At 49.7% G+C, this 72,089-nt stretch overlaps 1 protein-coding gene across 1 annotated transcript; it reads right to left on the bottom strand.

The window, feature by feature from the left end:
- Nucleotides 1–41,406: 41,406 nt before the first annotated feature.
- LOC119331166 lies at nt 41,407–42,424 on the bottom strand. Its single transcript, XM_037604341.1, has one exon. It carries the CDS (start codon nt 42,402–42,404, stop codon nt 41,649–41,651), a length of 756 nt encoding a protein of 251 aa, XP_037460238.1. The 5' UTR covers nt 42,405–42,424; the 3' UTR covers nt 41,407–41,648.
- Between the last annotated feature and the right edge of the window lie 29,665 nt (nt 42,425–72,089).

The following is a 72,089-nucleotide window of genomic DNA, read 5'->3' as shown; positions in this document are numbered from 1 at the left end:
AGTACTTCAATTCATTCCATTGCACCATGTTCATTTGAGCTCATCTTGATGCCCTAAATGTTGTTGCAAGAGTGCTAATTTATATTAGTTTCAGATTCTTATCAGTAATTGAACATTTGTCATTTTTGCCATGATTGATGTGTGCCTCCTACGAACTTGAGCCCTACATGTGTTTTGAAGTATGCCATGTCATCTTTACAGGGGTGTATGCCATGTATTTTTGTGGTCTCTGTGGTGACTAGCACAAGCATGCAAAGTAGCTCTAGTAATGTTGCTGATTTCAGGGACTTAGAATTCTTCTAAGTCATTTTCCTGATTATATTTTATGCCTTGTATTCATGTTGCTACAGAGTGATCCATGCCTCTTTTGAGCATGTTCAGTAAGGATGTTTTGTAGATATGGTTGTGCTCTATCCATCCATGTCTTTGTTTGAAATTATGGAGCACCCTAGCTTGACTCAATCGAGCTCTACTTTTGCTATAAAATGTTCCTGGCAGAATGTTTACGTGTTAAGCATTTTTGCCGAGCTTGTTGTAGTTGATCTATGCATGCTATGAGGTTGTTCTTGCCATGTTTAGCTTCTATGCCATGTATACTTGATGGATGTATACTTAGTTTGTCATGCAATGCCTTGTGGTGAGTGCATCGAGCTCATAAACATGTCAACTTAATATCTGTTTTGCCATGTTCCCGTTTTCTACTAAGTCTTAATCTATTAACGATAATTGCTATGTTCACATGGTTGCCATTGTATTTTCTGTTCCCTTTTGGCTTATGGTCAGTAAGGGACTTTTGTTGTATGCTTTGTGTAGCTTCATGCCATGCCTTGCTTTGCCATGATATGTTCATGTAGCATGTTATTATCGTGCTCTAAACATTGCTTCCTAATGTTAAATCCCGACATGTTATTTTCACTAAGTCTGTAACCTGTTATCTTTTGCATTTTTGCCATGCTTGTTTGAACCTGCTATGGTGTGATTTAGCCATAGCTCAGTGTTCATCTTTTGTCAAGCATCTTGAGTGGATCCCTGCCATGTGTTTTGTTGTTATGCTAGATTGCATTAGCTTGTTGTTCTTGATGCATCTAGATGGCCTCGTGCTGTTAATCGCAGCTTTGTGCCATTATTGTTTTGCTTGCCATTTCCAAACCATGCATCCGATTCCGGTGATCTTTATATCGATTTCAACCAAAATCAACTCATATTTCCAGCGGTACTCTTGGTTTTCCAAGTTGAGGCCTGGTTTAATCTTTTCCTTCCAAAGCATGCATATGCATCGCATATCACATCCCGCATATCATGCCATGTTTTGCATCATGTTGCTTGCGCATTGCACCATGGTTGATTGTGGTTCTTTTTGTTTGTGTTCTTGCTTTGGGTAGAGCCGGGAGACGAGTTCATGTTCGAGGTACCTGTTGAGTACGCTTTCGGGGATCAAGCCTTCGCCTTCTCGGAGAACTTTGCAGGCAAGATGACCATACCCTCGAAATCACTTCTATCTTTGCTTGCTAGTTGATCGCTCTTTTGATATGCCTATGCTATGATACCTACCACTTCCTTATCATGCCTCCCATTTTTCTAAGCCAAGCCTCTAACCCACCTTGTCCTAGCAAACCGTTGTTTGGCTATGTTACCACTTTGCTCAGCCCCTCTTATAGCGTTGCTAGTTGCGGGTGAAGATTGGAGTTTGTTCCTTGTTGGAACATGATTATTGTTGGGATATCACAATATATCTTATTCACTTAATCCATCTATATACTTGGTAAAGGGTGGAAGGCTCGGCCTTATGCCTGGTGTTTTGTTCCACTCTTGCCGCCCTAGTTTCCGGCATACCGGTGTTATGTTCCTTGATTTTGCTTTCCTTACACGGTTGGGTTATAATGGGAACCCCTTGACAGTTCGCCTTGAATAAAACTCCTCCAGCAAGGCCCAACCTTGGTTTTACCATTTGCACTAACAACCTAGCCTTTTTCCCTTGGGTTTCCGGAGCCCGCGGGTCATCTTTATTTAACCCCCCCGGGCTAGTGCTCCTCTGAGTGTTGGTCCAAACTGAGCTGCCTGCGGGGCCACCTCGGGGAAACTTGAGGGTTGGTTTTACTCGTAGCTAGTCTCATCCGGTGTTGCCCTGAGAATGAGGTACGTGCGACTCCTATCGGGATTTGTCGGCACATCGGGTGGCTTTGCTGGACTTGTTTTACCATTGTCGAGATGTCTTGTAACCGGGATTCCGAGTCTGATCGGGCTGTCCTGGGAGAAGGAATATCCTTCGCTGACCGTGAGAGCTTGTGATGGGCTAAGTTCGGACACCCCTACAGGGATCTGAACTTTCGAAAGTTGTTCCCGTGGTTATGGGCAGATGGTAATTTGTTAATGTCCGGTTGTAGAGAACCTGAAACTTATCTTAATTAAAATGCAGCAACCACGTATGTAGCCGTGATGGTCTCTTTCCGGCGCAGTCCGGGAAGTGAACACGGTTTTGGAGTTATGCTTGAATGTAAGTAGTCTAGGATCACTTCTTGATTATAGATTCTCGACCGTGCTTTTCCTTCTCTTCTCGCTCTCATTTGCGTAAGGTAGCCACCATATAGGCTCGTGCTTTCTGCAGCTCCACCTCATACCTTTCCCTACCTATAAGCTTAAATAGTCTTGATCGCGAGGGTGTGAGATTGCTGAGTCCCCGTGACTCACATATTACTTCCAAAACCAGTTTGCAGGTGCCGTTGGTACCGTGCAGGTGACGCAATGTAACACTCCAAAAATTATGATTTGGTTTTATCAAATATTTTGTTCTCTAAATTGGAAGGGGGTTATTTAAATTTTTCTTAAAACCTCTCCTTCTCAAAAAATTTATGGCAAATATTTTTTGGTGTTCTTCTCAACCTTGATTTTTGGTCTTGAAGGATTTTTCATCTTGTGTTAGCTCAACACAAATAACATTGGAAGGTTTTAGCAATACTTTTCATTAAAAAGAATTACATTAAAACTTTTGGATTTATTCTTCCCCTTTCAAAAAGTGTCCTCTTGCCATGGCCTTTGAAGAAAATCTTCTTCCAAAACTATCTCCTCACTTTGAGTCAAGCCAAGCATCCTATTCCAGCAAGTCTCAACCTCTTTTAAATTTTATTTCTATTTATTTTGCCCTCAAAATCATTTTCTGTCATTTATTTGGACTTTGGTGGTTTACCAAGGAACTGCCATTTTCCCTTTGAGTTTTGACTCTAATTAAACTCCTCTGACTAGTCCTTAGCACCCTCAACCAAGATCCATCAAGATCCACTGCTCCACAGTTCAATTTTTTCAAAATTTGCCCACTGCAAGTTTGGACCAGATTTGCCATTTTTGGTGAAATTCATTTGTTTTCTCTTCCTAAAAATCTGAGATAATTCAGGCAGTCCCTAGATGCATCAAGAGACCACCTCACCAAAGATCAGCTCCAGAAAATTTTTCCACATGCCAAGATCATTTCATCGAACAGTTGGCATGCACTGTTGCTGTTCAAATTCAGAAAATTCAGAGTTTCAGTGTGGGGTTCAGTCGACAGCGTCGTTTTCTTCAGAGCACGGCGTCGATCTCGCCAGTAACTGCAGTGGCACCTTGCTCCCTGTTCCCCTCCTTATCCAGAGCCCCGCACGGTCGTTTGGACGGGCACAAGCGTTGGTGGCGACGTGTCCCGCCAATGCCGGCGTCTTCCGCGCTGGCAGAGCCACCCGTGGCGGCCAACAGGGGCCAGCCCTGCAGGACGGCACCGTCCGGCACCGCCCACACCACCAGAGGCCTCCGCGTGGCCGTCTCCTTCCTTGTGCATGTTGCAGCACCGTCGCCGTGGCCAAAGAAGCACAGAGCGAGCTCTCTGCCGCCGACGTGCCCCTGAGCCGTTCCGTTGAGGGCTTGGAGTGTCGCCCAAGTCTTGCCCAATTTAGCCTCTGGATGGAACCAGTAGACCAACACATTGATGCCCAATCGCCTAAAACCCCCGTTCGGCCACGATCTCGCCGTAATCGCCACCGGAGTTATCCCGTTCACGGGAACCGCCTCGGATCAGCTATAAAAGGAGCCCTCGAGCTCGCCTTCGACGCTGCACCACAGCTCCACCTCACCAGAGACCCGCCTAGCTACTAGGAGGACCTCGAGGAGGTCTTCTTCCCCGACTCCGGCCGCCCCGGTCCGCTTCGGGCTCCGGCACGATTCCCTCTGGTGAGACCACCACCGCCTCTCAGACCGTGCCAGTCGCCTCCTAGTACACCCACTCCTCTAACCCGAGCCCCAATTCGACACTTGCAGCCCTCCCTGGCGAGATCCATCAGAGCCCGAACCACCGTCCGCCGGAGTGAAGGCCGCCGTCAACGTGGTGCTCGCCGACCACCAAGTCCACCACCCACCGACACGGAATTGCCCCATGAGTACACCCGTGCCCATGCCCTCCTCTGGATCGCTATCGATCGTCGCCGGCGACCACCGCAATCTTCGGGCGCCGGTGTGCTCTGTTTCAAAATTTAAACCTGACGAGTGAGACCCCCTCGTCAGCCTCTCTTATTCTAATCGAAACGTTTTCTAAAAATGCCTTCGGGCAAAGTACGCTTTCTCTGTTGGGTAGCGTATTTCTTAGCAAAATGTTTTCTGTTTTTATAAACAAACCCCTGGAAACTTTCTATTTCATTACAGATAAGTCCCTGGGCTAAAACCTTTATAACTTTTTAACAGGAGATGATTTTGAATTGATTCTTTTTCTGTCATCTTTATTTTTCTGTCTAGTTTTTTTATCATATTTATTTGAAAAAAAATTGGAACAATTTTTATGCACACACGGTATTTACGTTAGTATGCGATTTCTTTATACCGTAGATACCGGAGGAGGTGACGGAACCGCGAACTTCGCCGAGCTAGACTCCGACTACTCCGAACCAGGCAAGCATGTTTGAACCTTTGATATGATGAGTATTTTGCATGTTTTCTCGAGTAGTTTTTCTCATGGCATGTTTATATAAGCATTAGTGAATGTTATGTTGCATGCAAGGCAAGCTACAGGTGAGCTTCGAAGTTTGATATGTTCATATGATTATAAGATAGCCTGATCATGTAGTGGCATGATAGGTTGTAAGCTGGTATTGTTGAAGTAAGCCAGTCTTACATCAACCGTGTAACTCCAGTGTTAACATGGATCAAGTCTCGAACCCGTTCGTTTCCCCTTCGTGCTGCCACATGTTTTCTACAAAGAGTGTGGTTTAGTAAGTTGCAAACCTCTTTCCCTGTACACACAAACAGAGGGACCGCGATGAGGGTTCCCTGGCCCTGGATTAAAGCCCGTCATCCGGTCAGGGGGGCATGGGTGTTTCTGGTTGGGACCGAGAGGGGGGCACCCCTTAGAGCGCGCGATATAAATTGGATCCCATGCTATTCGAGGTTGTGACCTCCCCATCTTAAAGTTTTTGTTGAACGCTGTCTAGGGTGATTCCTGGCAGCGGAATGTGGAATGGGTGTGTACTGGTGAGATGTGTTTCTTCTAAAACACCGTAAACGGAACTAGTCCTTTGTGACTACTGAAATCCGTTGGCTGTGGTTATAGAGTACAAACTCTGCAGAGTCAAACCATTCAAGTATCCATGTCCACGACCAGGGACCTGGATGTTATCTCAGTGTCAGTCTCAGTGTCAATCTTAGTGTCAACCCCAGTGACAGTCTCCGGAGAAATAAGCATGAAACAGAGAGTGGTAAACTCGGCTGAATGTTATTCCTGTGAACGGACTAACCAGTTTATTATTATATGCTGAGTATTTCCTTGTGATGGTTTAAATTCATGAACTACTTGAATTCGAATGATAAACTATAAGCCCTTTATGTGATGTCGCTCAGACATCCGACTGTGGCATTCTTATTACTTACTTTCGATATAGGCCCTTTACGTGATGTCGCTCAGATGTCCGACTGTGGCATTCTTATTACTTACTTTGGATATAAGCCCTTTAGGTGATGTCGCTCAAACCTCCGACTGAGGCATTTTTATTATTTACTTTCGATATAAGCCCTTTATGTGATGTCGCTCAGATGTCCGACTATGGCATTCTTATTATTTACTTTCGATATAAGCCCTTTATGTGATGTCGCTCAGACGTCCGACTGTGGCATTCTTGTTATTTACTTTCAATATAAGCCCATTATGTGATGTCGCTCAGATGTCCGACTTTGGCATTCTTGTTATAAACTTTTGATATAAGCCCTTTATGTTAATTTATTTTTACCTTTCGAGGCGTCGCTTCAGACACCTGATCGGTCTTCAGTTATTTTTATTGGGATTTCGGGAGGACTACCGCCTAACTTCCTTTTATTTATCGTGCAGTGCAAATTTATTATCTGAATGTGCATTACTAATCAGCTCACGTCCTTCATGTTTACGTTTGTTATATCTTATGTCCAAACTGTCTTGTGAGTACATTCAAAGTACTCACCTGGCTTGTTGATTTGGCCAGATGTTGGCGAAGGCGATCTTATGGATGAAGAGTTCGATAGTGAGTCCAACGCCTAGAGGATTCCCAGTCAGTCACGTCTGATCCTGGAGTTGATCCCTTGTATTATACACGCTTCCGCTACCCAAACAAAATCATCGAGCCTCACTCCGATGCTTGATGAGCTGTAAGATTTAGGAGTCATGTCACCCACTTCACTGTGACATATCCACCACCACTTTTTTTACGAGTTAGTAGTTATGCCACCATACCCTTGTGTCACATCCGCCTTTATGTATAATATCGGCGTGCTTGTAATAAATTGTTGAGCATCCTCAGCCCAACCTTGTATAATATTTAGTACTGCTGGATTTCTGTATCAAGGATTTGTCTACCAGTAAGAAGGATTCTTCTGTACTGGTCGACACAAGGGTCGGCTTTTCAATAAATGTTTTATTGGAAATCCGGTCCTGACAAACATGGTATTAGACCTAGGATGACTGTAGGAAGCCACTAGGTGAGTTCGCTAATCGGTTATTAGCGTATTAAGTGCTATTTTTGCATTTTGCAAACGTAGCAATTTTCTGTTAGTCATCATAAATTTATGACTTGACTATTCGGAATTTTTGTCTACTTTTGTAGATGGCTGGCAGCGACTGTGAGTCACAAGTGTTGACCAACATACCTGAGGGGTTCATCAGATTGCTCGTCTCCATCACCAAAGTCGCGATTGGGCCATCGGCTCGTCCGGAGTTCACACTCTACCAGCACAAGCTCAGCGATAGCGTATCTATGCACCAGGCCTCGGTGCAATTCAAGGGAGGACGTTCTGAGTCTCGCCACTTCCATATTGTGGGAAGGGCCATGCCTATGGAGAGGCATGCCATGCAGATGGCGAGGCGATAGCACGTCTCCGGGATGCGCTCCCTTCAATGAAGACCCGTCGCTACCACTACCTTCCCTGCCACGTGCCATACACTTGTCACTATGCATTCGCTTGCACTCGAGGGGAGAGAGATGAGGCTATTGAGATGCTTGTTGAGTATCTCAAAGCTCTGAGGAAGCTTTAGATAACCTCGTGGACAACTTTGTGGCTGCTCGTATGGACTTTGTTCAGGGCTGTTCCGCCAATAGGAGGGAGCTCCTCCGTACAGCACCACCACTGTCATACATATCATCCTCAGCATCCTATGCACCTGCCACCTTAGCCACCGCTCGCCGCCTGCCTACCACTGAGGAGTTTGACCAAGTCATTGCTCCTACTCCAGTCAGAGCTGCACCACCTACCGCGCCTGCACCAGTTCCTCAAACTAGTATTTTACGTCTAGAGCCTATTAGTGAGGAGGAGGTTGAGTCTCCAGCACCACTGGGTCTTGCCCTCGGCAGGCCGAAGGAAGTTTTCACCATCTCCGAGTGAGTACGCATAGCAGCCATGTGATGTGCCAGCTTGTATGATATGTTTATATGTTTATAGATTTGGTGAGAGTAGTTTGTGTGCGCATCATGTAGGAACTCGGAGAAGTGCACTAGCCTAAATAACATGTCAGGAATGTGTACGCACATCCTGAGTGATGTAATGTATAATTACGGCTTGCGTGTAAGATATGTATTGAGCGGTCCTTCTCCATGTGCAATCAAACATTTTCTTGAAAAATGCTGGAGTCCTTGAAATTTCCTCCTTTTCAAAATTATTTATTTTTGCCACTCAGTTTTTCTCATGAGTTTTGCAAAAAATACCCCAGAGTGGAATATGCCTCATCCCTGGACTCGTTCCATGCCAAGTCCGCCGGAAGAAAATTATAGTACCCAGACAAGTAACAATTTCACACAGGGGCAGTCAAGTTAGCAAGGCAGTGAAACAACATTTTCTCAAGTATGCCGCCTTTATGAGCAAAGCCAACAGCAGCATCAAGAAATGATGAACCATGTTATCAATATGGGAAATCACCGTGAACCATATCAGCAGCACCCCAAATTGTCTGGACTACAGAAGACGCGTCCCCTAACGTTCTCTCACACTGATAGACCTCTTGAGGCTGATGATTGGCTTCGAGACATTGAAAGGAAGTTAATTATTGCACAATGTTCAGACCGTGAGAAGGTACTTTATGCACCTCACTACCTCACTAGAGCAGCTGCATCATGGTGGGAAAATTTCCTACACATGCACCCCAATGAAAATAATATCACCTGGGAAGAATTTAAAGAAGGTTTTTGTGGGGCGCACATTCCAAGAAGCATTATGAAGATCAAGAAAAGTGAGTTTGATGACCTCAAGCAGAGAAGCATGACTGTGACTAAGTACAATAGTCATTTTACTCAATTATCTCGCTATGCCAACGAAGAGCATATGACTGAAAACAAAAAGATGGAAAAAAATTGGACGATCTGGCACCAGCACTTAAATGCCAACTGGTCGTACACACCTTTTAGGATTTCAAGACACTTGTGGACAAAGCTATTACCTTGGAAAATGAGCACCACAACTTGGAGGATTTTCGCAAGCGCGAAAGGGACAAGACTACTCATGATCGCAAGAACCGGAACAAGACTGATTTTCAGAAGATTGGAGCGAACAAACCCACAACCAATGTTCCACGCCCTAACAAAAAATTTCATGCAAGGGACAAGGATTTTACATATCGCCAAGGTGTTAATTGCACGCTTGTGGAGAGGAAGGACACTATGCCAAACAGTGCCCAAAACCAAGAAACTCGGCCCCCAAGCCGAACAACAATGGAAACAATTCGGCACCCAAGCGTAACAACTTCAACCCCAATAACAATCACAAGAAGGGTCACTTGAACCATGTGACCAAGGAGGAAGCACAGAATTCCCCGGATATCGTACTCGGTACGTTCCCTGTCAACACAATACCTGCCACGATTTTGTTTAATTCTGGAGCTTCTCACTCGTTCATTTCAAAGAAATTTGCTTTGCAACATGATTTTTCGATGTTTCCCTTGGAAAAATCCATGATCATCAAGTCCCCCGGGATTAAGCAAATCACTCAGAGTTACTGCCAAGGTGTGGTTATTGAGATTGAGGGACTAAAGTTTCAGGCAAACCTCATTGTATTGGAAAATAAGGGACTGGATGTTATACTAGGAATGGACTGGCTAACTACCAACAAGGGATTTATCAACTGCTTCAATCGGACTGTAATTCTTACTCATCATCGCGGGAAGACGATAAAAGTTTCAGCTCAGGAAAGACCAATGTCACAACAACCAAAGTTGAACAAGGTGGACATTTCATAGTTAAGAAAAGTTCCAGTGGTGTGTGAATTCCCTGACGTATTTCCCGAAGAACTACCGGGCATGCCACCAGACCGGGAAATAGAGTTCATCATTGAACTAGCACCCGGAACCACCCCCATTTACAAGAAACCCTATAGGATGGCACCCTCCGAGCTGGTGGAATTAAAGAAGCAGATAAAAGAATTACTGGACAAAGGATTTATACGGGCCAGCTCCTCGCCTTGTGGATCACCAGTATTATTTGCCAAGAAAAAGGATGGGACACTGAGATTATGTATAGACTATCGAGCACTCAACATGGTCACCATCAAAAACAAATATCCGATGCCACGGATAAATGATTTATTTGATCAGCTCGCTCAAGCCAAGGTTTTCTCAAAAATTGATTTAAGGTCGGGGTATAATCAATTAAAAGTACGGACGGAAGATATCCCTAAAACAGCATTCACCTCCAGATACGGATTATATGAGTTTACAGTAATGCCGTTTGGACTAACAAAAGCCCCCGCATATTTTGTCCATCTCATAAACAAAGTGTTTATGAAATTTATGGACAAATTTGTTGTGGTATTCATTGATGATATTCTGGTATACTCTAAGACACCAGAAGAACATGTAGAACATCTCAGAATTGTACTGGGAGAATTAAGGAAACATCAATTATACGCCAAATTTAGCAAATGTGAATTTTGGTTAAGACAGGTTGGTTTTCTAGGCCACGTATTGACCCAAGAAGGTGTTGCCGTGGACCCAGAAAAAGTCAAGGCCGTACTTGCCTGGAAACCACCAACCAATGTAACAGATGTACGAAGTTTTCTGGGGATGGCTGGATATTACAGAAGGTTTATCTAGGGGTTCTCCACCATAGGAAAACCAATGACACAGTTACTCAAGAAGGATAGGAAATTTGTATGGACTGAAGCTTGCGAGAAAAGTTTCCAAGAACTAAAAAGGAAATTAACAACAACACCAGTATTGGTTGTACCAGACATACACAAAAGTTTTGAAGTATATTGTAACGCATCCCGGAAAGGCCTCGGATGTGTACTAATGCAGGAAGGCAAAGTAGTAGCATATGCTTCCAGGCAACTACGAAAGCATGAAGAAAATTATCCTACGCATGATTTGGAATTGGCAGCAGTCATTCATGCACTCAAAGAGTGGCGGCACTTTTTTCTTGGAAATCGTTGTGAAATACATACGGATCATAAAAGCCTCAAGTATATTTTCACACAACCCGAACTCAACTTACGGCAACGATGCTGGTTGGAATTGGTGAAAGATTATGATGTTGGCATTCACTACCATCCAGGAAAAGCAAATGTAGTGGCAGATGCTCTTAGTTGAAACCCCAGCTCGGGCAACGATAGTCTACAGAAGTTGAGACTTGAATTTTAGCAGGAATTCACCAAACTGAATTTGGTGATGGTCACTGAAGGCAATGTGTCAAATTTGGAAATACAACCCACCCTTGTGGAACAGATTAAGAAGGCTCAACACGGACATCCCAGCATCGAAGGCATAAAAAGAAAAGTGAGCATGGGCAAAGCCTCAGAATTCGTCGTAGACGATGAGGGAATATTATGGTACGGAGACAGGCTCTGCGTGCCAAATATAGAGGACCTCAAACAACAAATTCTAGCTGAAGGACACACCACTCCATATTCAATCCACCCTGGAGGAACCAAAATGTATAAGGACATTCAGGAAAAGTTTTGGTGGCACGGTATGAAGAGAGGTATAGCCACTTTCATTGTGTGTTGTGATTCTTGCCAGCGCATTAAAGCCGAGCACCAAAAACCAACTGGACTATTACAGCCAAACAGAATACCTGAGTGGAAATGGGACGAAATTGGAATGGATTTTGTTGTCGGACTACCTCGGTCACAGCACAGAAATGATGCCATATGGGTCATCACAGATAGATTAACCAAGGTGGCACATTTCATTCCCGTAAAGACAACCTACACCATTCAGAAGCTTGCCAAACTTTATCTCTCCCGTATAGTTTGTCTGCATGGAATCACAAAGACTATAATATCTGACAGGGGCACTCAATTCGTTTCTAATTTTTGGGATCATTTACAACAGGCTCTGGGAACTCAACTAGCATTCAGTACAACATACCACCCCCAAACTGATGGACAAACTGAATGCATGAACCAAATTTTAGAGGACATGCTGAGAGCATGTGTTCTCACCTATGGAACTAGTTGGGAAGAAAGCTTGCCATACGCCGAGTTCGCATACAACAACAATTACCAATCCAGTGTACAAATGGCACCTTTTGAAGCCTTGTACGGGCGGAGATGTCGTACCCCATTAAATTGGTCAGAAACAAGAGACAGTCATATCTTCGGCCCAGACATGCTCAAGGAGGCTGAGGAGAAAGTTAGACTAATCAGGGACCGACTCAAGACAGCTCAAAGCCGACAAAAGAGCTATTACGATCAAAAACATCGTGAAGTCAGCTTTGAACCCGGTGAATATGTGTATCTACGAGTATCTCCTATGAGGGGACTGCAACGATTCAAAGTTAAAGGAAAGCTAGCACCACGATTTATTGGACCCTTCTGTGTGGTTGCACGGAGAGGCACAGTAGCCTACCAGCTAGACCTACCCAAAGAGCTGTCAGACATCCACGACGTGTTCCACGTCTCATAGTTGAGGAAATGTGTGAACAACCTGGAGAAGCAGGTATCTCATGAGAGCATTGACAAGCAACCAGACCTCGCCTACGCGGAACGTCCAATAAAAATATTGGAGGAGTCTGAAAGAAGGACCCATCGGAAAACAACTAAGTTTTTCAAGGTTCAGTGGAGCAATCACACCGAGGATGAAGCAACATGGGAAAGAGAGGATTTCCTTTAGGCAGAATACCCACACCTATTTGAGGATCAGCTGAAATCTCGGGGACGAGATTTTTCCTAAGGGGGTAGGTGTTGTAAAACTCCAAAAAATTTGATTTGGTTTTATCAAATATTTTGTTCTCTAAATTGGAAGGGGGTTATTTAATTTTTTCTTAAAACCTCTCCTTCTCAAAAAATTTATGGCAAATATTTTTTGGTGTTCTTCTCAACCTTGATTTTTGGTCTTGAAGGATTTTTCATCTTGTGTTAGCTCAACCCAAATAACATTGGAAGGTTTTTGCAATACTTTTCATTAAAAAGAATTCCATTAAAACTTTTGGATTTATTCTTCCCCTTTCAAAAAGTGTCCTCTTGCCATGGCCTTTGAAGAAAATCTTATTCCAAAACTATCTCCCCACTTTGAGTCAAGCCAAGCATCCTATTCCAGCAAGTCTCATCCTCTTTTAAATTTTATTTCTATTTATTTTGCCCTCAAAATCATTTTCTGTCATTTATTTGGACTTTGGTAGTTTACAAAGGAACTACCATTTTCCCTTTGAGTTTTGACTCCAATTAAACTACTCTGACTAGTCCTTAGCACCCTCAACCAAGATCCTTCAAGATCCACTTGTCCACAGTTATAATTTTTCAAAATTTGCCCACTGCAAGTTTGGACCAGATTAGCCATTTTTGGTGAAATTCATTTGTTTTCTCTTCCTAAAAATCTGAGATAATTCAGGCGGCCCCTAGATGCATCAAGAGACCACCTCACCAAAGATCAGCTCCAGAAAAAATTTCCACATGCCAAGATCATTTCATCGAACAGTTGGCATGCACTGTTGCTGTTCAAATTCAGAAAATTCAGAGTTTCACTGTTGGGTTCAGTCGACAACGTCGTTTTCTTCAGAGCACGGAGTCGATCTCGCCAGTAACTGATGTGGAGCCTTGCTCCCTGTTCCCCCTCCTTATCCAGAGCGCGGCACTGTCGTTTGGATGGGCACAAGCATCGGTGGCGACGTGTCCCGCCAACGCCGACGTCTTCCGCGCTGGCAGAGCCACCCGTGGCGGCCAACAGGGGCCAGCCCTGCAGAACGGCGCCGTCCGGCACCGCCCACACCACCAGAGGCCTCCGCGTGGCCGTCTCCTTCCCTGTGCATGCTGCAGCACCGTCGCCGTGGCCAGAGAAGCGCAGAGCGCGCTCGCTGCCGCCGACGTGCCCGTGAGCCGTTCCGTCGAGGGCTTGGAGTGTCGCCCAAGTCTTGCCTAGTTTAGCCTCTGGATGGAACCAGTAGACCAACACGTTGATGCCCAATCGCCTAAAACCCCCCATTCGGCCACTACCTCACCGTAATCACCACCGGAGTTATCCCGTTCACGGCAACCGCCTCGGATCTGCTATAAAAGGAGCCCTCGAGCTCGCCTTCGACGCTGCACCACACCTCCACCTCACCAGAGCCCCGCCTAGCTAGTAGGAGGACCTCGAGGAGGTCTTCTTCCCTGACTCCGGCCGCCCCTATCCACTTCGGGCTCCGGCATGATTCCCTCTGGCGAGACCACCCTCGCCTCTCAGACCGTGCCAGTCGCCTCCTAGTACACCCACTCCTCTAACCCGAGCCCCAATTCGACACTTGCAGCCCTCCCCGGCGAGATCCACCACCGCCCGAACCACCGTCCGCGGGAGTGAAGGCCGCCCTCAACATGGTGCTCGCCGACGACCAAGTCCACCACCCACCGACACGGAACTGCCCCGTGAGTACACTCGCTGTCGATCGTCGTCGGCGACCACCGCAAGCTTCGGGCGCCGGTGTGCTCTGTTTCAAAATTCAAACCTGATGAGTGGGACCCCCACGTCAACCTCTCTTATTCTAATCGAAACGTTTTCTGAAAATGCCTTCGGGCAAAGTATGCTTTCTCTGTTGGGTAGCATATTTCTTAGCGAAACGTTTTCTGTTTTTATAAACAAACCCTTGGAAACTTTCTGTTTCATTATAGATAAGTCCCTGGGCTAACCTTTATAACTTTTTAACAGAAGATGATTTTGAATTGATTCTTTTTCTGTCATCTTTATTTTTCTGTCTAGTTTTTTAATCATATTTATTTGAAAAAAAATTGGAACAATTTTTATGCACACACGGTATTTACATTAGTATGCGCTTTCTTTATACCGTAGATACCAGAGGAGGTGACGGAACCGCGAACTTCGCCGAGCTAGACTCCGACTACTCCGAACCAGGCAAGCATGTTTGAACCTTTGATATGATGAGTATTTTGCATGTTTGCTCGAGTAGTTTTTCTCATGGCATGTGAGGGAGTCCTGGATTAGGGGTGTTCGGGTAGCCGGACTATACCTTCAGCCGGACCCCTGGACTATGAAGATACAAGATTGAAGACTTCGTCCCGTGTCCGGATGGGACTTTCCTTGGCGTGGAAGGCAAGCTTGGCGATGCGGATATTCAAGATCTCCTACCATTGTAACCGACTCTGTGTAACCCTAACCCAATCCAATGTCTATATAAACCGGAGGGTTGTAGTCCGTAGGCAATCAACTCCATATACAACAATCATACCATAGGCTAGCTTCTAGGGTTTAGCCTCCTTGATCTCGTGGTAGATCTACTCTTGTACTACCCATATCATCAATATTAATCAAGCAGGACATAGGGTTTTACCTCCATCAAGAGGGCCCGAACCTGGGTAAAACATCGTGTTCCCTGCCTCCTGTTACCATCCGGCCTAGACGCACAGTTCGGGACCCACTACCTGAGATCCACCGGTTTTGACACCAACATTGTTGCTTTCATTGAGAGTTCCTCTGTCTCGTTGCCTTTAGGCCCGATGGCTCCTTTGATCATCAACAACGATGCGGTCCAGGGTGAGACTTTGCTCCCCGGACAGATCTTCGTCTTCAGCGGCTTCGCTCTGCGGGCCAATTCGCTCGGCCACCAGGAGAAGATCGAAAGCTACGCCCCTGGCCATCAAGTCAGGTTTGGAAGCTTAAACTACACGGCTGACATCCGCGGACACTTGATCTTCGATGGACTCGCGCCATGGCCAAGCGCGCCACACTATCTCGAGAGGCATGATCTAGCTCTACCCCCGGACAGTGTCCTGGAGGCCGCACACGCATCAGTTCCGACCCCTAACTCGGAGCCTATTGCGCCAATCGAGGATGAGCGGTTGGATGTCACCTCGGGGGCTGCGATCCCAAAAGTGATCGAGCCGAACGCTAGCCCCGCACTCTGCACGACCCGTGACTCCGAGGATCCGGACCCCTCCCCGGACTTCGAACCCCCGGCGCCCCTGCCAATCGAATCCGATTGGGCGCCGATAATGGAGTTCACCGCCGCAGACATCTTTCAGCGTTCGCCTTTTGGCGACATCCTGAATTCTCTTAAGTCTCTCTCTTTATCAGGAGAGCCCTGGTCGGACTACGGTCAGCGAGGGTGGGATACGGGCGATGAGGAAATTCAAAGCCCACCCACCACCCACTTTGTAGCCACTGTCGACGATCTAACCGACATGCTTGACTTCAGCTCCGAAGACATCGACGGCATGGACGACGATGTAGGAGACGAACAGGAACCAGCACCTGTAGGGCGCTGGAAGGCCACCTCGTCATATGACATATATATGGTGGGTACTCCAAAAGATGGAGATGGCGATGGAACAGTGGGGGATGACGCCCCCAAGAAACAGTTAAAGCGCCAGCGTCAGCGGCGCCGCTCTAAATCCCGCCAAAGCAAAAACGGTGATTCCGTCACGGGAGATAATACTACCCCGGATAGCGTCGAAGAACACCCACCTCAGCAAGATTCGGCACAGGAAGATGGAGAAGCCAGCCCTCATGAGAGAGCGGCAGACCGAGAGGACGATGATGATAACTATACGCCTCCCTCCGAAGACGAGGCAAGCCTCGATGACGACGAATTCGTCATACCATCAGACCCCGCCGAACAAGAGCGTTTTAAACACAGGCTTTTAGCCACGGCAAGCAGCCTCAAGAAAAAGCAGCAACAGCTTAGAGCTGCCCAAGATTTGCTAGCTGACAGATGGACTGAAGTCCTTGCGGCCGAAGAGTATGAACTCGAACGCCCCTCCAAGAGTTACCCGAAGCGCAGGCCGCTACCCCGATCAGAGGTGGAAGCACCTACATCACCAGCGCATGACATGGAAGACCGGCCACCTCGCAGCCGCGACAGAGAGGCCTCTCGGCCCTCCACCCAAGCCATGCCCCGACGCCGCTCAACTAAGGCACGGGAAAATGCGCCCGACCTACGAGACATACTGGAGGATAAGGCAAGACAAACAAGATCGATCTACGGATTGCACAGGCGCCCTACGGCATGTGACAATGATATTCACTCCGGATACAACAAATCCGGCCGGGCCGAACACAACAGACATAGCTCTTCCGAGCCGCGTCGTGATATAGCCCAGTACAGAGGCGCCGCACACCCGCTATGCTTCACGAATGAAGTGATGGATTTATAAAATCCCATAGGTTTCAAACCCGTAAACATCGAATCATACGATGGCACAACAGATCCGGCGGTATGGATCGAGGATTATCTCCTTCACATCCACATGGCACGCGGCGATGATCTACACGCCATCAAATACCTCCCGCTCAAACTTAAAGGACCAGCCCGGCATTGGCCTAACAGCTTGCCAGCAGACTCAATCGGTTCTTGGGAGGACCTGGAAGCCGCATTCCTCGACAACTTCCAGGGCACTTACGTGCGACCGCGGGATGCCGACGACTTAAGCCACATAATTCAGCAGCCAGAGGAATCGGCCAGACAATTCTGGACACGGTTCCTAACAATGAAAAACCAGATAGTCGACTGTCCGGACGCAGAGGCCCTAGCAGCCTTCAAGCATAACATCCGCGACGAGTGGCTTGCCCGGCACCTGGGACAGGAAAAGCCGAAATCCATGGCAGCCCTCGCGACACTCATGACCCGCTTTTGCGCGGGAGAAGACAGCTGGCTAGCTCACAGTAACAACTTATCAAAGAACCCTGGTAATTCGGATACCAAGGACAAAAGTGGCAGGACACATCGGAATAAGCAAAAATGCTGCATTAACAGTGACAGCAATGAAGACACGGCAGTAAATGCCGGATTCAAAGGCTATAAATCCGGTCAGCGGAAAAAGCCATTCAAAAAGAATACTCAGGGCCCGTCCAGTTTGGACCGAATACTCGATCGCTTGTGCCAGATACATGGCACCTCCGAAAGGCCTGCCAATCACACTAACAGGGATTGTTGGGTGTTCAAGCAGGCAGGCAAGTTAAGGGCCAAAAACAGAGACAAGGGGCTGCATAGCGACGACGAGGAGCCCAAGCCGCCGAACAATAATGGACAGAAGGGCTTTCCCCCACAAGTGCGGACGGTGAACATGATATACGCAACCCACATTCCCAAGCGGGAGCGGAAGCGTGCGCTACGGGATGTATACGCAATGGAGCCAGTCGACCCAAAGTTCAACCCATGGTCCTCCTGCCCGATCACTTTCGATCGAAGGGACCATCCCACTAGCATCCGTGATGGCAGCTTCGCCGCATTGGTTCTCGACCCAATCATCGATGGATTTCATCTTACAAGAGTCCTCATGGACGGCGACAGTAGCCTGAACCTGCTTTATCAGGATACAGTGCGGAAAATGGGCATAGATCCCTCAAGGATTAAGCCCACAAGAACGACCTTTAAAGGCATTATACCAGGTGTAGAAGCCAGCTGTACAGGCTCAGTAACACTTGACGTGGTCTTCGGATCCCCGGACAATTTCCGAAGCGAAGAGTTAATCTTCGATATAGTCCCGTTTCACAGTGGCTATCACGCCCTGCTCGGACGAACCGCATTCGCAAAGTTCAATGCGGTGCTGCACTACGCATATCTCAAGCTCAAGATGCCAGGCCCTCAAGGAGTAATTACGGTCAACGGAAACACCGAACGCTCCCTCCGTATGGAGGAGCACACGGCGGCTCTCGCAGCGGAGGTACAAAGTAGCCTTCTCAGGCAATTCTCCAGTCCGGCCATTAAAAAGCCAGACACTGCCAAGCGCGCCCGGAGTAACCCACAGCAGGACCGCCTGGCACACTCTGAGCAAGCGTAGCAATGCGGCCCCAACCCCAGCTTTCACGACATAGCGAAACCAGTACCTCGCATACATAACCTTGCCCTTGAAATACCATGGGCACAGGGGAAGGGGCACAATAATGGCACGCCCAAAATACGGCTTAAAACGTACTAGGGGCTGCCGGATTCTTTTTTTTATTTTTTCTTACTTTCAGGGCTCCATACTTCGGACGACCTGTTCGGCAATTCGACTGCCGCACAAACGATGCAAGATCCAGGGAGGCAGACAAGCCATGCCGCATTATGGAACTCCCAGGTGGTCTCTGTTACGAGCGGTATACCTGTTTTAAATACAATTCCGCGGCCTGCCCCTGGTCAGGACATACTGAATAGTCCAATATCTTTTTCTTACCGCACTATTTGTATCATTCAGCTTTGATAAATAGCCTCTCTATAAACAATGCTTAGCTTCTTGTCTATTTTTTGCACTATCTTCTTTTCACATTTGTGTTTATTAAATGACATGATTGCACCCGTACACCATGGTATGGCAAACACGCCAGGGGCTTCAGTACCCCTCATTATGGCATGAGAAGTCCGTACACTTTCACAAGTGCGGCACCCCGAACTTATAGCACTATATGCATCAGCTCCGAATCATGATTTGAGTCAATAGTTGGGTTTGCCTGGCTCCTATGTTTTGGTGCCTTACGTTCCGCTCTATCGGCTAAGGTAGCACTAGGAGAACCACTGCGATTGTGCCCCGGTTCAGCTGGGTTAAACACCTCAGTGGAGAAAGCTAAAACAGACTGTCATGATGAGGCGAGAGACCGGTCGCTGTTCGAGAGGTTTTTCGAGTCCCTAAAGACTTATGCCGCTTCGAGCGAGGAGCTGGCTTTGTCCGGCCAAGGCGTGGATAGCGCCCCGAACTCGGTCTTCCGAACTAGGGGCTTCGCCGAAATTTAAAATTATAGAGTTCTATGGCTAAGTGAGAGTGTTCAAGCATTATAGTCCGATTGCCTGGTTCGTTGTGCCGAGCGCCTCCCTCAAAGGACCCAACTATGGGAAAAAGAGCGCTCAGGTTTATCCTGAACACCCCAGCACTAGTGGCATGGGGCAGAAGCCGACGACTAGCCATCTCTCAATTTTTTGATAAACGGCCGCACAGAAAGTAATATTTTGAATTCAATAAGCATTGCTTAACGCATATGAACAAGTTTTTAGCGCACAGGATAAACACGAGCGAGTTCATTCAAAAATCACATCCTTGGTACATTCATCCGCCACAAGGCGGGCACCTGCAAGAACATCCTTGTAGTAGTTCTCGGGCTTGCGATGCTCCTTCCCCAGCGGCGGCCCGTCCTTCACAAGCTTCTCACCGTCCAGCTTACCCTAGTGCACCTTTGCACGGGCAAGGGCCCGACGGGCACCTTCGATGCAGACGGAGCGCTTCATGACCTCGAGCCTCGGACAGGCCTCCACCAGCCGCCGCACCAGCCCGAAATAGCTCCCAGGTAGGGCCTCTCCGGGCCACAGCCGAACTATGAAGCCCTTCATGGCCTGTTCGGCCGCCTTGTGGAGCTCGACCAGCTGTTTCAACTGGTCGCTCAAAGGCACAGGGTGTCCGGCCTCAGAATACTGAGACCAGAACACCTTCTCCGTCGAGCTGCCCTCTTCAGCTCGGTAGAATGCGGCGGCATCGGATACGCTGCGGGGAAGATCTGTGAATGCCCCTGGAGAGCTCCGGATTCGGGTAAGTAACAAGTAGTTTACTTTTATATTTCTGCTTTGCATTAAGAATGCCTTACCCGCTGCTATCTTCCTCATCTCCTCCAACTCTTGGAGGGCCTTTTGGGCTTCGGCCTTGGCAGACTTGGCAGTCTCAAGGGCCGTCGAGCTCGGATGCTTGCGCCTTTGACTCAAGCTCAAAACTCTCATGTTTTTTCATGAGAGCCTAAAGCTCTTGCTGCACCTCGCCGACCTGAGCCCCAAGTCTGTCTCGCTTGGTGTGCTCCGCGGCCGTTTTCTTTTCGGCCTTAGACAGCGCCTGCTTAAGGGTCGCCACCTCAGTCGTGGCCCCTACAATAAGCAGTACAATCCTGTTTTTTTTTGCAATCACGCCTTTTTATAGGCACTTTTCCTGTAAGGTATTTCTTACCTTCTTTCTCCTCGAGCTGCCGCTTGGCAAGGCCGAGCTCTTGCTCGGTCCGCTGGAGGTCCTGCTTCAGGACACCCACCTCCGCAGCCAGTGCGGTGGTGGATAGCAGCGAAGCCTGCATACACATATTGACTCTTTTTGTTAGACTCCTGCGAAATTTAATAGATCCTCTATTCGGCTTTTCTTTCCGAACGCCAAACAGAGCAACAGGGGCTACTGTCTATGCGGTAATATTTTTACATATTTTTACTTACCTTGAAGCCTGTTAGAAGGCTAGCGCAAGCTTCAGTCAGTCCGCTCTTGGCGGACTGAACCTTCTGGATCACCGTACTCATAATAGTACGGTGCCCCTCGTCGATGGAGGCGCCGTCAAGCACCTCCAGCAGATTGTCCGGCACCTCCGGTTGGACGGAGGCCGCCGGCTCAGAAGGCTTGCTCCTCTTGGAAGGAGTTCACCTACCGCGGTCAGAACTGTGGAAGATTACGGCGCGGTGTCCGGCACAAAGCCGGACTTGGAGCCCTGGGGGGCCTTATCCCCTTCACTCCTGGAGTCTGGGAGGTTGCCTTGCGGCTCCTCCAGGACCACCTCCTCCTGCCCCGGAGCTTGTCGCGATGCCACTTCGGCGTCGTCTGCAGTGCAGGGGCAGACAGCGGGCGGAACTGAGTTCACGTCCGATGAGTCCAAGGAGCCGCCCGACGATTCATTGAATTCGGCCCGGGGCGGGCTGCATAATTACGTTCGACATTAGGGAAAGCTGTGCAACAAAGGAACATCATGAGTTACTCTGATATCCGAACTTACGATTTCGCCGGACGCTTGGCCCTGTTTCACCACTCCTCTCCGCCCTCTTCGGTGTCGGGGGAGTAGTCCGGCGGAGGGGTCTTCCTTTTCCTAGACCCCTTGGCCTCCCCCGTTGGGGCGGCCTTCCTCTTCTCTCCTCCCTCTGCTGGGGAAGAGAGTTTTCTTCTTCCTCCTCCTCGTTTTCACGGGAAGAGGGCGTCTCGGACTCGTCGGATGACGAGTCTGACACCACCACGTTACGGGCACTCCTTCGAGTCCCCGTGGTCTTCTTCTTCTTGGCCTTCTTCTCCGGCACCACATAAGGCGCCGGAACCAGCAGCTTCACTAGTAGAGCTGGGGCTGGGTCTTCGGGTAGCGGAGCCGGACAGTTAATCGGTCCGGATATCGCCCGCCAAGCCTGTCAAAGGTAAGGGAGTTTAGATCCCGCATAGAGTCAACCTATGAAGAAAGCTTAACATCGTGTAAAAGATGAAGATAGCTTACCTCGCTAGCGTGACGCTGCAAGCTGTATCCGCGGTCCTCGGAAGCGGATGCGGGAGCCTCGGCGCCCTTGAATAGCACCTTCCAGGCATCTTCGTACGTCGTGTCGAAGAGCCTGCTAAGGGTTTGGTGCTGCGCCGGGTCGAACTCCCACAGATTAAAATCCCGTTGTTGGCACGGGAGGATCTGGCGGACAAGCATAACCTGGATTACATTAACAAGCCGGATTGGCTTATTCACCAGGGACTGGATGCATGTTTGCAATCCAGTCACCTCTTTTTCGTCACCCCATGACAGGCCCGTCTCTTTCCAGGACATAAGCCGCGTGGGGGGTCCGGATCGGAACTCGGGGGCTATGATCCAGTTTGGATCGCGTGGCTTGGTGATGTAAAACCACCCGGATTGCCACCCCTTTAGGGTCTCCACAAAAGAGCCCCCGAACCATAGGACGTTGGCCATCTTGCCCGCCATGGCACCTCTGCACTCCGCCTGGCTGCTGCGCACCACCTTGGGCTTGACGTTGAAGGTCTTGAGCCAGAGGCCGAAATGAGGGCGGACGCGGAGGAAAGCCTCACACACGACAATAAACGCCGAGATGTTGAGGATGAAGTTCGGGGCCAGATCATGGAAATCTAGGCCGTAGTAGAACATGATCCCCCGGACAAATGGGTGGAGTGGAAAACCCAGTCCGCGGAGGAAGTGGGGAAGAAATACTACCCTCTCATGGGGCCTTGAGGTGGGGAGAAGCTGCCCCTTTTCGGGAAGCCGATGCGCGATGTCCTTGGACAGGTATCCGGCCTTCCTTAGCTTCTTGACTTGGCCCTCCGTAGCGGAGGAGACCATCCACTTGCCTCCCGCTCCGGACATTGCTGGAGAAGGTTGAGGTGGGAAGTGCGGGCTTGGGCGCTGGAGCTCGAGTGCGCAGGAGATGGATAGGCAAAGGAGGAAGAAGGCGTAGGTAAAAAGGTGGATCCTTATCCCCTTATATGGGCGGATGCGGTTGTGCGTCCCCACCAGCCTAGTAAAACTCGCTTGCCTCCCAAGCGCCGTGATAAATGGCGCGGTTGGGTTACCCACGCTCGTATTGATGAGAATCCCGTAAAGGGGGTACACAATCTCTGCTTTGACAAGACGTGCCAAGGAAACCGCCTCGCAAAACATGCTGAGGTGGAAAAGTAAAAACGATTCGAGTGAAGGGCTTGGCTGTAGTGTGATGACGCACTGTGGAATACGTCAGCAGATTTGATTTGTGTTTATATCATTCTCTCTATGGCAATATATGGAAGCTTATTTTGCAGAGCCGGACACTACTCTTGGTGTTTAGAATCTTCTATGAAGGACTTGGAGGAGGAACCCGCCTTGCAATGCCGAAGACAATTTGCGCGCCGGACTCATCGTCATTGAAGCCTGGTTCAGGGGCTACTGAGGGAGTCCTGGATTAGGGGGTATTCGGGTAGCCGGACTATACCTTCAGCCGAACTCCTGGACTATGAAGATACAAGATTGAAGACTTCGTCCCGTGTCCGGATGGGACTTTCCTTGGCGTGGAAGGCCAGCTTGGCGATGCGGATATTCAAGATCTCCTACCATTGTAACCGACTCTGTGTAACCCTAACCCAATCCGGTGTCTATATAAACCGGAGGGTTGTAGTCTGTAGGCAATCAACTCCATATACAACAACCATACCATAGGCTAGCTTCTAGGGTTTAGCCTCCTTGATCTCGTGGTAGATCTACTCTTGTACTACCCATATCATCAATATTAATCAAGCAGGACGTAGGGTTTTACCTCCATCAAGAGGGCCCGAACCTGGGTAAAACGTCGTGTTCCCTGCCTCCTGTTACCATCCGGCCTAGACGCACAGTTCGGGACCCACTACCCGAGATCCGCTGGTTTTGACACCGACAGCATGTTTATATAAGCATTAGTGAATGTTATGTTGCATGCAAGGCAAGCTACAGGTGAGGTTCGAAGTTTGATATGTTCATATGATGATAAGATAACCTGATCATGTGGTGGCATGATAGGTTGTAAGATGGTATTGTTGAAGCAAGCCAGTCTTACGTCAACCATGTAACTCCAGTGTTAACATGGATCAAGTCTCGAACCCGTTCGTTTCCCATTCGTGCTACCACATGTTTTCTGAAAAGAGTGCAGTTTAGTAAGTTGCAAACCTCTTTCCTTGTACACACCAAACAGAGGGACCGCAATGAGGGTTCCATGGCCCTGGATTAAAGCCCGTCATCTGGTCAGGGGGGCATGGGTGTTTCCGGTTGGGACCGAGAGGGGGGCACCCCTTAGAGCACGCGATATAAATTTGATCCCATGCTATTCGAGGTTGTGACCTCCCCGTCTTAAAGTTTTTTTTGAACGCTGCCTAGGGTGATTCCTGGCAGCAGAATGTGGAATGGGTGTGTACTGGTGAGATGTGTTTCTTCTAAAACACCGTAAACGGAACTAGTCCTTTGTGACTACTGAAATCTGTTGGCTGTGGTTATAGAGTACAAACTCTGCAGAGTCAAACCATTCAAGTATCCATGTCCACGACCAGGGACCTGGACGTTATCTCAGTGTCAGTGTCAGTCTCAGTGTCGATCTCAGTGTCAACCCAAGTGACAGTCTCCGGAGAAATAAGCATGAAACTGAGAGTGGTAAACTCGGCTGAATGTTATTCCTGTGAACGGACTAACCAGTTTATTATTATATGCTGAGTATTTCCTTGTGATGGTTTAAATTCATGAACTACTTGAATTCGAATGATAAACTATAAGCCCTTTATGTGATGTCACTCAGACGTCCGACTGTGGCATTCTTATTACTTACTTTCGATATAGGCCCTTTACGTGATGTCGCTCAGACGTCCGACTGTGGCATTCTTATTACTTACTTTCGATATAAGCCCTTTAGGTGATGTCGCTCAAACGTCCGACTGAGGCGTTCTTATTATTTACTTTCGATATAAGCCCTTTATGTGATGTCGCTCAGACGTCCAACTGTGGCATTCTTATTATTTACTTTCGATATAAGCCCTTTATGTGGTGTCGCTCAGACGTCCGACTGTGGCATTCTTGTTATTTACTTTCGATATAAGCCCTTTATGTGATATCGCTCAGACGTCCGATTGTGGCATTCTTGTTATTTACTTTCGATATAAGCCCTTTATGTGATGTCGCTTAGACGTCCGACTGTGGCATTCTTGTTATTTACTTTCAATATAAGCCCTTTATGTTAATTTATTTTTACCTTTCGAGGCATCGCTTCTGACACCCGATCGGTCTTCAGTTATTTTTATTGGGATTTCGGGAGGACTACCGCCTAACTTCCTTTTATTTATCATGCAGTGCAAATTTATTATCTGAATGTGCATTACTAATCTGCTCATGTGCATCATGTTTACGTTTGTTATATCTTATGTCCAAACTGTCTTGCGAGTACATTCAAAGTACTCACCTGGCTTGTTGATTTGGCCAGATGTTGGCGAAGGCGATCTTATGGATGAAGAGTTCGATAGCGAGTCCGACGCCTAGAGGAGTCCCAGTCAGTCACGTGCGATCCTAGAGTTGATCACTTGTATTATACACGCTTCCGCTACCCAAATAAAATCATCGAGCCTCACTCCGACGCTTGATGAGCTGTAAGATTTAGGAGTCATGTCACCCACTTCACTATGACATATCCACCACCACTTTTTTTACAAGTTAGTAGTTATGCCACCATACCCTTGTGTCATACCGCATTTATGTATAATATCGGCGTGCTTGTAATAAATTGTTGAGCATCCTCAGCCCAACCTTGTATAATATTTAGTACTGCTGGATTTCTGTATCAAGGATTTGTCTACCAGTAAGAAGGATTCGTCTGTACTGGTCAACACAAGGGTCGGCTTTTCAATAAATGTTTTATTGGAAAACGGGTCCTAACACGCAACCAAGCTCAAGGAGGAGCTCGAAGAAGATCGTGTTCCTTATGTTGTTTCCGTTTCCTGTTGATCAGTAGTGGAGCCCAGTTGGGGCGATCGGGGATCTGTAGCATTAGGGGTAGTCTTCTTTTATTTTGGTTCCGTAGTCGGACTTTGATTATATCTGTATGATGTAATGCTATATTTATGCTATTGTGTGACATGGAGACTGTAAGCCAACTATGTACCTCTTTTCCTTATTCGTTACATGGGTTTTGTGAAGATTACCCCACTTGCGACATTGCTTACAATGCGGTTATGCCTCTAGGTCGTGCTTCGACACGTGGGAGATATAGCCGCATCATGGGCGTTACACCGCCTCCCTGTCACCTTCGGCAAGTGCGACAATTACCGCACCAAGCTCATCGACTTTGATGTCGCCCACATCCGCATACCGTACAATGCCATCCTTGGGTATCCGGCCCTGGCCAAGTTTATGGCAGTGATCCAACACGGCTAAAATATGCACAAGATGCCAGGAAGCTGGGGCATCATCACGGTCGCCTGCAAGGAAAGGGACGCTATGTGCTCTCTCGAGCGCGCTTACCAGGCTGCGGCGGCAGAAAATCCAGATAACGAAGGCAACGTCTACCCTCCTGAGGTTGTCCCCAAGAAGAAGAAGTAGCTGCTCTGCCAAGGGCTTCAAGAGGGCGGAGTCTCCAGCGACACCACCTCAGGATCTACGCCCATGGATGGGGCGCCTTCCTCCCTCGCATAGGAAGGAACGCCTGGCGCCCTCCTCGGGCTGGGCTCGGGGGCTCTCTTTTGGAGGTCCTCTGACTTAGCAAATGTAACGAGGGAGGCGCTCGGGCGCCACGTGGAGGCATGCTTCAATGCACGCTTCCTTCATCGGGGCACAAGGCACGAGTTGCCTGGTGCTCAGGAGTTCATCACCAAGGCCACCAAGGAGCTTCAATAGGCAAGAGCCATGCGCGGCGACCGCCGCCCACCAACTGGCACAGCTCCTCATCCTGGCGCGGACGACGAGCTGCGCGTCTGCGTTGACATTCCAGGGATCAATAGGGCGGCATCTTAGGGGCGCTTCTAGCCATCGAGCGTTGGTCGGTGCAGGGGTCCCCTGTAAAGCTACGTTCTCATGCCCTTCGGCCTGCCGAACGCAGTTGTTGCCTTCCACTGGCTCATGCGGGGCATCCTGGCGGCTCGCAAGGCCAGGCGCCAGGCCGTCCTGGGGGAGGAGGAGTCGGAACCTCTGGGGTCCCTTGGGAATCGGCCGCCGGACGACTCATGAGGAGCGACTTCTTCAGCGCGTATCTTCAGCTGCTCTAATACCTCTTCAACAACGGTGCCAGGTGACATTTTCTGGTTTATTCAGCTGGGGGCGCCCCTCGGGCTGCATCATTCCCAGGTCACACGGGTCTGTCCCTGCGACGTGTTTCTTTTTGCATCTTAGGCTTACTCTGTTGGGGGCGCCCCTCAGGCTGCATCATCCCTAGGCCGCACGGGTCCGTCCCCGTGGCATGTATCATTCTTGCATCTATTCTGAACTAGCTTGCCTCCTTACATGGGTTGCTTTATGATTATCGCCTCCCTGGTTATTACTCATCGCGGGCTCCTGCATTGCTGATCGGCCACTTGCTCATCCTGCAACGGGGGTTTCACATGCTGGCACGGCGCTTGTGCTCGGTTCCATCCCTACAACACTGATAAACCTGTGCGATCGAGCTCTGGCTCACGGCCCGCTCCACGCACGTCACCTAACCAAATCTGCAGTTCCTTCATCTTCTTGTGTAAGGGTCAATGGCAGGATGGCAAACACGGCTATGAGCTACACTCTCTCCTCGCACTAACTCGCGGGGATCTCTGGAGCCTAGCTACAGGTGGCCCTACCAGCTGCTCTCTTTCATGCGCTTCGCTTGCATGTTAAAGGGAGGGCTCCTGAGCATCGCGCCTCAGGATCTCTTACTGACTCTCCAGCCCTCACCCCCGGGCCTTGACCACGGCATCGCGACATGGCATACCAGCGATGGCTGAGCTTTGCTCGAGGGTCGGGACCCGAGGACGCAGAGCACTTAGGAGAGTGTGACAGGGGGAGGCTGGCGCGGACCTAACCTGGCAGTATCACCATCATTGGCGCATAAATCGGGCGCTATGCAAGGAATCGCCTCAGGCTCGCTAAGGTAAGTCACGCATTCAAGTTAGCCCAACACTGCAACTCAGGATTTTTCGACTCTAGCAGCCTTGCTCTAGCAATGTCGCCTTCCTGTTTTGCCTTTAGGGAGCTACTTGCACACCAAGGGGGACCTCTTGAGCATTGCGCCTCAGGAGCTCTTACCGGACCTCGGGCCGCTCAGCTCCTAGCCTTGACCACGGCATCGCGACCTAGCATACCAGCGACGGCTAAAGCCTGCCTGGGGACTGGGACCTGTCAGCATAGAGCACTAAGCTGCCATGAGGACGAAAAGGGGGAACAATGTCGAAGCAAGGCCGGCAATCACAAACATCATAATGGGAACAATATTGGCACAAAAGCACTACAGATTCTTTACACTCCCCCACGGCATTTATCTCGATTCCTCGCAGGGAACAAAAGAAGGAAGCTTCTGGAAGCCCTAGCTAGGGACATCGCCGCTGACGCCATCGTTAACAGTGGGACGCATGGGGCCGGCGCCAACCCCATCCAGATCATCGATGACGACAAGCGGATGCCATCACTGCGCTCCGAGCACGGCGGGAGCTCGGGGGCACATAGCTATCTTCGCACATCTCCGGAGTCTTGCCAAGCTCAGGAGAGTCGCTCGACTCCCACGAGTCGTGGCTGCTGCTGGAGGAACTGCCAGCAGGTCCGGGAGCGGGCTCGGTGCCAGCTGCCGCGCCATCCTGGCGGTCCCCTCAAGGGAAGCACTCCAGGCGGAGGCCTTCCTCGTCGAAGACGTTGAAGAACAGCGTGGAGGTGCCGTCGTACTCGAAGTGAATGGCGAGGGCCCCCGCCGTGCAGCAGATGCGGGCGACTTTGCCCCATCCACTAGTCATGAAGACCTTGCCCGCGGAGACGACCTCGACCTCCGCTCCCGTTGCCGGGGTGTTGCATGCGGCATGCTGCAACCATAGCTCAAGCAGCCCCGTCGGTGGCATTTCTCCGGCGAAAAACTGCGCGAATCTGATCCAAGTGCGCGGTGGCATCGCCGCCCACATCATGAACTCATGGGAGGAGCCCTCAGCATGAGTTCATGGGTCGGCGGCTCGTGCCACCACGGCCGTGACGCGAGCGGCGCGGGGCGTTGCCTCCTCCTCCGGAGCCTTGTGCTTGGGCTTACAAGGGCAGCGTGTAGCCAGGAGGAGGCCACTCGTACCAAGGCCTTGTCACCTCCTGCCTCACGGTGACATCGCGAGGGCAGCCAAACCTCTTCGTCGATGGGAGTGGTGCCCGCTCCTCACGGGGGGGGGGGGGTTCCTTTCTCAGCAGCGCCGAACCTCCTTATCGGCGCCATGGGTGTCACCGCAAGATGGTGAAGCAAGGAGGAAGAAGAAGGAGCGGGCAGCAATAAGAAGGAGATGAGTGGCGGGGGCTCCGCCCCCTCCTCATTTATAGCCAGACGGAGGCCAACCGTTGGCCTTCATGATCGCAGGTAATGATGGTTTTATTCTGCATGTAGCAGGGATGCTTAAAGTCAAACGGTTGCCAAGGCAGCGTGGGGAAGCGAAGGTGCCCACGTCTCGTCAATCACCAAGCGTCGGTCGAGGCCGCAGGCGGTTGGGGCCCGTGGCGCTCCGCACTTGCCCTTTGGCATAGCCTCGAAGCCAAGCTCGAGCACGCCTTGGGCCAGGGGGCTATTGTCGGCGTTCTGGGACCGGGGGTGCCTAGACTTGCCTGCCTGCGGCCTAGAGCATGGCTCCACCAACGGCCTGGTACGGCCCATCTTTAGCAACAACAACTCAAGACCCTCGCGAGGGACCAAGCCTCGCGAGGCGGACGACACCAAGACTTCCCTAGGGGCAGCCTCTCTAGGATGGCTCCTAAGGAGCAGAGATATCTATAAAAGGAGCACCTCGCGAGGTTCACGTGACGTGAGCCATGACGACCATGGCCAGGCGGGCGCCAGCGGGCGCAGTGTACCAGTTTCCTCTTTGGTGCTAAGGCGGCAAGCGCAGGCGCGGGGTCCCGAGGCATCAGGAAAAGGTTTCCATATCGGTGCAACAAGACCAAGACCCCCAGGGCGGCAGGACGGAGGTCATCGTTGAGCCCGTAACAGCATCACCACCAGAGCTTTTGGCAGGCGAAGACCACCCTTTGTCAGGATAGCTTGTACTAGCTGTCCCCCTTCAAACTTGGCCGTTGTGGGATCCCTTCCCGCCTAACATTTGGGAAGAGGACCAAGTCCTCTATAAATAGGACCTAGCCACCACCATAGGGGACGGATTCCACCCTGGATCGACCCATCTAGATAGAGAGAGAGGCTAGGGGATCGATTCCACTAGAACCAGTTCACCAGCTCATCGAGCCCAAGAACACCTCACCTCCTAAGGTTGTCCATCCACTGCAGTACTTCATCCTTAGCCTTCAAGGCAATTCACCACCACACCGGAGTAGGGTATTACACCACATAGTGGCCCGAACCGGTATAAACCTCTGTGTCTCATGTTCTTTGGGGTCCGTCGAGCTAGGTCGTGTGACCATTGAGCAAGCGAGCTAAGGAGAGAGAGTACTTCATGCACACCCAGAGTTCGAATCTCACAAGGGTTTGCTGGAACCCGTAATCCGACAGAGGTGAATAAGTTGGGAGGCGAAACTATAAGCCCCTATCTTTCTATGTGTCCGGTTGACACTTTTTGCTCATATATATGTTGTGAGTGTTAGCAATCATAGAAGATTAAATGATGGTTGAGTATGTGGACTTGCCAAAAGGCTCCGATACCAGACCCTTCCTAAAATTATGATGAATTGTAGTTGCAAAGTTGACTGAGAACATAGTCTGTTGGTTTTCAATAAAGTTTATGCTTTCTTACTTCGATCTTGTGATGAATTGTTACTTGTTCATGAGAAGTTATATGATACAGTTATGATAAAGTTTGTTGATGTTATAATAATGAGCATGATGCTACTATGTCCATATTTTGTTTTTAGCGACACCTCTCTCTGAAAACATGTGGACATGATTTTTGATATCGGCTTTCGCTTGAGGACAAGCGAGGTCTAAGCTTGGGGGAGTTGATACGTCCATTTTGCATCATGTTTTTCCTACTATTGCTTATAGTGTTTTTATGCTTTATAACAATTTATGGAGTAATTCTAATGCATTTTCTATCATAATATGCAAGGTTTACACAAAGAGGGAGAATGCCTGCAGTTGGAATTCTGGACCTGAAAAAGCTATGTCAGAGATACCTATTCTGCACATCTCCAAATGAGCTGAAATTTTACGGAGAATTATTTTGGAATAAATAAAAAATATTGGAGAAAAGAATTAACAGAGTGAGTTGCCAGGTGGCCACAAGACACCAGGGCGCGCCACCCCCTCCAGGCGCGCCCTGGTGGGTGGTGGACACCCTGGCACACCTCTGGTGCCCATCTTCTAGTATGTAAGGTTTTTTGACCTAGAAAAAATAAGGACAGGATTTTCGGGATGGAGCGTCGTCGTCTCAAGGCGGAATTTGGGCAGGAGCACTTTTGCCCTCCGGTGGAGCGATTCCACAACTTTCCTCCCAGAGGGGGAAATCGAAGCCATCGTCATCACCAACAACCCTCTCATCTTTGGGAGGCCAATCTTCATCAACATCTTCAACAACACCATCTCACGTCCAAACCCTAGTTCATCTCTTGTGTTCAATCTTTGTACCGTAACGTCTGATTGGTACATGTGGGTGACTAGTAGTGTTGATTACTTCTTCTTGTTGATGCTATATGGTTTATTTAGTGGAGGATTATATGTTCAGATCCATTACGCTATTTAATATCCCTCTGATCTTGAGCATGAATATTATTTATGAGTATTTGTACTTGTTCTTGAGGCCATGGGGGAAGTCATGTCTCAAGTAATCATGTGAATTTGATATTCATTTGATATTTTGATGATATGTATGTTGTGATTCCCTTAGTGGTGTTATGTGAACGCCGACTACATGACACTTCACCATCTTTGGGCCTAAGCGAATGCATTCTGGAGTAGTTATTAGATGATGGGTTGCTAAGTGACATAAGCTTAAACCATAGTTTATGTGCTATTCCGTAAGGGGCTTATTTCGATCCATATGTTTAATGCTATGGTTAAATTGTTATCTTAATTCTTCTTTCGTAATTGTGGATGCTTGCGAGGGGTTTAATCATAAGTGGGAGGTTTGTTCAAGTAAGAACAACACCCAAGCACAGGTCCACCCTCATATCAAATTATCAAAGTAGCGAACGCGAATCAAACCAACATGATGAAAGTGACTAGATGAAATTCCCGTGTGCCCTGAAGAACGCTTTGCTTATTGTAAGAGATTGTTTTGGCCCATCCTTTGATACAAAAAGGATTGGGCAACATTGCTGGACTTTATTTACCGTTACCGTTACTTGCTTGTTACAAATTATCTTGCTATCTGCCGGATCACGGGTTCCGGCAAAACCCGCAAGGTTCGAACACTCGGGTGCGCGCAAAGATCTCCCCTTACCGATCCACGTCCTAGCTCAGCTAACATCTTGCGAACTAACTCGACGAACTCACAACACAAAGGACACAAAATTTATACTTGTTTGGGCCACCGTTGTGGTGTAATACCCTACTCCAGTGTGGTGTGGTGGATTGCCTCTTGGGCTAAGGATGAATAGTATAAGGGGAAGAACAGCCTCCTGAGGAGAGGTGTTCTTGTGCTTGGTGAACTTGTGGTTGTCCTGGTCTCTCTTGATCTGACTTCTCCCTAGCTATGGTGGTGGCTAGTCCTATTTATAGAGGCCCTGGTCCTCTCCGCAAATATTGAGCGGGAAGGGAGCCAACAACGACCAATTTGAAAGGGGACAGCTAGTACAGCTTATCCTGTCAAAAGCAGTCTTCGCCTGCAAAAGGCTCTGGTGATGATGCCGTCCAGGGCTCCACGGTGATCCCTGTCTTGCCGTCCTTCTGGTCTTGGTCTTGTTGCACTGATATGGAAACCTTTGCTTGACGCCTCGGTACTCCGCACCTGCGGCTGCTTCCTTAGCACTAAAGAGGAAACAAGGAAACTATGCGCGCTAGCGCCCGCCTGGCCTTGGTCGTCATGGCTCACGTCACTAGAACCTCGCGAGGTTCGCCTGGCCTTGAACTCTCCGCCCCTCGCGAGCCATCCTGGTGAGGCTGCTCCTGAGGAGGTCTTGTGTCGTCCCCCTCGCGAGGCTTGGCCACTCACGAGGGTCTTGAGTCCTTGCTGGTGAAGATGGGCCGTACGGGCCCGCTCGCAGAGCTACACCCTAGGCCCCAGGCAGGCAAGTCTGGGGACCACCATTCCCAGATGGCCGACAGTAGCCCCCAGGCCCAAGGCGCGCGCGGGCTTGGCTTTGAGGCGAAGCCAAAGGCCAAGTGCGGAGCGTCGCAGGCCCCAATAGCCTGGCCTTGGTCAACATGTGGCAGTTGATTGGACGTGGGCGTCTGCACTTCCCCACACTGCCTTGATACCCGCCTGGCTAGGCGGCCACCGTGGTCTACACGGTTATTCTTCCATCGCCTGCGCCATTCCCCTCCAATTCCTCTGCTTCCCCCGGACTCCGCTCCTCTTTCCAATATGACCTGAGCTCTCCTCACTCCCTCGCCATGGCGCCGACGCAAGCGGATAAGGGGAAGAAGCCTCTGTCTTCGTCTATTGCGCCCCCGGCTACCGAGCCCGCAGTTAGCCGATCGCTGGTGCTCAACGATGATGCCATGGGCAAGGTGCATCCCATGATCGCCTCCAGCTTCAATCAGTGGGGAAAGACGGTGGCTTGGCCTGTGTCTTGGTCTCGCATTGACCGGGCGGCCACCGAGGTCCCCCTCTTCATCGATGCCCTTTGGGCCGGCTTGGTCCCTCCTTTCTCTGCCTTCCTCAACGCTGTGCTTGCGCATTATCAGATCCATATGCTGCACCTTGATCCTCAATATGTGATCGTCCTCGCCATTTTCGCCTTTGTTTGCGAGGCCATGATAGGCATTGCCCCTTCAGGGGCCCTTCCCCGCCACTTCTTTTCGCTGCACCTGATTGATCCTCAACAAAGCTCGGGATGCTTGAGCTTTCAGGTCGTGGCGGCGACGGCTGGCGCGGGGATTGACTTCGAGATCCCACCATCCACGAGCGGGTTTCGGACACGGTGGGTATTTGTTGATGTCAGAGTGCTTAGCCCCTTGCCCTCTTCTCCGTCAGCGCCCGCTTTTCCCAGCTCCGGTTGGTGCCATCAAAGGCTTATCGATCCGTGCCTTGCCCCTGTCTGGCTCAGGCTGAGATGGCTTAAGGATCTTGATGTGACTGCGCCTATGGTGGTGAAGCAGTTCATCCGGTGCCAGATCGCCCCGCTTCAGCGCCACTCTCAACCGATGCGGGCCTTGCTCAACAGCAAGGACCACATGACACTTCAGGAGTCCGGGCTCCCTCTCGAGGCGCGGCGAATGGTGCTCGAGGTCCTGACGGGTGTCCCGCTACCTCATGACATGCCGAGGAAGAGTTTCCTTCTGTACCGCTACTTGAACAAGGCAACATTCATGGAGCAGATGCCTGCCTTTGATGAGTGGGGGCTGCATCCAGTCAGCCTTGTGGGGCCTCGTGAGAACCCCATCGACGTGGTTCCTCTTCCTGCTGCTGGCATCGAGCTCGCCCCAAGTGTGGATGCAGGGGGCGAGCACCGCTGGGGGCTGATGGCGAAGGTGCCGGGATGCTGATGCCGCCTAGGGCTCCTGAGGTGTCATCCTCAGGAACTTGTGACTCTTGCCCTAGGGCGGTGGTTGAGGAGGCGACATAGTCCACGTCTCCCGAGGCCGGGGCTCCTGAAACCTCGACAGGTCGCTGTGAGGCATGGCCTGATGGCTCCCCTCAGCCTGGTGCTCCTGAGACTGCCCCTTCGAGCGCTTCTCCTGTTGCGCCTCATGTTGGCCGCCATGTCCAGGGCTTCGGTCGGCTTTGCGTGGACTTCGAAGAGCTCCGCCAGAAGAAGGGGTCCCCAAGCAGCGGCACCTTCGGGACGTTAAAGCAGAGAAAGTACATCGCCGTTGACGAGTAAGTACCTTATCATGGTGATTCTCCGTGTACTGCTTCCCTTTCTGACGATATCTCTTCAGGATTTCTTCTGCCAAGGCCGCAAGATCTCCTGAAGAGCAGCCTTCTCTCGCCTTGCTTCTCCTGCTGGGCTCGAGCGCTTCAAGCCCGCGCTCTGCTCATGGTGTGGAGTCAATCGGGGAAGCCGGCCCGTCGATAAGGCGTCTCGAGCTCGCGCCTTCGTCATCTTTTCTTCGCGGCCTTGCTCGGAGCACAGCAAGCGTGCCAAGGGTTCCTCCCCAGGTCGTGGATGGTGACTGGTTGGCTTCGATCCTGGGGTCTTCTTCAAGCAGCGGGCCTTCACTCGTTCGGGCCCCTAGCAAAGCCCATCCCGCAAATGGGTGGATGCCAGCCCCTAGCCCCCTGCTAAAAGGGGGCGAGCCACTTCAGTCCCCATCCGCGGTCCCCACGATGGAGGTTCAAGTCAGCAACATGCTCGAGTCGGCGCGAGAAAGGAGCGTCGTTCGCCACGAGCTCTTTCAGGAGGTGATGGGCGCGATGAACCGGCTTGGTGAAGAGCTCGTGGATGTGTACGCACGCCTCCTGGCCGAGGGTCTTCGACTGGTGGAGGAGCGGCATATGCTAAAGGTGGCAATCAACCTCGAGTGCCACCAGAGCGAGCTTGATAATGCGAAGGCCGAGGCTTCCCTCGCAGCGTCCCATGAGGCCTGCTCCCGAGCTCTAGAAGAGGCTCGGGAAGCTAACCGCCGTCGCGAGGTTGCGGAGAAGTGCGCGTGGGAGCTCCAAGCCTGGAGCGCCGTCTTGGATCAGCAAGTGGAGGTACGTAGGGCGGCCCTTACATCGTTGAGGGGGATGCCCGCCGAGGAGGAAGAGATTCGGAAGCGCGAGGAGGCGCTAGCGCTGGAAGCCGTGGGGCGTAGCCTTGAGCTTGAATGGCTGGAGACGAGGGAGCGCCAGGTTGCTCAGGCGGAGGATGACATCGGCGTGCACGAGGCCAAGGGCCCAGGAGGAGGTCGACGGCCGCGTGGCCAAGGCTCGCGCGGATCTCAAGAGCAGGTACGACCTGAAGCTGAAGCTTGTGGAGGTTGGGGCCGCTGGTAGGACTGCTGCCCTCAAGTCCAGGTTGGCCGAGGTGGAGCGGCGCGAGGAGGCCGCCGCAACCGCCCTGGCTTCGGTGCAGGCTGAGCTAGCTTCCACCCGCGCCGAGCTGCTCCCTCTTCGGCAGTGGGTCGCCGACGCCGAGTCCGTCACGCGGCAGAACAAGGAAGAAGTGCTTCAGCGACGGACGATGGAGAGTGTGCACGCCCCCATGCTCCAGGACCTTAGGAACAGGGCCAATACCGCCCTGGGCCATATCTGCGATGAGAATGCTCCTCATCCCCATGCGAACGACTACACCAGCCACCTCCGCTTCTTCGCCGACGTGGTGACGCGCCTGGATAGCCATTCCGAGAGGGCTTGCCAACTTGTCGAAGAGAGGATCCGCGGCCTGCTCGGACATGCATTCTCCCGAGTCTTCAGCCATCTCCAGAACGTCGACCCCAACTTCGACTTTGATGCCGCCATCGCTCCCGCACCCGAGGCCATCTGGGGCGACCTGTCGCGATGGGTGGAAGACAATGTGGATGCGTTGGTCAGGGCCTTCACTTCCGACGATGATGGGGTGGTGGTCACGGTGGACGCGGGCGACGTGGTCGACGACGGGGATGGCGGCGCTGGTGGAGGTGATGGTGATGCCATCGATGGTGGTAACGATGCCAGCGATGGTGGCGGCGTTGCCAGCGACGCGTCTGAGGGCGATCCAGGGGATGCGGTGAGTGACATGTCCGACTGATTCCGTGCTTCCCAGCTAATTGTTGTGCACACAGAAGCTCGGGCGTAGCCCTTGAAGTTGTAAGAGCATTTTTTGGAGGGGAAGCCCCTCTTTTAAGTGTGCTACTACCTTTATTTTGTTAGGTCTAGTTGAATATGTATCTTTGTGGACCCACGTGCCCTGGGGCGAAGTTGTTGTTGCGGTTTACCTTAGCCTGGGCGAGCTTAAACCGGCTCGTGAGGTTGGAAGCATCGGAGGAACTCGCCAAGACACTCGAGAAGGCCGCGTGATAAACGAGCGCTTGCCGGGGCGCGGCACGCGCGTGGCGCATGTACGTATTGCTCAGCCCCGCTCGAGAGGGGCCCACGTGGGGTAAGCAGCAGGTACAAACTCCGAGATAAGGCAAGAACCAAACAACAAGAAATTGCTCGAACAAGAAACGGCAACCCCCGCGCGCATCAATGAAAATTCAACTTCTACTCAAATCCAAATCCAGAAGGCAAGGCTACAAAAAAGGGACCCAAAGCAAATGGACACGTCTGGCACCTAGTCTAGTCTTCTTGTCTTCAAGTCTTCTCACCAGCGCGGTGCTAAGTGCTGCCACTAGGACGTGGGAGGGAGCCCCCGAGGCCCGAGGGCGGCACTCCTGAGACTCCGGGGCATGTATAGCCCCACTCGTTATTACGTGAGAGTGTCACGGGCGGCGATCTTCACAGGTGTGAGCCTTACTTCATATCGCCAGACGAGGGCCCCGCCTTGCGCCGCCCCCTACCACCGCCGGGTCGACCGGAGACAAGGACGGCACCAACGAGGGCAGAGGGGATGCCAGCGGCGCCCTCGGCGACCACAGGTCCTCTGCCGGGGATAGGATCTGGAGCACCTCCCTGCCAGAGGGCTTACCTCCAGGGGACGCCTTGTTCCGTGCGGTGCTGAGGAGGGGCTTCATCCCGGCTTCCTTCCCGCAGCCCCCAGCGTGCCCCCCCCCCCCTGGCGGGAGGGAGGCCGACGAGCCGGGACCGCCTTCTGCTGCTGCGACTTGATCCCCCTGCGTACCATGGTTAGCGTAAGCCTGCTCCTGAGAAATTAGTGGTACCCTGTAGCAGTTGTCATCGGCGCGGTTGGAGAGTCTCCCGGAGGGGTCTTGAAAGGCGCCAGCTTCTAGCACCTCCTCCTCCCAGCCCGCCTCAAGGAGCGAGCCATGGTCGCCTTCCAGCACGTACTCCTGGTCCACCATGCGGGGCACGTATGCCTCCAAGGCCGCAGCCTCAAAGACCTCGCCGTAGTGCCCCACGCTCCATGTCGCCCGACCCAGTGTGCCGCCTTGAGGATGGTAGGGCTGCATCCCGCCCGGACCGTAGGTGGCAGCGCTCGTGCCAGCACCCAGCAGAGGTGGCGCAGGCGCGAGCGGGCGTGCAGCCCCGTTGGTCACGCCGGTGTCGACGAAGGCTCGTGGTGCGCCTGTAGGCACGCGGGCGCGGCGTGGCCCTCCATGCGACCCGGCTGCAGCTCGTGGCGTGAGCAGAGAACAGAAGGGCGGCGCTCCTGAAGCTGCGGCGTCCAGTAGCTCGGTGACGCGCTCCAGCAGTGCATCCCGGCCGCTCTCCGTCAGTCGGCATCGTAGCAGCTCCCGTGCCACCGTGAGTGCAGCTCGCATGTTTAGCTGCTCCCTACGGGTGTGCGGCGCCGTTTCTGCGGTGTGGCTTGCGGACCTTGCAGCAGCCCACACCTCTCATGCGTGGAGGCTGGACGATGCCTGGCCGCGCTGCCCGCGCCCCGTAGTGTCAGGCGGCGCTCGTGCCGCCTGGAGCGTGGGGTTGAGGTCTTCCTGGGCAGGCGGCGCCGCCCGGGCTGGCCAGGCTGCCCAACGATCGGCGTTGGTCCTTCAGTCGCTGGACATCGGAACTGCAGAGCGTCGGTGAATCGACTGGCGGGAGAGAAGCTCTGGCGCACCCCTACCTGGCGCGCCAAATGTCGGATCACGGGTTCCGACAAAACCCTCAAGGTTCCAACACTGGGGTACGCGCGAAGAACTCCACCCTACCGATCCATGTCCTAGCTTAGCCAAGATCTTACGAACTAACTCGACGAACTCACAACACAAAGGACACAAGATTTATACTGGTTCGGGCCACCGTTGTGGTGTAATACCCTACTCCAGTGTGGTGTGGTGGATTGCCTCTTGGGCTGAGGATAAATAGTACAAGGGGAAGAACATCCTCCTCAGGAGAGGTGTTCTTGTGCTTGGTGAACTTGTGGTTGTCCTGGTCTCTCTCGATCTGACCTCTCCCTAGCTATGCTGGTGGCTAGTCCTATTTATAGAGGCCCTGGTCCTCTCCCCAAATATTGAGCGGGAAGGGAGCCAACAACGGCCAATTTGAAAGGGGACAGCTAGTATAGGTTATCCTGACAAAAGCAGTCTTCGCCTGCAAAAGGCTCTGATGGTGACGCTGTCCTGGGCTCCACGGTGACCCCCGTCTTGCCATCCTTCTAGTCTTGGTCTTGTTGCACTGATATTGAAACCTTTGCTTGACGCCTCGGTACTCCGCGCCTGCGCCTGCTTCCTTAGCACCGAAGAGGAAACAAGGACACTGTGCGCGCTGGCGCCCGCCTGGCGCCCGCCTAGCCTTGGTCGTCATGGCTCACGTCACTAGAACATCGCAAGGTTTTCCTGGCCTTGAACTCTCCACCCCTCGCGAGCCAGCCTGGTGAGGCCGCTCCTGAGGAGGTCTTGTGTCGTCCCCCTCGCGAGTCTTGGCCCCTCGCGAGGGTCTTGAGTCCTTGCTGGTGAAGATGGGCTGTACGGGCACGCTCGCAGAGCCACGCCGTGGGCCGTAGGCAGGCAAGTCTGGGGACCCCCGTTCCCAGAACGCCGACACTATCAAACTACCTGTTACCGACAATTTCAGTGCTTGCAAAAATTACCTTGCTGAAAACTGCTTGTCATTTCCTTATGCTCCTCGTTGGGTTCGACACTTTTGCTTATCTAAAGGACTACTATTGATCCCCTATACTTATGGGTCATCATGGTGTTCGATATGTCAAGACCGGGTTTTCCTCCTCCGATGATTGCGAGATACACTTTGGCCCCACTCGATATTACGATATCCATCATTGCTTGACCAAGCATAGTGGCTAAGGTGTTAGTTATGGGGACACCAGAATACAGTAACAAGGAAAATAGTGCGAACCGGTAACGAGAATAACTAGGTATTGATCATAGGGATACCGAAAAGTCTCGCCTTTTTGGGTAATATCACAAATTAAAGGGATTTGTCTACAATAATAGAATGTTCACTCGATAAAGATCTTTGTTAGTATGTGATAATTATTATGGGTGTACGGATCCCGTTAATAATTATTGACCGGAAGTTGTTTCAGACATGTTCGAATATTATCGAACGTGTAGGGTCACACGCTTAATGGCTAGTGTTCTTGTGATAATAGAACTAGGAGATAATGGAGAATGAGACAATCGACTCCCGAAGTGTTCCTGTGATGCCGTGGAGTGTCTTGAATGGTCCCAAAAATTTTGGGAAGGTTATGAAACTTTCGGAAGGGTCCAAAAGATTATGAAATCTTTCAGAATATTCTGGAGGGTCCATAGTAGGTTACAACCCTTGCTAGTTAAGGTGCATAGCCCATCTAGGCCGAAATTCGGCAAGAAGTGGCAAAACTTTGGGGGGAGGGGGGGGGGGGCAGAAGTGGTCCACCCGGGAAAACTTGCTAGTGCAACAAAACACACACATCTGTTGTGTTGAGTTGTTTCCCCGGTGACCACATTCCGGCGACTACATGCACAGCCATTCGGGTGTGCAGACCTCTGAAGCCGCGTCCCGTGAGAACCAGCACCAAACGAGGAGCGAAAAGGTTCTTGGGGAGTGTTTCAATGCGATTGTCCCCTCAAGTTCGACTACATTCTAGACGACGGTCTCTTTGCTTTGACTACTTTCTCTACCCGGGACGACCATCTTGTTTCACCATCCTTGCCGAAGATGTTGTTGCGTCAGTGTCTGATGCCCTAGTATGTCCTGAACCTTTCTCGCTTGACATGTGTCTTTGAGCCATCTGCATATGTGCTACGTGTTCCTAATCTGTTGGATGTGATTTGCCAGTAATCTATAGTGATGCTAATTTAAATTACAGTTAAAAAAACTGCCTAATTTCCTAACATATACAGTTCTACCCTTATAACCATGCTCTGCGTATGCTTTTCGCACTGTGCATACAGAGCCGATTGTCTGCTGCAGCATATCCAACCCCGGCAGTCAACGGACAATTGGCCGCCTATACGGATGTGGACGTCATCAACAATTTGAACCTGGGCAGAAGCCAAACTTACATACAAACCCGCACGAGAGGAATGTGCTCGTTGTCTGTCTAAACTAAATAGCCGAACGGTGACAGACAGGTGCAGAAGAAAGAAACATCGCAAATCAGATTCCACAGCGCATCACACGGCCAAAGGACACGGGTCCGAAAGCCTGGAGAGATACAGAATGCACACCACATCCGTTATTTTATTTTAACCCTTGAGAGCTGGCTCGCCGCCATTGCTATTTCTTGACAAAGATTCCGAGCCAGGTTTTGTTTGATTTATTATTAGGACTACTGAGCTATCCATCCATCCACTAGGCTAGCACGGAAGCCCTGTGCAGCATCACGGAGCACCTGCGGCCGCGGAAGACGCCTCTGGCGCCACAGTTGCCCGGCGGCGGTGGAGCCTCTTCTGGGAGCGCATGAATGAGTCCATGTGCTGCATCTTCAGCTGGTGGTGGAACTTGTTGATGAATTCGTCAGCGCGCGCGTCCACCTCGCCGCCGGCCTCCTCGATCTCCACCTCCGACGCCGGCTCCTCCGGTTCCGCCACCAGGGGACGGCGGCGCTCCGCGTCCCTCCTCGTCGCCTGCCTGCGCGCCTCCACCTCCTTCGTGTCCGACTCGGCCACGAAGTGCGCGAACGCCGGCTTGTCGCTCGCAGACTTGCGCAGCCGCGTCGGCAGCCGCGGCAGTTCGGCCTCGACCGCCGCCTCCGACATGCTCCTCTCCATGTGCGTGTGCTCGTCGTGCTCACCCTCTTTTGTAAACGCGTCGTGCTCACCCTGATCCTCCGGCTCCATCTGGAGCGGCGGCGGTTGCTCGTCGGGCTGTCCCAGATCCAGTACTCCGGTCACCGGGGCCTCAGGGGCGGGAGCGGTGAAGTGGGGCCGGTCGATTGCCATTGAATCCACGAGGGACAGGCTCCTCCTCTCGCCGACAGCCCCGGCCGGAGCGTCTTCTCCGCTCCCCGCCGAGGACGTGGCCCTGGAGGTGACGAATATGGTGGCTACGATGAGGTGTAGCACGAGGAACAGCACCCATGGGGTGAACCACCCGTGCACGGTGTTCCACAGCGCAGACATCCCCGCCTCCTGCATTCCGCCGCTTCTTTTTCTTCTTCGCCGAGTGGGGTTTGGGTTTTTGGCGTTTTGGGGGAGAGAGGCGGAGGTGGGGAAGGGGAGATGGTGGGGGCCTAGTGCGGGCGTTGGCCATTTATAAAGGTGGGAGGAGAAGCGGACAGTGTAAGGCCAGAATGTTTTTCCTTCTATTTATTTCTTTTTGCTGAAATGAAAAAGGAGGGTTTTATGATAAGCATTGCAGTTTCCATCTCCATGACTGTGTACAGCTTTGTTCATTGGCTTCATTGCCTATTTGCTCCTTGGTGAGGGGTGCAAAAAATACATATGCAAGGATACATAGTTTGCCGGACGACGCCACACGTGGATGGTGATCTAGTAAGCGTGCTTTCGGCGCTTGGCCGAACGCGAAAAAGGGGTGCCGGTTTTAATGTAAGAGATACATTGATGGGAGTTTTATGAATCGATAAGCGTCAATCGTGTATACAGCTTGGCATTGTATTAATTGCTGAAACTGAAATCCATGTCAGATTGTCATCGTGGAACACGAATGATAGACGAGTGATTATGAACCATGTGGATGGGTGGGACCTTAATCGAGAGGGTTTCGTGCCGAAATGCCCTCTTTAGGATGGTGCGACACGTGCAGGCTGATCTAACAAGTGTTTTTGGAGCGCCTATACGGGTCCAAAAGGGGCTGCAAGTTTTGGTGTTAGAGATGCTTCTATGAGGATTTTGCGGATATACGTAGAATTGTTGGTATGACATTTCATGATTGTGTTGGAGAACGCAGTATTTAAAAAAAAATCTACGATCACGCAAGATCTATCTAGGAGATGCATAGCAACGAGAGGGGAGAGTGTGTCTACGTACCCTTGTAGACCGATAGCGGAAGCATTAAGAAATGCGGTTGATGTAGTCGAACGTCTTCGTGATCCAACCGATCAAGTACCGAACGCACGGCACCTCCGTGATCTGCATACGTTCAACTCGGTGACGTCCCTCGTACTCTTGATCCAGTTGAGGCTGAGGGAGAGTTTCGTTAGCACGACGGCGTGTTGACGGTGATGATGAAGTTACCGGCACAGGGCTTCGCCTAAGCACTACGGCGATATGACCGAGGTGTGTATCTGTGGAGGAGGACACCACACACGGCTAAAACAATTGTCAACTTGTGTGTCTATGGGGTGCCCCCCTACCCCTAATATAAAGGAGGGGAGGAGGGGGGCGGCGAGTAGGAGTAGGAATCCCCCTTTCCTAGTCCTAATAGGAGGGGTAAGGAAGGGGAAGAGGAGAAGAAGGAAAGGGGGCCCGCCCCCCCTACCAATTCGGATTGGGCTTGGGGGGGGGGGGGGCGCCCCCACCTCTTGGCCGACTCCTCTCTCTTCCACTAAAGCCCATGTAGGCCCATTAAGCCCCTGAGGGGTTCCGGTAACCCCCCGGTACTCCGGTATATGCCCGAACTCATCCAAAACCATTCCGGTGTCCAAACATAACCTTCAAATATATCAATCTTCATGTCTCCACCATTTCGAGATGACTCGTCATGTCCGTGATCACATCCGGGACTCCGAACTACCTTCGGTACATCAAAACAAATAAACTCATAATACCGATCGTCATCGAACGCTAACATGCAGACCCTACGGGTTCGAGAACTCTATAGACATGACCGAGACTCATCTTTGGTCAATAACCAATAGCAGAACCTGGATGCTCATATTGGTTCCTACATATTCTACGAAGATATTTATCGTTCAAACCACATAACAACATACGTTGTTCCCTTTGTCATTAGTATGTGACTCGCCCGAGATTCGGTCGTTGGTATCATCATACCTAGTTCAATCTCGTTACCGGCAAGTCTCTTTACTCGTTCCGTAATGCAACATCCTGTAACTAACTCATTAGTCACATTTCATGCAAGGCTTATAGTGATGTGCATTACCGAGAGGGCCCAGAGATACCTCTCCGACAAATTGGAGTGACAAACCCCAATCTCGATCTATGCCAACTCAACAAACACCATTGGAGACACCTGTAGAGCATCTTTATAATCACCCAGTTACGTTGTGACATTTGATAGCACACTAAGTGTTCCTCCGGTATTCGGGAGTTGCATAATCTCATAGTCATAGGAACATGTATAAATTATGGAGAAAGCAATAGCAATAAACTAAATGATCAATAGTTCTAAGCTAACAGATGGGTCAAGTCAATCACATCATTCTCTAATGATGTGATCCCGTTCATCAAATGACAACTCATGTCTATGGCTAGGAAACTTAACCATCTTTGATTAACGAGCTAGTCAAGTAGAGGCATACTAGTGACACTCTGTTTGTCTATGTATTCACACATGTACTAAGTTTCCGGTTAATACAATTCTAGCATGAATAATAAACATTTATCATGATATAAGGAAATATAAATAACAACTTTATTATTGCCTCTAGGGCATATTTCCTTCAGTCTCCCACTTGCGCTAGAGTCAATAATCTAGATTACATTGTAATGATTCTAACACCCATGGAGTATTGGTGTTGATCATGTTTTGCTCGTGAGAGAGGCTTAGTCAACGGGTGTGCAACATTCAGATCCGCATGTATCTTGCAAATCTCTATGTCTCCCTCCTTGACTTGATGGCGGATGGAATTGAAGTGTCTCTTGATGTGCTTGGTTCTCTTGTGAAATCTGGATTCCTTTGCCAAGGCAATTGCACCAGTATTGCCACAAAAGATTTTCATTGGACCCGATGCACTACGTATGACACGTAGATCGGATATGAACTCCTTCATCCAGACTCCTTCATTTACTGCTTCCGAAGCAGCTATGTACTCTGCTTCACATGTAGATCTCGCCACGACGCTCTTCTTGGAACTGCACCAACTGACAGCTCCACCATTTAATAAAAATACGTATCCGGTTTGTGACTTAGAGTCATCCGGATCAGTGTCAAAACTTGCATCGACGTAACCATTTACGACGAGCTCTTTGTCACCTTCATAAACAAGAAACATATCCTTAGTCCTTTTCAGGTATTTCAGGATGTTCTTCACCGCTGTCCAGTGATCCACTCCTGGATTACTTTGGTACCTCCCTACCAAACTAATAGCAATGCACACATGAGGTTTGGTACACAGCAATGCATACATGATAGAACCTATGGCTGAATCATAGGGAATGACTTTCATTTTCTCTCTGTCTTCTGAAGTGGTCGGGCATTGAGTCTGAATCAACTTCACACCTTGTAACACAGGCAAGAACCCTTTCTTTTCTTGATCCATTTTGAACTTCTTAAAAACTTTATCAAGGTATGTGCTTTGTGAAAGTCCAATTAAGTGTCTTGATCTATCTCTATAGATCTTGATGCTTAATATATAAGCAGCTTCACCGAGGTCTTTCATTGAAAAATTCTTATTCAAGTATCCTTTTATGCTATTCAGAAATTCAGTATCATTTCCGATCAGCAATATGTCATCCACATATAATATCAGAAATGCTACAGAGCTCCCACTCACTTTGTTGTAAATACAGGCTTCTCCAAAAGTCTGTATAAAACCATATGCTTTGATCACACTATCGAAGCGTATATTCCAACTCCGAGAGGCTTGCACCAGTCCATAAATGGATCGCTGGAGCTTGCACACTTTGTTAGCACCTTTTGGATCGACAAAACCTTCTGGTTGCATCATATACAACTCTTCTTTAAGATATCCATTATGGAATGCAGTTTTGACATCGATTTGCCAAATTTCATAATCATAAAATGCGGCAATTGCTAACATGATTCGGACGGACTTAAGCATCCCTACGGGTGAGAAGGTGTCATCGTAGTCAACTCCTTGAACTTGTCAAAAACCTTTTGCAACAAGTCGAGCTTTGTAGACAGTAACATTACCGTTAGCGTCAGTCTTCTTCTTGAAGATCCATTTATTCTCTATGGCCGGCCGATTAACGGGCAAGTCAACCAAAGTCCACACTTTGTTCTCATACATGGATCCCATCTCAGATTTCATGACCTCAAGCCATTTTGCGGAATCTGGGCTCATCATCGCTTCCTCATAGTTCGTAGGTTCGTCATGGTCAAGTAACACAACCTCCAGAACAGGATTACCGTACCACTCTGGTGCGGATCTTACTGTGGTTGAGCTACAAGGTTCGGTAGTAACTTGATCAGAAGTTTCATCATCATCATCATTAGCTTCCTCACTTACTGGTGTAGGAATCACTGGAACTGATTTCTGTGATGAACTACTTTCCAATAAGGGAGTAGGTACAATTACCCCGTCAAGTTCTACTTTCCTCCCACTCACTTCTTTTGAGAGAAACTCCTTGTCTAGAAAGGATCCATTCTTAGCAACGAATATCCGTCCTTCGGATCTGTGATAGAAGGTGTACCCAACAGTTTCCTTTGGGTATCCTATGAAGACACATTTCTCCGATTTGGGTTCGAGCTTATCAGGTTGAAGTTTTTCACATAAGCATCACAGCCCCACACTTTAAGAAACGACAACTTGGGTTTCTTGCCAAACCACAGTTCATAAGGTGTCGTCTCAACGTATTTTGATGGTTCCCTATTTAACATGAATGCAGCCGTCTCTAAAGCATAACCCCAAAATGATAGCGGTAAATCAGTGAGAGACATCATAGATCACACCATATCTAATAAAGTGTGATTACGACATTCGGACACACCATTGTGCTGTGGTGTTCTAGGTGGCATGAGTTGCAAAATTATTCTGCATTGTTTCAAATGAGGACCAAACTCATAACTCAAATATTCACCTCCATGATCAGATAGTAGAAACTTAATTTTCTTGTTATGATGATTTTCCACTTCACTCTGAAATTCTTTAAACTTTTCAAATGTTTCAGACTTATGTTTCATTAAGTAGATATACCCATCTCTGCTCAAATCATCTGTGAAGGTGAGAAAATAACGATACCCGCCGCGAGCATCAACACTCATCGGACCGCATACATCAATATGTATTATTTCCAACAAGTCTGTTGCTCGCTCCATTGTTGAGGAGAATGAGGTCTTAGTCATCTTGCCCATGAGGCATGGTTCACAAGCATCAAGTGATTCATAATCAAGTGATTCCAAAAGCCCATCAACATGGAGTTTCTTCATGCGCTTTACACCAATATGACCTAAATGGCAGTGCCACAAATAAGTTGCACTATCATTATTAAACTTATATCTTTTGGCTTCAATACTATGAACATGTGTATCACTACTATCAAGATTTAGTAAAAATAGACCACTCATCAAGGGTGCATGACCATAAAAGATATTACTCATATAAATAGAACAACCATTATTCTCTTATTTAAATGAATAACCGTCTCACATCAAACAAGATCCAGATATAACGTTCATGCTCAATGCTGGCACCAAATAACAATTATTTAGGTCTAATACTAATCCCGAAGGTAGATGTAGAGGTAGTGTGCCGACGGCGATCACATCGACTTTGGAACCATTTCCCACGCGCATCATCACCTCGTCCTTAGCCAATCTTCGCTTAATCCGTAGCCCCTGTTTTGAGTTGCAAATATTAGCAACTGAACCCGTATGAAATACCCAAGCGCTACTGCGAGCATTAGTAACGTACACATCAATAACATGTATATCAAATATACCTTTCACTTTGACATCCTTCTTCTCCGCCAAATACTTGGGGCAGTTCCGCTTCTAGTGACCAGTCCCTTTGCAGTAGAAGCACTCAGTCTCTGGCTTAGGCTTAGGTCCAGAATTGGGTTTTTTCACTTTAGCAGCAACTTGTTTGCCGTTCTTCTTGAAGTTCCCCTTCTTCCCTTTGCCCTTCTTCTTGAAACTGGTGGTCTTGTTGACCATCAACACTTGATGCTCCATCTTGATTTCTACCTCCGCAGCCTTTAGCATTACGAAGAGCTCGGAATCGTTTTATCCATCCCTTGCATATTGTAGTTCATCACGAAGCTCTTGTAGCTTGGTGGCAGTGATTGAAGAACTCTGTCAATGACACTATCATCAGGAAGATTAAGTCCCAGCTGAGTCAAGTGGTTGTGGTACCCAACATTCTGAGTATATGTTCACTTACAGAACTATTCTCCTCCATCTTGCAGCTGTAGAACTTATTGGAGACTTCATATCTCTCAATTCGGGCATTTGCTTGAAATATTAGCTTCAACTCCTGGAACATCTCATATGCTCCATGATGTTCAAAATGTCGTTGAAGTCCCGGTTCTAAGACGTAAAGCATGGCACACTGAACTATCAAGTAGTCATCACCTTTGCTCTGCCAGGTGTTCATAACATCTGGCGTTGCTCCTGCAACGGGTTTGTCACCTAGCGGTGCTTCCAGGACGTAATTCTTCTGTGCAGCAATGAGGATAATCCTCAAGTTACGGACACAGTCCGTGTAGTTGCTATCATCATCTTTCAACTTAGCTTTCTCTAGGAACGCATTAAAATTCAAGGGAACAACAACATGGGCCATCTATCTACAACAACATAGATATGCAAAATACTATCAGGTACTAAGTTCATGATAAATTAAAGTTAAATTAATCAAATTACTTAAGAACTCCCACTTAGATAGACATATCTCTAATCATCTAAGTGATCACGTGATCCATATCAACTAAACCATGTCCGATCATCACGTGAGATGGAGTAGTTTTCAATGGTGAACATCACTATGTTGATCATATTTGCTATATGATTCACGCTTGACCTTTCGGTCTCAGTGTTCCAAGGCCATATCTGTACATGCTAGGCTCATCAAGTTTAAACCGAGTATTCCGCGTGTGCAAAACTGGCTTGCACCCGTTGTATATGAACATAGAGCTTATCACACCCGATCATCATGTGGTGTCTCAGCATGACGAACTGTAGCAACAGTGCATACTCAAGGAGAACACTTATACCTTGAAATTTAGTGAGAGATCATCTTATATAGCTACCCCCGAACTAAGAAAAATAAGATGCATAAAGGATAAACATCACATGCAATCAATGCAAGTGATATGATATGGCCATCATCATCTTGTGTCTTTGATCTCCATCTCCAAAGCACCGTCATGATCACCATCGTCACCGGCTTGACACCTTGATCTCCATCAAAGCATCCTTGTCGTCTCGCCAACTATTGCTTCTACGACTATCGCTACCGCTTAGTGATAAAGTAAAGCAATTACATGGCGATTACATTTCATACAATAAAGCGACAACCATATGGCTCCTGCTAGTTGTCGATAACTCTGTTACAAAACATGATCATATCATACAATAAAATTTAGCATCATGTCTTCACCGTATCACATCTCAACATGCCCTGCAAAAACAAGTTAGACGTCTTCTACTTTGTTGTTGCAAGTTTTACGTGGCTGCTACAGGCTGAGCAAGAACCGTTCTTGCCTACGCATCAAAAACCACAATGCGGTATAGTGATTGCTTTTTGATCTTCAGAAAGAACCCTGTTCATTGAATCCGATTCAACTAAACTTGGAGAAACTGACACCCACCAGCCACCTGTGTGCGAAGCACATCGGTAGAACCAGTCTGGCGTAAGCGTATGCGTAATGTCGGTCTGAGCCGCTTCATCCAACAATATCGCTGAATAAAGAATCAACTAGTGACGGCAAGCAATATGTATATACCCACGCCCACAACTCCTTTGTGTTCTACTCATGCATATAACATCTACGCATAGACCTAGCTCGGATGCCACTGTTGGGGAACGCAGTAATTTCAAAAAAATTCCTACGCACACGCAAGATCTATGATGGTGATGCATAGCAACGAGAGGGGAGAGTGTGTCTACGTACCCTCGTAGACCGAAAGCGGAAGCGTTTATCAATGCGGTTGATGTAGTCGTACACCTTCACGATCCGTCTCGATCAAGTACCGAATGTACGGCACCTCCGTGTTCAGCACACGTTCAGCTCGATAACGTCCTCGCCTTGTTGATCCAGCAAGAGGGGCGAAGTAGTAGATGAGTTCCGGTAGCACGACGGCGTGATGATGGTCTTGGTGAAGAGAAATCTCTGCAGGGCTTCACCTAAGCACTACGAAAACTATGACGGAGGATAAACTATAGGGGACGGGGTTGCCGGCACACGGCTTGGTGTTTCTTGATGTGTCTTGGGTGCTAGCCCTACCCCTAGCTCTATTTATATGTTGATCCTTGGGGTCGAAAACTTGGAGTAAAAGCATATGCAAAGTCAGTTTCACCCGAAAGGCAAGAGTCCTTCTCGGACTCCAGGACCAGACGCTAGGGTTCCCGGTGTCTGGACCCAGACACCAGGGACCCTGGCATCTGGCCCCTGGACTCCGCAAAACTTCCATTTGCTCTTTCCAAAAACCATGTGGGCTTTTCCCTTTGGCCCAAATAAAGTGTTATCGTACCCAAACATCTCGAGGAACATCCGGAACCCCTTCCAGTGAATTCCGGAACCCTTCCGGAGACCAAACACTACAATCCCATATATCAATCTTTATCTCCGGACCATTACGGAGTTCCTCGTCATGTCCATGATCTCATCCGAGACTCCGAACAAAATTTGTTCACCAACATACATAACTCATATAGTACTATATCGTCAACGAGCGTTAAGTGTGCAGACCCTACGGGTTCGAGAACTATGTAGACATGACCGAGACACCTCTCTGGTCAATAACCAATAGCGGAACCTGGATGCCCATATTGGCTCCTACATATTCTATGAAGATTTTTATCAGTGGAACCGCATAACAACATATGGTGTTCCCTTTGTCATCGGTATGTTACTTGCCCGAGATTCGATCGTCGATATCTCAATGCCTAGTTCAAACTTGTTACCAGCCAGTCTCTTCACTCGTTCTGTAATGCAACATCATGTAACTAACCCATTAGTCACATTGCTTGCATGGCTTATAGTGATGTGCATTACCGAGAGGGCCCAGAGATCCTCTCCAGTATACGGAGTGACAAATCCTAATCTCGATCCATGCCAACTCAAAAAACACCATCGGAGACACCTGTAGATCATCTTTATATCACCCAGTTATGTTGTGACGTTTGATAGCACACTAAGTGTTCCTTTGGTATTCGGGAGTTGCATAATCTCATAGTCATAGGAACATGTATAAGTTATGAAGAAAGCAATAGCAATAAACTAAATGATCAATAGTGCTAAGCTAATAGATGGGTCAAGTCAATCACATCATTCTCTAATGATGTAATCCCGTTTATCAAATGACAACTCATGTCCATGGCTAGGAAACATAACCATCTTTGATTAACGAGCTAGTCAAGTAGAGGCATACTAGTGACACTCTGTTTGTCCATGTATTCACAAATGTACTAAGTTTCCGGTTAGTACAATTCTAGCATGAATAATAAACATTTATCATGATATAAGGAAATATAAATAACAACTTTATTATTGCCTCTAGGGCATATTTCCTTCAGTAGTAACTTGATTAGAAGTTTCATGATCATCATCATTAGCTTCCTCACTAATTGGTGTAGGAATCATTGGAACTAATTTCTGTGATGGACTACTTTCCAATAAGGGAGCAGGTACAATTACCTCATCAAGTTATACTTTCCTCCCACTAACTTCTTTTGAGAGAAATTCCTTCTCTAGAAAGGATCCATTCTTAGCAACGAATATCTTGCCTTCGGATCTCTGATAGAAGGTGTACCCAACAGTCTCCTTTGGGTATCCTATGAAGACAGATTTCTCCGATTTGGGTTCGAGCTTATCAGGTTGAAGCTTTTTCACATAAGCATCGCAACCCCAAACTTTAAGAAACGACAACTTGGGTTTCTTGCCAAACCATAGTTCATATGGTGTCGTCTCAACGGATTTCGATGGTGCCCTATTTAACTTCACTAGTAGAAAACGGAGCTTTAGCGCCGGTTCGTAAGGGCCTTTAGTGCCGGTTCCATAACCGGCACTAAAGGGTGGGCACTAAAGCCCCCCCTTTAGTACCGGTTCGGCACGAACCAGCGCTAAAGTGCCACCACGTGGCGTGAGCTCGCGCCCTGGTATGGGGGACCTTTAGTACCGGTTGGTGTTACCAACCGGTACTAAAGGTTTTTTTTTGAATTTTTTTTTGAAAATTTTGGATTTTTTTTATTTTTATTTTTTTTTTGAATTATTTGATGATTTAGTCTCTAATCACCTCTCTTAACTGCTCAAGTGTGGATCACTCATTCCAAATCATCTAACTTCTCAACCGGTCACCCATCCCTCTCACTACTCCAGCCCGAGCACGCTTAACTTTCGGGTTCTATTCTCCTTCATTTCCGAGTCTGCACTTGTTGTTTTCCTGACAATAGTAAGATGTCAATCCTATTAACCCTCAGGAGTTTAGCTTGAGCATGAATTCACACATTTCACCGTTTGAGTTTGAAACTATTATTCTAAAAAACAGTAATTATTTAGTAACACTAATATTTCTTGAATAAGTTTGACCATAGTTTGACCACAGTTTGACCATAATTTGACCAGATTTGACCAAAATTCAAAAAATTGAAATAATTATTTAGTAACACTAATATTCTTGAATAATTATGTAGTAACATTAATACTTCTTGAATAAGTAGTTTGACCAGATTTAACCAAATTTTTTTAAACAAACTGAAATTTGACCATATCTTTTTTCCTTTTGGAATTTGAGGATTCTAAAAAATTCCAAACAGGTCGTAGGCCGTCTCCATCGGATGCGGATTTTCGTGCTGAATTTTTTGATATATTATACGTTTTTTTTGGACATCATATGCAAAAGTTATAGCGGTTTTACATTTTCCCTACACTTTTTGCAAAACATGTCCAAATTGTAGTTTTTAAATTTTCCTAACTAGTAGATGTAGTAATATAACTACCTCTCGAAGGATTTTATTTTTTGAAGTTTTTATCATTTTATTTTGATTTTTTTAGAACTGAAATGGCGACACACGGGGGGGGGGTAGAGTTTGAAAATTGCCCTATAGTGCCGGTTTGTGTCACAAACCGGTACTATAGGTCAGACCCCTTTAGTACCGGTTCATGGCATGAACCGATACTAAAGGTTAGACCTTTAGTACCGGTTCGTGCCACGAACCGGTACTAAAGGTGATCGTGGGGCCCCGGCCTGACGCTAGCCTGCCACCGCCCCTTTAGTATCGGTTCGTGCCACGAACCGGTACTAAAGGTTCAACACGAACCGGCATTAATGCAAATCCGTTCTAACCGGCACTAATGGTACCATTAGTACCGGGCCAAAATCAAACCGGCACTAATGTGCTTCACGTGTGACCCTTTTTCTACTAGTGCTTGAATGCAGCCGTCTCAAAAGCATAACCCCAAAACGATATCGGTAAATCAGTAAGAGACATCATAGATCGCTCCATATCTAATAAAGTGCGGTTACGATGTTCGGGCACACCATTACGCTGTGGTGTTCTAGGTGGCGTGAGCTGCGAAACTATTCCGCATTGTTTCAAATGAAGACCAAACTCATAACTCAAATATTCACCTCCACGATCAGATCGTAGAAACTTAATTTTCTTGTTACGATGATTTTCGACTTCACAGTGAAATTCTTTGAACTTTTCAAATGTTTTAGACTTATGTTTCATCAAGTAGATATACCCATATCTGCTCAAATCATCTATGAAGGTCAGAAAATAACGATACCCGCCACAAGCATCAGCACTCATCGTACTGTATACATCAGTATATATGATTTCCAGTAAGCCTGTTGCTCGTTCCATTGTTTCGGTGAACGGAGTCTTAGTCATCTTTCCCATGAGGCATGGTTCACAAGCATCAAGTGATTCTTAATCAAGTGATTCCAAAAGCCCATCATCATGGAGTTTCTTCATGCGCTTTACACCAATATGACCTAAACGGTAGTGCCACAAATAAGTTGCACTATCATTATTAAACTTATATCTTTTGGCTTCAATACTATGAATATGTGTATCACTACTATCAAGATTTAGTAAAAATAGACCACTCATCAAGGGTGCATGACCATAAAAGATATTACTCATATAAATAGAACAACCATTATTCTCGGATTTAAATGAATAACCGTCTCGCATCAAACAAGATCCAGATATAATGTTCATGCTTAACGCTGGCACCAAATAACAATTATTCAGGTCTAAAACTAATCTCGAAGGTAGATGTAGAGGTAGCGTGCTGACGACGATCACATCGACTTTGGAACCATTTCCCACGCGTATTGTCACCTCGTCCTTAGCCAATCTTCGCTTAATCCGTAGCCCCTGTTTCGAGTTGCAAATATTAGCAACATAACTAGTATCAAATACCCAGGCGCTACTGTGAGCATTAGTAAGGTACACATCAATAACATGTATATCAAATATACCTTTCACTTTACCATCCTTCTTATCCGCCAAATACTTGGGGCAGTTCCGCTTCCAGTGACTAGTCCCTTTGTAGTAGAAGCACTCAGTCTCAGGCTTAGGTCCAGACTTGGGCTTCTTCACTTTAGCAGCAACTTGTTTGCCGTTCTTCTTGAAGTCCCCTTCTTCCCTTTGCCCTTCTTCTTGAAACTGGTGGTCTTGTTGACCATCAACACTTGATGCTCCTTCTTGATTTCTACCTCCGCAGCCTTTAGCATCGCGAAGAGCTCAGGAATCATCTTATCCATCCCTTGCATATTATAGTTCATCATGAAGCTTTTGTAGCCTGGTGGCAGTGATTGAAGAACTCTATCAATGACACTATCAACCGGGAGATTAACTCCCAGTTGAGTCAAGTAATTGTGGTACCCGGACATTCTGAGTATATGTTAACTGACAGAACTATTCTCCTCCATCTTGCAGCTTGATAACCCACAAGTATAGGGGATCAATTGCAGCCTCTTTCGATAAGTAAGAGTGTCGAACCCAACGAGGATCTAAAGGTAGAACAAATATTCCCTCAAGTTCTATCGAACACCGATACTACTCTATGCACGCTTAACGTTCGCCTTACCTAGAACAAGTATGAAACTATAAGTACTTTGTAGGTGTTGTAGGCTAGGTTTGCAAGATAATAAAGAGCATGTAAATAAAAGATAGGGGTTGTTTAGATAAAGACACAACTAAATTAGTTTCAGTAGAGAGCTTTTTGTCACGAGAAAGTTATTTGTCCCTAGAGAATCGATAACTAGACCGGTAATCATTATTGCAATTTTATTTGAGGGAGAGGCATAAGCTAACATACTTTCTCTTCTTGGATCATATGCACTTATGATTGGAACTCTAGCAAGCATCCGCAACTACTAAAGATCATTCAGGTAAAACACAACCTAAGGCATCAAGTCCTCTTTACTCCGATACGCAAACAACCTACTTACTCGGGTCTATGCTTCAATCACTCATGCCACCCACCATAAGAAAATCATGAACATATTGCAAACCCTACAGCGGGGATCCCTCATGCTTGTGCGACACAGAGAGCACCATAGGACAGCACCAATAATAAAACATGCAACCCAAACCAATCACGATTGTCAATTAACCCACAAGACAAAATGGATCTACTCAAACATCATAGGATAGACATACATCATTGGGAAATAATATATAGCATTGAGCACCATATTTAAGTAGAGATTACAATGGGTAAAAGAGTGGTTACACCACTGCATAGAGGGGGGAGAGTTGGTGATGACGGCGGTGAAGTTGGTTGTGTAGATCGTTGTCGCGATGATGGCCCCAGCGGCATTCTGGTGCCACCAAAAGAGAGGGGGAGAGAGCCCCCTTCTTCTTCTTCTTCTTCTTCTTCTTCTTCTTCTTCTTCTTCTTCTTCTTCTTCTTCTTCTTCTTCTTCTTCCTTGACCTTCCCTCTATATGGGATAAGGGTTTTCCCTCTGGTCCATGGCCTCCATGGTGGTGGAGTGGCTAGAGCCCGTGAGATTGGATCTCTCTCTGTTTTCTTCTGTTTCTGCACTCCCTGATTCTGCCCTTTCACCATTTCTTAAATTCCTGGAGATCCTTAACTCCGATTGGGCTGAAAGTTTGACACAATTTTTATCCGGATATTGGCTTTCTTGCAGCGAAAGAAGGGCACCAACCACCTTACGGAGTGTACATGAGGGCCCAAGGCACGCCCTACCCCCTGGGGTGTGCCCCTCACCCTCATGGGCCCCTCAGGCATCGTCTCGCATTGATTCCACTTCCCAAAATTCACATATATTTCAAAAAAATCTCTGTAAGTTTTTATCCCGTTTGGACTTCATTTGATATGGATTTTCTGCGAAACAAAAAACATGCAACAAACAGGAACTGACACTGGGCACTGGATCAATATGTTAGTCCCAAAAATAGTATAATAAGTTGCCAAAAGTATGTAAAAGTTGTAGAATATTGGCATGGAACAATCAAAAATTATAGATGCGACGGAGACGTATCAGCATCCCCAAGCTTAATTCATGTTCGTCCTCGAGTTGGTAAATGATAAAAAAAGATAATTTTTGATGTGGAATGCTACCTAGCATAATCTTGATCATGTAATCTAATCATGGCATGAATATTAAGACACGAGTGATTCAAAGCAATAGTCTATCGTTTGACATTAAGACAATAATACTTCAAGCATACTAATAAAGCAATCATGTCTTTTCAAAATAACATGGCCAAAGAAAGTTATCCCTACAAAATCATATGGTCTGGCTATGCTCCATCTTCATCACACAAAATATTCAAATCATGCACAACCCCGATGACAAGCCAAGCAATTGTTTCATACTTTTGATGTTCTCAAACCTTTTCAACTTTCACGCAATACATGAGCGTGAGCCATGGATATAGCACTGTAGGTGGAATAGAATATGATGATGGAGGTTGTGTGGAGAACCAAAAAAGGGAGAAAGTCTCACATCGATGCGGCTAATCAATGGGCTATGGAGATGCCCATCAATTGCTGTCAATGCGAGGAGTAGGGATTGCCATGCAACAGATGCACTAGAGCTCTAAGTGTATGAAAGATCAAACTGAAACTAAGTGGGTGTGCATCCAACTTGCTTGCTCGTGAAGACCTAGGGCACTTGAGGAAGCCCATCGTTGGAATATACAAGACAAGTTCTATAATGAAAATTCCCACTAGTATATGAAAGTGATAACTCAAGAGACTCTCTATATGAAGAATATGGTGTTACTATGAAGCACAAGTGTGGTAAAAGGATAGTAACATTGTCCCTTATCTCTTTTCTCTCATTTTTTGTAGGCTTCTTTGGCCTCTCTCTCTCTTTTTTGGGGGGCTTCTCTGGCCACTTGTATTTTGATAACCTCACATGGGACAATGTTCTAATGATGATGATCATCACACTTTTATTTACTTACAACTCAATATTACAACTCGATACTATAACAAAGATATGACTCTATATGAATGCCTCTGGTGGTGTACCGATATGTGCAATGATCTAGCGTGGAAATGAAATCAAAAAACGGACAAGCCATGAAAACATCATGCTAGCTATCTTACGATCATGCAAAGCAATATGACAATAAATGATCAAGTCATGTATATGATGATGATGGAAGTTGCATGGCAATATATCTAGGAATGGCTATGGAAATGCCATGATAGGTAGGTATGGTGGCTGTTTTGAGGAAGATATAAGGAGGCTTATGTGTGATAGAGCATATCATATCACGGGTGTTGGGGATATGACTATCAGATATGACCCGCCCAGGAGGGGTCGGGTCATCCGTTATGGCGGTTCGTCTAAATGAAGCCCAAGAGTATGCTAAAGATGGCGGTTCATAGATAGGCTTGTTAAAAGGCCCAAATCCGGAGGCGGCTTAAGGCCCGTAAGTGTAAACCGCCATGTATATCTAAACTTGTGTTGTAAGGCATGTAAGGTAAGTCATCAAGTCAGACACGTTTGTATGAGCCGGCCAGGACTCTGTAGGCCGCAGGGCGTCAACCCATATATATAAGGGGACGACCCGGCGGCGGCTTAGGGAAAGAAACAACAAGTCGAAAGCCAGGCAAAGCATGTTTGCTCCTTGGTAATTGAAACCCTAGCAATACCACCTCAAACTGGAGTAGGCCTTTACCTTCACCGCAAGGGGCCGAACCAGTATAAAATCCCCGTGTCCTTTGTCCTGTTTAAACCCCTTTAAGCTAACCTTGTCGCAATGGCTCCATAACTAAGTCCTTCTACGAGGACATCTGTCGTGCCACTTCCATGATAGTTGGTGCCTACCGTGGGGCCTCCGCACGGTGGTTTTGAGTTCTTAAAGGACAGTTTTGAAGGGCTTAAGGGATACGCTATGGGCCAGATGACCAAGAGTCATCGCAGCAAGCTCTACATCGACGATGCAGGCTGGGGCCCCGAGGCCGGCTCAATTGAGTACGGGTACCGGGTCCCCTTCGGCGGAATCCACGTCTTCATCAGCAAGATCGGTGAGCTGGGCCTTGAGCCGGACATCTGCACCAACATCATCGAGACGGCTTAGCGTGCATGACCCGCCCGGGCTCAACCCGCCGTAAGGCATGTCTTCGTTGGGTTTACCCATGGGACTGACTTGGAAGGCTCTATCTCCGGCGGCGAGACGACCATCTGCTCTGATGTTGAGTCGTCCACAAGCCAGACCAACTCAATGTATCAGCTCCAAGACGGGGCGGCTTGGGGGCTGCTCCCATGGCAAAAGTATTCCGGATCCCCGTGAGCTGCGAACAGGGTGGCGATCTTCATGGCTGGCACCCAGCCGGCTCTTGGTTCGAGGCCGCCACGGCTGTGACTTCTAGTGCAGCAGCGGTAACAGCAGCCTTGGTTGGCGGTTCAGCGTGCCCACCGGCTCAAGTCTTAACAGATATGTTGGATGCCCTGGCAACTTTGGTGGAGGTTTAGGTGACCCAGACAACCAGGAGCAGCACAAGGCAGAGATAGCTAAGTTGTGTGCTGAGATAGCGCAGGCTAAGGCGGAATTAGCAGCAGAAAACGCCAGGATGGCTGTAGAGTCGCCTGTTTTAAGTGCCCAAGCACAGCGGATTCAAGTAGATTCATACCGGCACATGGTGGATCAGAACGCGTTGAACGAAGTTTTGAGGAGAAAATACAAGAGTCGTCTGCCCTCAGTTTATGAGTCAGGGGACCTCTTCAACACCCCTGGAGCTGGGGCCAGTAACCTGCCGGTGATAAATCGGATGACTGAAGCGCCAGGCGGTGGGGTGTCGGGTCAGCCGCGCGTGACAAGTTCTGCGTATATGAACAACACCCCGCCTCAACACGTGGTAACACTGCTGGGTCACTACTCCACCCCTTTGGACAACATGATTGATGCGGCGACGCGATTGGCGGCTTTACTAGTTGAGGGTGAGACTCCGGCGGCGGTTGAAACCCGAAGGGCTAGGGAGCTTCTTCAAACGGCTTTAGTACAGCAACAGTTTATTCTTATAGCCGTGACCAGATTCATTCAACCCCCCGTACAAGCCAAAGCTACAGTAGGCACATTGACTCACCCGCAGTCTCGAGTACGGAGCAGCGTCGTAACCAACCTCATGGACGTGAGCCGGCGCGCAATGGAGCCAATGCACAGGATTTGGTGGACCAGGATAGAGCACATCGGGAGGCTGAGCTAGCGGCTCATCAGCACTCGCCGGTTTACCCGACAGCTTCAATTGAGGCAGGTGTAACTTCTAAGGCTTTCGGTGTGCCGTGTCGAACAACGGTCTACGAGACGAGCGTTTACCCACGGACTTCAAGGGCCCTCGTAAGGTGCCTAATTACACAGCAGATCAACACCATGAGGCGTGGGTGGAGAGTTATGAGATGGCCATGGAGATGCTGTATGTTAGTGAGGCAGCATACGCTAAGTACTTCACCATGATGTTAGAGGGGATGGCTCATACCTGGTTGAAGGGGTTGCCGGCTAATTCCATCGGGTTACGGGCGGAGCTGAAGGCCCGGTTCATCCAGAATTTCAAGGATACATGTCAACAACCTATGTCAATCGTGGATTTGGTTTCTTGTGTTCAGACCGAGGGCGAGTCAACAACCAGCTGGGTGCGCCGGGTCTCGACCATAATACATTCTTCAGATAATATCAATGTCGGTTCAGCGGTTCTGATGTTGGAAAAAAAATGTCGGTTCATTCCACTCGAGCGGAAGCTTGGGCGGCTCAAGCGTCATTGCAACGACATGGGGGAGCTAATGTTGGCTCTTGTAAAGTATGCCGACTCTGATGGTACCAAGGACCCTGACTCTAAGGATAAAAGGTCAGGAAAGGGAAAGAAGAATAACGGCATGAAGGACAGCAGTATAACCCTACCAATTAGGGCGGCAACGGTAAGTGCAAGCCTAATGATTTTGGGCTAACACCGGTGTGCGCAATTATAACCAGCGTCGTAAAGGACCGCCGGCTCAAGGGGTAAGATTTGACCTTCACGCAGTGTTAAATCAGCCATGTCCAAAACATGGAATGAATCAGAAGCCAGCTACTCATTCGTGGAAAGATTGCAGCATAATGAGAAGTTTTAGGGAGTCAATCCTACACAACCGTGGCCCGAATGGTGGGTTAGGATACGGCTCTCATGGCCCGGGTTATGGTGGAGGCGGCTCAAATTCTGGGTTTCACGGCCAAGGCAATCAAAGTGCTTACAATCAGCAGAATAATCAAGGGAATCAACAGTAGCAGCAGTCTGGTTATCAGAGCAATCCAAAGTAGTTGAATAGTGGCAGTACCACGTTTTCACCACCAGTTTGTGTAAACAGGATCAGAAGCTTCACAAGAGAGCTGTGAATGCTGTTGAGCCGGTGGTGCCTCGCTATTTACGATGGTCAGAGCAGTCTATTGTGTGGAGTCGTGAGGATCATCCGCCCCGGGTTGATAATCCGGGTCACCTGGCTCTGGTGGCAGTGCCTCAGGTTGGGGGCTATAAATTTACTAAGGTACTCATGGATGGAGGTACCAGCATTAACATACTTTATTATGAGACCTTCCATCGCATGGGACTGACTAATAAAAATATTAAACCGTCAAACACTGTTTTCCATGGTGTGGTACCAGGTAAGTTGGCCTACCCGATCGGTAAGATATCTTTAGAGATTGCTTTTGGAGATGATTATGATTCCAGGTATGAGACATTAACCTTTGAAGTGGTCAAGATCAAGAGCCCTTATCATGCTCTGTTTGGGCGGCCGTCTTATGCTAAGTTCATGGAAAGGCCTGGTGATGTTTACTTGCAGCTTAAAATGCTGTGTCATAAGGATACCATCACAGTGCATGCGAATCACAAGGTGGCCTTGGAGTGCGAGGAAGGTGATGCGGCTTATGCTGAATCAGTTTGTGCAACAGAGGAGCTGAAATTTTACAAGGATAATGTTGACCCAGCAGATATGACATCCTTGAAAAAGCCAACCACAGAGCATGATCCTTCCTTAAAGTTTAAATCAGCAGATGATACTAAATTGGTTGACTTCGTCCCTGGCGACTCATCTAAACAGTTCAACATCAACGCTAATCTGGAGCCAAAATAGGAAAGCGCGCTCATCGAGTTCATCCATGAGAACCGTGACATCTTTGCATGGAAACCTTCAGACATGCCCGTTGTACCGAGGGAACTCGCTGAGCACACTCTTAATATTGATCCGAAGTTTAAGCCAGTCAAGCAGTTTCTTTGCCGATTTAATGAAGAGAGGCGGCGGGCCATCGGTGAGGAGGTGGCCCGACTCTTAGCGGCCGGATTTATTGTTGAAGTTTTCCATCCTGAGTGGTTGGCTAACCCGGTGCTGGTGCTTAAGAAGAATGACACTTGGCGAATTTGTGTGGATTACACGGACTTAAACAAGGCTTGTCCGCCTGATCCGTTTGCCCTCCCTCGTATTGATCAAATCATTGATGCTATGGCGGGTTGTGAGCGTTTGAGTTTCTTAGATGCTTATTCAGGTTATCATGAGATCAAGATGGCAGTTAAGGACTAGGAGAAAATTGCTTTCATTACTCCGTTTGGAGCCTTCTGCTATGTGTCTATGCCTTTTGGGCTCAAGAGTGCCCAGGTGACTTATCAGCGATGTGTACAGAATTGCCTTCATAATTAGATCGGGCGTAATGTTCATGCTTATGTGGATGACATTGTGGTCAAATCCAGAAAGAAGGAGACCCTGATTGATGATTTGAAGGAGACGTTTGATAATCTCCGGGTCTACAAGATGATGCTTAACCCGGACAAATGTGTCTTTGATGTACCAACAGGCAAGCTCATAGGATTTCTGGTTTCTAACACAGGCATTGAAGCTAAACCGGAGAAGGTCAAAGCCATCACTTCATTGGCTAAACTGGCATGTGTCAATGATGTTCAGCGTCTGGCGGGTTGTATTGCACCTCTAAGACAGTTCATAAGCCGGTTAGGTGAGAAAGCTATTCCTCTTTATCAGATGATGAAGAATACATATCACTTTGTTTGGAGTGATGCTACTAATCAACCATTTGAGGATTTGAAAAAATAGTTGGCTGAGCCGCCCGTGCTTGCTGCCCCTATTAATAAAGAGCCTCTGTTGTTATATGTGGCTGCTAATAGCCGGGACATCAGTGTAGCTATTGTGGTGGAAAGGAAAGAGGCAGGCAAGGAGTACCCGGTTCAACGGCCGGTTTACTACATCAGTGAGGTACCTATTGAATCCAAGCAGAGATATCCACACTGGCAGAAGCTTGTGTATGGGGTTTTCATGGCAAGCCGGAAGCTCAAACAATATTTTCAGGGTCATCCCATTACCGTGGTTAGCTCTGCTCCTTTAGGAGACATCATTCAAAACAGGGAAGCCACGGGCCAGGTTGCTAAATGGGCCATTGAGCTTGGACCTCACGGTTTAAAATATGTGCCTCGTACAGCCATCAAGTCCCAAGCACTTGTGGATTTCATCAATGACTGGACAGAGTTGCAGACGCCTGAGGAAAAGCTGGATAACACATATTGGACTATTCATTTTGATGGGTCCAGACAGTTAGAGGGCTCGGGGGCTAGAGTTGTCTGAACTTCGCCACGAGGTGATAAATTTTCCTATGTTCTCCGGCTAATGTTCCATTGGACTAACAATGCAGCAGAGTATGAGGCCTTGCTCCATGGTCTTTGGATGGCTAAAGAGATGAATCTGAGCCGGGTGAGGTGTTTTGGCGATTCAGATCTGGTAGCTCAGCAAGTTTCCGGTACTTGGGATTCTAAGGATCCGCTCATGGCGGTTTATCACCGAGAGGTTGATGCTATTGCGGGTCATTTAAAGGGGTATCAAGTTGAGCATATTGATCGCGGGAAGAATGAGGCGGCTGATACTTTAAGCCGGCTAGGGTCTCAGCATAAGTCGGTGCCACGTAACATGTTTCTGGATATTTTGCTTAACTCGTCTGTTAAATTGCCTACAGAGGAGGATCTTGCTGTCCCTGACCTGGAGGCGCAATTGGTGGCGGCTCTTCATGCTATTCCTGATTGGACGGTCCCGTATTTGGCTTATATGACCCGGGGTGAGTTGTTGGAGGATGAGGTCTTGGCCAGACAGATAACCCGACGATCTAAGTCAATGTCAATTATCAATGGGGTGTTGCACCATCACAGTGTCATAGGGGCATTTCAACGTTGCATCTCTCCTGAAGAAGGCTGTGAGATCTTATAAGAGATCCACAAAGGAGATTTTGGTCATCATGCTGTCTCTAAATCTCTTGTAGCTAAGGCTTTTCGTCACAGGTTCTATTGGTTGACGGCTCATGCTGATGTTGAGGATTTGGTAAGGAGATGTGATGGCTGTCAGAAATTTTCACGACGAGCTCATGTGCCGACTCAAGAATTGAGGATGATTCCAATTAATCGGTCATTTGCAACTTGGGGGATGGATATGGTTGGTCCCTTTAAGAGATCCAAGGATAAGAAGACCCACCTCTTGGTGGTAGTTGATAAGTTTACTAAGTGGGTTGAAACAGAGCCGGTTAGTAGAGGTGATGTAGCAACGGCGGTTCAATTCGTGAAGAAGGTGATCTTCCATTTTGGCTTTCCACACAGCATTATAACAGATAATGGTACTAATCTCTCTAGAGGCACTATGGAAGAGTTTTGTCAACGGGAGCATATCCGGCTTGACGTTTCCTCCGTGGCTCACCCTCAATCCAATGGTCAGGTAGAACGAGCAAATCGGGAGATTCTGCGAGGTGTCAAGCCCCGGCTTATGGTTCCTTTACAGAGTACGCTGGGTTGTTGGGTGGAGGAACTACCCTCAGTGTTATGGAGCATCAATACGACCCCCAACAGGTCTATGGGTTACACACCTTTTTTCATGGTTTATGGGACAGAGGCGGTTCTCCCTAGTGACATCCGTCATGATTCACCCCGGGTGGCGGCTTATGTTGAGGCTGACAATGAAAAGGCGCGTCAAGATGCACTTGACTTATTGGATGAGGAGCGTGATCTCGCGGCGGCTCATTCGGTGATTTATCAGCAAGACTTACGTTGTTATCACAGCCACCGGGTCAAAACTAGAACCTTTCAAGAAGGCGATTTAGTGCTCCGGCTCATCCAAGATCAGATAGATATGCACAAGTTATCACCGCCTTGGGAAGGACCTTTCATGGTCAGCAAGAATTTACATAACGGGTCTGTCGACGTTCTGGGAACGGGGGTCCCCAGACTTGCCTGCCTGCGGCCCACGGCGTGGCTCCACTAGCGGCCCTGTGCGGCCCATCTTCACCAGCAAGCACTCAAGACCCTCGCGAGGGGCCAAGCCTCGCGAGGCGGACGATGCAAGACCTCCTCGGGGGCAGCCTCACCAGGCTGGCTCGTGAGGGGCGGATAGATCAAGGCAAGGGAGACCAGCGAGGTCCCTGTGACGTAAGCCATGATGACCAAGGCCAGGCGGGCGCCAACGCGGGCAGTGTCCTCGTTTCCTCTTTGGTGCTAAAGAGGGAAGCTCAGGCGTGGAGTCCCGAGGCATCAAGCAAAGGTTTCCATATCGGTGCAACAAGACCAAGACCAGCAGGACAACAGGACGGAGGTCACCGTGGAGCCCAAGATGGCGTCACCACCAGAGCCTTTGGCAGGCGAGGACTACTTTTGTCAGGATAACTTGTACTAGCTGTCCCCCTTCAAACTTGGCTATTGTGGGATCCCTTCCTGCTCAATATTTGGGAAGAGGACCAGCGCCTCTATAAATAGGACTAACCACCACCTTAGCAAGGGAGGGAGGATTATTCAGACCACCAGACACCACACAAGCTCGCCAAGCACAAGAACACCTCTCCTCAAGAGGCCGTTCTTCCCCTTCTAACTGTTCATTCTCAGCCCATGAGGCAATCCACCACACCACACTAGAGTAGGGTATTACACCGTAACGGTGGCCCGAACCAGTATAAATCTTGTGTCCCTTTGTTCTACGAGTTTGACGTGCTAAGACTTGAGATTGTGGTGAGGGCGAGAGCTAGAGGGGGAGAGATCTTCGTGCGCACCCAAGTGTTCGAACCTCAAGGGGTTTGTCGGAACCCGAAATCCGACATTTGGCGCGCCAGATAGGGAGTGCGCTGAAGCTCCACATCCCCGCTTGCTTCGTCCAGCTTCATGGAGGACGCTACCCCTCCGACTAGGCCGACGTGCGCCTACGGATGCGCCACGGGCGTCCGGGCCTTCACCCACACCTTCCGACAGGTGCAGTCGCCATGCAAGTTCGAGCCAGAGATGCCAACCTACTATGATGGCGCAGCAGATCCGACAGCCTTCTTGCAGGCGTATGAGGAGGCCGTCCTTGAAACCGGAGGCGATGACTAGGTCATGGCCAACTGGTTCCTCCTGGCCCTGGCAAGCACGCCACGCGCCTGGATGCTCAGCCTGCCGGGATCTTTGGTGACCTCTTGGGAGGAACTGCACAGTCTCTTCGTTGCGCGCTTCGCGGCATCGGCGCCCCTCGCCGTCGTGGCCCTCCTCGGTGGCTCGCAAGCACAACCATCGGACTGTCACACCAAGCCATTCTTTCACCAGATTAGCATCGCCTCCGCGCGCTAAGGAGCTCCCCTGGGTCCGGGGGTGCCCAAGGCCGACCTAACCTTCTACGCGGGCGATCACCCCTCCACCACCATTGGCTCGGGCGATCACCCCTCCGTCACCAAGACCCTCATCGACAGCGGCACCGGTCTCAACGTGCTCTCTGTGGAGGCTTTCAACCTTCTCCATGTACCACTTCAACGGCTCCGACCCAGCAAGCCCTTCTCTGGGGTCGGCGGCGGCTCCGCTAGCCACTTGGGGCAGATCCGCCTCCCGATGACCTTCGGCACCCGCGACAACTACCGCATTGAGCTGATCGACTTTGACATCACCCGCATCAGCCTCCCGTACAACGCCATCCTCGGATACCCAGCTCTGGCCCAGTTCATGGCTGGGACCCATCCGGCATACAACCTCATGAAGATGCCCGGGAGCAAAGACGTCCTCACCGTGGTTGGGGATACCGAGGAGGCCCTAGCAGCGCTCAGGTGTGCCCTCAAAACCGTCGCGACGGCACAACCGGCCAACGAGGCCGTTCCAGGGGCTAAGGAGGCCGCGTCAGCAAAGAAGAAGCAGTTGTTCACTCAAGATCGGGCCGAAACCAAGCAGGTGTTGTCGGATTTTGGGTTCCGGCAAAACCCTTGAGGTTCGAACACTGGGGTGCGCACGAAGATCGCTCCCCCTCTAGCTCGCACACATCATGATCTCACGGCCTAGATCGACGAACCCAAAGAACAAGAGACACAAGAGTTTATACTGGTTTGGGCCACTGATGTGGTGTAATACCCTACTCCAGTGTGGTGTGGTGGATTGCCTCTCGGGCTGAGGATGAACAGTTACAAGGGAAGAACAACCTCCTGAGGAGAGGTGCCCTTGTGCTTGGTGAGCTTGTGTGGTTGAGGATGATCTGGATCCGTCCTTCCTACTGTGGTGGCTAGTCCTATTTATAGTGGCCTTGGTTCTCTGCCCAAATATTGAGCAGGAAGGGATCCCACAATGGTCAAATTCGAAAGGAGACAACTAGTACAAGTTATCGTGACTAAAGGTGGTCTTCGCCTGCCAAAGGCTCTAGTGATGACGCCATCTTGGGCTCCACGGTGACCTCCATCCTGCCGTCCTGCTTGTCTTGGTCTTGTTGCACCGATATGGAAACATTTGCCTGATGCCTCGGGACTCCTCACCTGCGCTTGCCTCTTTAGCACCAAAGAGGAAACGAGGACACTGCGCGCGCTGGCGCACACCTAGCTCCAGTCGTCATGGCTTGCGTCATAGAAACCTCGTGAGGTGTCCCTTGCCTTGATCTCTCTGCCCCTTCGCGAGCCAGCCTGGTGAGGCCGTCCCCGAGGAGGTCTTGCATCGTCCGCCTCGCGAGGCCTGGCCCCTCGCGAGGGTCTTGAGTGCTGGCTGGTGAAGATGGGCCATACAGGGCCGCTGGTGGAGCCACCCTGTGGGCCGCAGGCAGGCAAGTCTGGGGACCCCCATTCCCAGGATGCCGACAGTAGCCCCGAGCCCAAGGCACACTCGGACTTGGCTTCGAGGCAAAGCCAAAGGGCAAGTGCGGAGCGCCACGGGCCCCAACAGACTGTGGCCCCTCTTGACGCGTGGCAATTGATTGGACGTGGGCGTCTCCGCTTCCCCACACTGCCTCGGCAACTGCCTGACTTGACGAGTCCTTGCTGCATGCAGAAAAAGATCATTATTACCTTAGATCATGGAGGCCGGCGGCTGGCCTCCCCTTGGCTATAAATGGGTAGGGGGGCGGAGCCCCTGTCATCCATCTCTTCCTTTGCTTGTTTGTCTCCTTCTTCTTCCTCGCTTCACTGCCGGCAACGACACCCATGGCGCCTGGGAAGAGGCTCTAGGCCGTAGAGAAGGGGAAGGCTCGCCAGGAGGGGCCTAGCTCACCGTCGCCCAAGAGGGGGTGCGGCCGTCCCCGCAAGCACACCACGACCCCCGCCGCGGCCTCTCATGGCTGCGGTGGTGCCTCTTCACGTGGTGGGAGTCTCCTAGGTCGTGGCAGTCCCATCGATGAAGGGAGGCGCACCATGGTAGCGTGGCCTCCCAGGTCGCGCTTCCACTCGATGGAAGTGCTGCCGGAGTTCATCATGTGGTCAGAGAACACGATCGGTACTTGGCTTTCGCTCCTAGCTTCTTTGCCGGCGAGCTGCCAGCCATGGGTCCAGGCAGTCTCTGGCTGCAGGCAGACGGCTGCTGCAGCAAGGCTTCATGGGTCGCGGTCAAGGTCTCCGTCGTAGGCAACACAAACCTGGCCCGCGGCTGGCAGACGTTTGCCCGCGCATGTGGCCTGGGCCTGCGGTGGTCCCTCCACTTCAAGTATGATGGCAACGCCGCCCTCTATGTGAGGGTGTTCGGGGAAGATGGCCGCCGCATTGGGTGTTGCCCTGAGGACAACGACGGCGGTGAGGTGCCCAGCCTCTGTGACGGTCGTGACGAGAGTGAAGGCGGGCTCGCCCTCGGCACCGACCATGGCTCGTCCTTCTACGACAACTCTTCTTTCGGCGACATCTCCAGCAGCGGCGGCTACGACCAGCCGCCATGCCCACTTCGAAGGTGGCAGCGGGTCGTCTCGTCACCGCGCTCTAGTGAAGCGCAAGGAGGGGTCTGGCTGAGCTCAGGAGAGCGCCATGGGCCCATCCTCGCGACCTGCCACGAGAGCACGTGCCGCTTTTGTTTCATTCTTCTTTTCCTTCCTGCATTAAGAGAGAGACAAGTATGGGGCCCCACTGGGGCGTGCAACAACTATGATTTCCAAGTGGATGTGCTATGTTTATCGCTCTTGTGTCATGTTGCAGCGTCAACGTTTTATGTAGGCGCGTAGGAATAACTTAGCTTGATGCGCGCGAAGTAGTTTCCACCTCGTGAGGTGCGCATTCCCTAGTGCCTGGTGAGGCCTCCTATGCTCGGAAGGCGTCTGGGAACTGTAAAAATTCGTTAGGAAATTCTTATTCTTTCGAATCCTGGTCGCAGGTGCCGCCGGCCATGTCCCAGCGCTTCGCATCGCGGTACCCGGGGGCACGGATTGAGAGGGGTGCGCCAGCTTGCGAGCTCGAGCGAGGGTGCCTTGCGAAGAACAGGAAAGCGCTCACGAGGGCACGTGTCCAGCCCCCTCACGAGGCATGCGAGGGAGAGTACAGGTCAAAAAATGAGGAACCGAGGGCAGAAAAGGAGGCAAAAAGGAAATGGAACCAGGCCATCAAGGAACACCAGAAAGCAAATTCTCATTAAAGAGTGGAAAGTCAACTGCGTAAAGCAAATGAAAAGCGCGTCCGGCACCTAGTCTAGTCTTCTTGTCTTCTCACCAGCACGGAGCTAAGTGTTGCCACTAGGACATGGGAGGGATCCCCCGAGGCCCGAGGGCGGCACTCCTGATACGCCGGGGCGTGTACAGCCCCACTCATTATTACGTGAGAGTGTCACGAGCGGAGATCTTCACAGGTGCCGGCCCTTGCTTCACAGGCGTCGAGCCTTGCTTCATGGGTAGAACTTCCGGAGGTGCTGGATGTTCCAAGTGTTCTGTATGGGGATCCTATCCTACGTCTCCAGGCGCGCGGCGCCAGGCCTGGAGACGTGGGTGACCCAAAACAGGCCCTCCCACATGGGTGAGAGCTTGTGCAGCCCTTCCCTGGAGAGCACCCACCTCAGGACGAGATCACCAACCTTGAGCTAGAGCGGACGCTGCGGCAGTGGTACCGCCGCAGCGCCTGCTGGTACCTCATAGCTCGGAGCGAGGCTTCACGGTGGCGTTCCTCCCCCAGCACGAGGTCCATCCCCCGCATGGCGTCCTGCTGCATTTCATCAAACGCCAGGACCCGCGCGGAGCGATGCCTGACCTCGTGTGGGAGAACCGCTTCTGCTCCATAGACGAGGAAGAATGGGGTCTCGCCTGTCGGCCTGGTGGCTGTGGTGCGGATGGACCATAGCACTGATTGGAGCTCGTCGTGCCAGCCCCTGTCGCAGGCCTCGAGCTTCTTCTTGAAGGTCCTAGTCTTGAGGCCCCTCAGGATTTCCGCGTTGGCGCGTTCGGCCTGGCCATTGCTCCTGGGGTGCGCCACGGAGGCGTAGCAGATTTGTGTTCCAAGGTTAGCACAATATGTTTTGAAGAGATTGCTAGTGAACTATGAGCTGTTGTCAGTGATGATGCGATTAGGGACCCCAAATCAGCTTACGAGGCCGTTGATGAACTTGACTACTGACCAGGCTGGATGGTGCGGACGGCTTCCACTTCCGCCCACTTGGTGAATTTGTCGATGGAGACGTAGAGGTAGCGGTAACCTCCAGGCACTCGAGGGAATGGGCCTAGGACATCTAGCCCCCAGACCGTGAACGACCATGAGAGTGGGATAGTCTAGAGGCCCTGAGCCGGCTGGTGGATCTGCTTGGCGTGGAATTGGCAGGCCTCGCAGGATTTCACCAGCTTGGCCGCGTCGTTGAGTGTCGTGGGCTAGTAGAACCCACTACGGAAAGCCTTGCCGACTAGGGTGCATGACGATGAGTGGTGCCCATAGTCTCTGCCATGTATGTTAGCCAATAGCTCATTCCCCTGTTCCCTGGAAATGCATCATAGAGAAACATCATTTGGCTGCTTCTTGTATAGCTCACCGTCTTGAATGCAGTACGCCGTGGCCTGCCGGGCCACACGCTCTGTGTCTTCTTCCTTCTCTGGCAACGTGCCTTGCATAAGGTACGCCCTGAACTCCTGGATCCAGCATCCCTCCTAAGGCTCGAGTGCCAAGAGGAGGCGTGCTCCTGAGGTCAGGCCGCAGGCGGGGGCTCCTGAGGCTAGTGGCTGGGGGAGTTCCTCCTGAGGTGGTGCCGGTTCCGCGGGCGGAGGTGCTACCGAAGACTTGAAGAGCCGCTCTCCGAAGACATCAGGCTCTTGGGGTAGCTGCTTGGATGCTCTTTTGGCGATGTCATCGGCCTCCTTGTTGGTGCCACGAGGCACATGCTATAGCTTCAGGCCCAGGAACTGCTTCTCCATTTTGCGTACCTCCACGAGGTATGCCTCCATGTGCTCATCCTTTGGCTCGTACACCTTGTTGGAGAAGTTGACGAGGAGCTGCGAGTCTCCCTTGATGGTGAGGCATTTCACCCCCAGGGCCACCGCAGTCTTGAGGCCGGCGATGAGGCCCTCGTACTCCGCGATGTTGTTGGAGACCTTCTCGCCCCACTGGAAGTAGAGCTGCACGGCGTAGCAAAGTTTGTCCTAAGTGGGCGAAATGAGCACGGCTCCAGCCCCTGCGCCCTGGCGTGCGAACGCGCCATCGAAGTACATGACCCAGCCAACCGGCGCTTCACTCCCTGGCGAGAGGGATTGGTTCTCGCCTGCTTCGAGATCCGGGGTGTCGGTCCATTCCGCCACAAAGTTGGCGAGTGCAGCCCCCTTGATGACCTTGGTTGTGCTGAACTCCAAGTCAAACGCTTGCAGCTCGATGTTCCATTTGGTGACCCTTCCCGCATCATTGGGGCTCCTGAGCACTCTCTCCAACGGGTAAGCTGAGACGACCTTGAGGGGGTGACCCTGGAAGTAGTGGCGCAGCTTAAGCGAGGCCACAAGGAGCACGAGCAAGAGCTTCTGAGGCATGGGGTATCGTGCTCTCGCATCTCGTAGCACTGTGCTGACGAAGTACACTGGGTGCTCGACGAGGGCGGGAGACCTGACGGAGTTTTGGCTCCCGAGGGATGAGGTGTTTCCTGTGGATCCCCAGCTTGATGACTAGCCGGGGCTGCCATTGTCTCAGGAGC

The sequence above is a fragment of the Triticum dicoccoides genome, chromosome 7A, assembly GCF_002162155.2.
Source record: "Triticum dicoccoides isolate Atlit2015 ecotype Zavitan chromosome 7A, WEW_v2.0, whole genome shotgun sequence".
In the NCBI taxonomy this organism is placed as follows: Eukaryota; Viridiplantae; Streptophyta; class Magnoliopsida; order Poales; family Poaceae; genus Triticum; species Triticum dicoccoides.
Note: the sequence above shows the minus strand (reverse complement) of the source record. Positions and strands in the feature narration are given on the sequence as shown.

What these genes read in the sequence shown, in the direction of transcription:
- LOC119331166 (XM_037604341.1), bottom strand. Translation starts at nt 42,404, where the DNA reads ATGCAGGAGGCGGGGATGTCTGCGCTGTGGAACACCGTGCACGGGTGG.